General features: G+C 40.5%; 4 protein-coding genes across 7 annotated transcripts; 1 reads left to right on the top strand and 3 right to left on the bottom strand.

Annotated features, from left to right (window-relative positions):
- Positions 1-16259: 16259 nt before the first annotated feature.
- LOC117550291 lies at positions 16260-18560 on the top strand. The gene is made up of 6 exons (XM_034222663.1): positions 16260-16333; positions 17014-17041; positions 17155-17349; positions 17521-17703; positions 17884-17979; positions 18117-18560. The coding sequence occupies exons 1-6, from the start codon at positions 16317-16319 to the stop codon at positions 18558-18560; spliced, it is 963 nt and encodes a 320-aa protein (XP_034078554.1). The 5' UTR covers positions 16260-16316.
- A 12065-nt stretch (positions 18561-30625) lies between these two features.
- Positions 30626-47270, bottom strand: LOC117550297 (CD209 antigen-like protein E). Of its 2 annotated transcripts, XM_034222671.1 has the most exons (5): positions 46955-47267; positions 46445-46546; positions 36774-36922; positions 31331-31434; positions 30626-31081 (listed from the first exon to the last, which is right to left on the bottom strand). In XM_034222671.1, exons 3-5 carry the CDS (start codon positions 36888-36890, stop codon positions 30931-30933), a joined length of 372 nt encoding a protein of 123 aa, XP_034078562.1. In that variant the 5' UTR covers positions 36891-36922; positions 46445-46546; positions 46955-47267; the 3' UTR covers positions 30626-30930. The 2 variants fall into 2 exon arrangements, with proteins under 2 accessions (XP_034078562.1, XP_034078563.1); XM_034222672.1 differs by lacking the exon at positions 46445-46546 and having other exon boundaries at positions 46955-47270.
- On the bottom strand, positions 34729-36764 carry LOC117550296 (vegetative cell wall protein gp1-like). The gene is made up of 2 exons (XM_034222670.1): positions 36113-36764; positions 34729-35444 (listed from the first exon to the last, which is right to left on the bottom strand). Exons 1-2 carry the CDS (start codon positions 36189-36191, stop codon positions 34867-34869), a joined length of 657 nt encoding a protein of 218 aa, XP_034078561.1. The 5' UTR covers positions 36192-36764; the 3' UTR covers positions 34729-34866.
- A 1120-nt stretch (positions 47271-48390) lies between the features above and the next one.
- Positions 48391-66470, bottom strand: LOC117550295 (H/ACA ribonucleoprotein complex non-core subunit NAF1-like). Of its 3 annotated transcripts, none has more exons than XM_034222668.1 (9): positions 66218-66470; positions 65154-65377; positions 63602-63737; positions 60739-60832; positions 59955-60037; positions 59709-59869; positions 58845-58896; positions 57277-57364; positions 48391-50060 (listed from the first exon to the last, which is right to left on the bottom strand). In XM_034222668.1, exons 2-9 carry the CDS (start codon positions 65375-65377, stop codon positions 49654-49656), a joined length of 1245 nt encoding a protein of 414 aa, XP_034078559.1. In that variant the 5' UTR covers positions 66218-66470; the 3' UTR covers positions 48391-49653. The 3 variants fall into 3 exon arrangements, with proteins under 3 accessions (XP_034078559.1, XP_034078558.1, XP_034078560.1); XM_034222667.1 differs by having other exon boundaries at positions 65154-65392; positions 66218-66464; XM_034222669.1 differs by lacking the exon at positions 57277-57364 and having other exon boundaries at positions 65154-65392; positions 66218-66464.
- Between the last annotated feature and the right edge of the window lie 5619 nt (positions 66471-72089).

Below are 72089 nucleotides of genomic sequence, written 5' to 3'. Positions count from 1 at the left end.
TCAGTTTAGCTTCGGTTGCTATGCTAACATCACCCATTTTATACCAGAGAAACTTTCATAACAGCGTTGTGATACCAAACAGCGTCAATTCAGACTGACACACATTCACTTAGGCTAAGGGGAACTGGGGATATGTATCAGCTGCTTGTGTGAGTCGGACAGTGAATACTTTAGAGCGGCCGCAGCAGTGTGAGCTAACCGGGAGCTAACGGAGGAGAATAAACTCCCGTGGAAGAGCAGCCAACACTGCAGCGGTCGGTAAATGCTGCAGAAACACATTAATAAACAATGAACCACGGCACTCTGGAGCAAAGTATAAGGTTGGAGAAGTCGTTATTCAATTTATTCTGGCTTCGTGTGATTAAAAGCAATACGATCATCGACCCGACGCAGTTCCCCGTTGTTGTTGTTGTGAGCGCCGTAATGCCGTTGGGGAGCAAATCAGCGATGTAAACGATGACGTCATGACGCAGCAGCGGCAGCACCAGTCGGGTGCTGGGCGGTGTGAACAGAGCGGGAGCAGAAAAGGGAAACCGGAGCTGAACCAGAAAAGCTCTAGCTCGGAGCTAGAAAGGGAAAAGCGCTGGTGTGAATGCCGCAAGTGTGTCATTCAAGCTCGGGAGGGTGTGTGTTAGTGTGTGATGTGAGCGAGTGAGATAAAGCGCGCGCACCGGTTACGTGTATTGTTGCATCTGGTGCTAGCTGCGCTAACGGATATAAGGAGCTTTTTCAACAACAAGGTGGAGGAGAGTCCTCTCCAGTCAGACTGAGAGACTGATAACTACAGCTCAGGTGAGGTAAAGGACTCTCTGAGTGTTTAGATAATTAACTTAGTCTAAGTTATCTCTGTGGGTCTCAAACGGTTTGGTCACCATTTATGTAAACACATATTTCAATTTGAGGGGGTAGTGATTAGTAAAATATGCATGAATAATAAAAAAAAATTAACTAGGTTAAAAAAGGCAAGATAAACTATTAAAACTTGTTGAGAGCTAAAACTAGTCTTTGCTTCTGCCTCAAAGAGGAGCAGGGACGAGAGGGGGGAGACAAGAGAGGCTGGTTCAGGAGCACAGACACACACACAACTATAAATGAACCAAAAACAAATAAATAAACAAGTTTCAATGTTTTTTCATATTGGATATGGCATGTTATTGGTTATGGCCATGATTTAATGATTTAATGATTATTTAAATGTATACAGTTATGTTTCATATGGGTGTAGTCTCTTTATTTCCCCCTCAAAATGCACCAGATTGATGCATTTAAGTCCAACATTTAAAAAAAAAAAATCTTACCGGCATGCCCCCGGACCCCCCTATAGGATTTGAGGTCCACCCCCACTTCAAATATGTTCACATAGGTTCCTAAATAGATTTGCAATTTTTTTAAATAGTATCCCATGTCCATATGTTTATTTTTGGGTGGTAGATTTAGAGGGCTATCACTACGGGCAGCAACGCTGTAAAAATTGACAAATAAATCCAGCAAAATGGCACAAAAAACTGGTAGTGGCCTGGCTGGGTGTATAATTCTCGGCCTGATTTATTGTCCCAGTCCGGCCCTGCGCGGGACTAAGTCTCGAGTCGAGGAGGGGAGTCGAGGAGCGGAGTTAGAGAAATGAGAAAGGGCCTGGGTAACAGACTGCGGTCAAGCCAGCCCCCACTTCGGAAAACACAGTCAAGCCAGCCCGCACGTTGTATTGCGGTGTGCGAATATCCTATGCATTACGGTAAAGGCCTGTAAAAACTGCCTTCAAAATAAAAGCGTTTACTCGGTCAATAACAAATTTACCTAAAAAACACACCAAACATATTCATATATACTGGAGCTTAAATTAAGAAATATGTACTATATAATGTGATCAATAATCATTTAAAACAAACTACGTATAACTACCACATTATAACTGAGTGAATATAAAATGTAAGGATACAGTTATGAAGACATATCTGACATTTCCACTGGGTGACTAATTTCAATTGATGTTGACACCATCTCACAACACTCCTAAAATAACATTACTTTCTGAAGCACAATTTAAAATGTATGCTGTTTAAAATCTCAAATTAGATCTATTGTCCATCTATATTGTCATTATTATTTAATTGAAACTGTCCATAATCAAAGAGTCATTCGAAGTCAATCAAATACTTATTTCACTTCAGGGTGATAGCAGGAGACCCCATCTAGTCAATCAGAGAAAATCAGGACAACCTGATGAAGAATTTCAAAATAAAAATACTTTTGAAATCTCATATATGGGCTATCGTCCTTCTGTTTTTATACAAGAATAAATAAAAAACTGTCAAATTATCAAAAACTTATTTCACTCCAGGGTGATAGCAGGACACCCCATCTAGTCACTCAGAGAGAATCAGGACAATCTGATGTAGAGTTTCTAAATAAAAGACCTTTGAAGTCTCATATATGAGCTATCATCCCTCTGTTTTTAGATAAGAATAAAACAAAAACTATCCAGTTTCAAAGACTTATTTCACTTCAGGGTGATAGCAGGACACCCCATCTAATCACTCCGAGATAATCTGGACAATCTGATGTACAGTTTCAAAATAAAAGACCTTTGTAGTCTCATATATGAGCTATCTTCCTTCTGTTTGTATCCAACATGTTCAAATGTTCGAAATACATTAAACCAGAATTGTCCCCCTTTTTTCTTTAACAGTGAAAGCAATTGGATATGTTAATGATATATTGACCGCAAAACTCAAAATGTCCCCGGTTTTCATTTAGAAAATCTTGTCACCTTAAACTAATATATACAATACAATAGATTGGCGTCTTTGACATAATGCAAGCACTGTGACCTCTTCGGTTTCTGTATATATGTTTTTGAATATTTAAAACAATTCTGGCCATGTATTTTCTTTATCCATTGTAACCATGACCTGACAGGATGACAAAGCTAATTTTGGAAAACTGCGGCTAACGCTAACTCAGCTAACATTACTTTTTCTCTCCTCTGCTTTTGACAATGCTATTCCAACTGTTATGCCCTTAGTTTTATAGACGTGAAATAAAACGTGGAACCTTCTTTAGATGCGTTTTTTTAATGATCTGGTAAATTACAGTTAAGGTTAGCTAGCTAACAGCACATAACATATCTAAAACATAATCTCTCAACTTTGTGAACTAATGCACAGAAACGTGAACATGGTTCAAGCAAACAATAATCAGGCTATTATGCACAAAGACACATCATATTATCATAAGTCTTAAACAGAGAGACAATAACTAACATTTCTTTTTCCAGCCATGCAGCTCCTCCAACAGCCTTCAAAGTGCAAACCTAACTGAACCGTCGTCCAAAATCGCGGGTATCTTGTCTTGCATGCGCGGATTCAAACAGCTACTATGGTTTTAGGTTAACATTTACTTTAATTTATGAGCAGTGACTATAAATCATTTAAATTGTATGAGTAAATATATAATACAACGTACTCCTCCCACACTGTAAATGTATTACATGAATAAAAGGTGTATACATTTAACATTTTACTTAAGAAATTCTAGTTCTTTGTGAATCTTGATATTACCATGTAAAAAGTATGAGTTAATTAAATATATTTTACTACACCAAAAAGTCAGTTTTTTTAGTGTGGGTAGTTTATTTAGTTTAAAAAAAGTTATCCGCTGATTAAGGGTGCATTCACACTTAATAGTCCGCTTCTCTGGTGCGCACCAGACCACAGTTTGTTACATTGTTTCATTCTTCAGAAGGTTCGGTTTGCGTTCACATGGGCAAAACTCAAACGGACTATAAACTTTATACACAAGTCATGTGCACGGAAATGCTGTTCAACCATTGGTCAGACATTAAGGGCGTAAAAACGCGAATCCCGGCAATTTCTACCGGAGCCTCCGCCATGGAGCATCGGCACTTTCGGCAGGTTATTCTCATGCTGCTGTTAATCTGGAGATTAACAGACACTAGCGGCCCGCGCATATGATTATATAATCAGACAACGTCCGTTAAAAAACATTCTAACATAATGAGAGACGTTTTGCAGTAAGGAGGGGCGTTTCACCAATGACAGGTAGTTGACGGAGCATTTTACTTTACACGACACTGTTCAACACTTAATTCTGCTTCACTCTTTAACTAAACAACCGCGGATGTCTTGAAAGACTCTTTCGCTAAAGATTTTTGAAGACATCCGCGTTCTTGTGACACGTAAATACTACGCTTCCTATGTTTTGGTGTGGACTGCATTCACACCAGCAATGAACCACTCCAGAGTTCGCAAGCAAGTGTTCCGAGACCACCTATTTTAGTGGACCAGCGTCCGGTTGTTTAGCTCACTTAAGAGGTCTCAGATTGTGTTCACACCGACCCAAATGAACCGCACCAAGCGGCTAAACGCACCAGTGTTAGATTCAACCGAACTATAAAAGGCTGGTGTGAATGCACCCTTAAAGACGTCTCTTTCCCCATGTTAGTCAATGGGAAAAAGTTGTTTTGGGCCGGGTGACGTCACGGACTGATACGGAAGTTGCAGTACCGCCGTTTGGACACAACGAATGTTGGGCACAGAGTCCGTCCGGCGCACTTCCTGGGGGCTTGATACTGCCACCCGAAGTCCCAGGCCGGAAGTCCCCGGAGTTGGGGACTGGCTTCTGAGTAAATCGGCAGAACGCCAACACCTCCTCATCACTCCACCGCTCCCATGTTTTTTTTTGTGTTGCCATATGTTAGTCTCTCTCCGTTGGTGCGCTGGGCTAATGCTAATGCTAATAATGGTAATGCGAGCAAATAAAATGGCGGCTTCACAAAACTTTTCCGAGTTTTACGGGGCGTGGTTTGCAATTCAGAAATGTGAACCTTTTTCTTCCAGGAAAGTACCTGCTCTCTGTCAAGTGTCCGGCAAGAAAATATCTCCATGGAGAAAGGCCATGATCATGAGAAAAGTTTTTTTTAAAAGAGTGTCGAAAAGCTGAACGTAGGTGGCGAAGAACACATCTCCAGGTTCATTTTGAAATCTATACAGAGAGACTTGGCCTTTATCATTTGGAATTGAAAAATGCCCAGATCTTTCTTCTCTGACATCATTGCCAAAAACACCGTTGACAGACTAACAAACCCCCCAGTGGCAGTAGCCTCTGAACTTCTATCCACCAGGGCCTGCAATGAATTGCCAACATTCAGAAAATCAAACAAGCAGATTTAAAAAAAACGTTTATCTTCAGTAGACTGGAATACTGTAATGGTGTCTTTACAGGTCTCACTAAAAAGCCTGTTAGAAAGCTGTAGCTAATTCAGGACGCTGCAGCTCGAGTCCTCACTAACACTAAGAAAGTGGATCAGTCCTGTTCTGAACTCTTTACACTGGTTTTATGTTTATTGTATTGTCTTTTTAATGACTGACATTGCACTGTTTCTTAGTGCTCTTAATGTTCTTTATTTTTGTAAAGCATTCCGAATTGCCTTGTTGATAAGTGCCATATAAATAAACGTGCCTTGCCTTGCCTTGCCTTGCCTGTCTGTGTGTCTATCATCTATTCTAGTTGGATATCAAGTCCTCCTGTACACCTGCTGCGTTAGAGCCTTAACTAAAGGTGACAGGATTGAGAGGCCATTCAGCACCATTAACAGCTTCCTGTCATTTCTGAGAGCCAACTCTACAGTCTGCTTTTGCAACCAACAACAGCAAACAGTTAAATCCAGATGCATACATGAGATGGTGGCTGTTAAAGGGAAGGATAAATATAGATAGTGCCTGTTCAGGTCCAGCTTGTGACACTGCTGATCACAAGCCTATGGAGCCTTTTTAAAGACTGTAAGAAATCTATATAATAATATTAATAAATATAATTAATACATTCATAATGTAATAAAACATGTTTGAAAGAAAACATCTGAAAAAATCACATCTGAATCTCACGTTCACATTACTTGTTGACCGATCTTTACCATCATATTATTTACTTGAGTGCATTTCTTTATATTCTCTATCTTGCATGAAAAGGAAAATATAGAGATTCAAACATTAATTCTACAGAATGAGGTAATGTACCGACATTCAGGACTGTGGTGGGCAGTTGTTAAAGGTAGAACTTCAACATTAATGGTTGCAAGTTCAAAAAGTACTTTACAGCTCCGATGTTACTCAAAGAGTATAAACGATTTACAGACCTTTGTGTGCACATTATTCAACAGGTCTTATATGGCATCTGCTTTATCCAGCAGTGAAGGCCCTCATGATTTCATCATTCATGATATAAATAAGTACTTTTCCCATTTCTGATGATTTTTTTAATCACGCTGCATATAGCATTATTGCAAAAATGTTGATCTACAAGATAAAGGAAGTCATTACAAAGTCAGCAGTTTACTCTGTGTATGATGTGACACATTGTTCTTCAATTTGTGACACTTGATGTGACTACGTCAGTACATAGATGCAATGTTGCTCATATATTATGGACTTGCCTTTGACAGCAGGAAATATGGCTAACGTTAGAGAAGAAGGGCAAGTGAAGTTAGCAATATTGACCCGACTGAGAGAAGAGACGCTGCTACGGACAATCTTGCACTAATGTACATTCCCAAGATATTGAAGTGACTGTTATTTTGTATATATTGTTTGTTTTGTATCTTAATGTGCACACATGTATACATGTGTCTGTTGATTGTTTATATATTTTATACATAGTTTTATACATATTTGTATTTTTATATTCGCGATTGTGGGAAACCGTATTCCGATCTCTCTGTCTGTACACACAAACTGAAAGATTGTCAATAAAGTTGACTTTTGAGACCATCCTAACCACCCGAGGTTGTACGTGAGGGAGATGTTCTATAAAACAGCTGGTAGTTATGGCTACTTTTTAGTTGAGTACATTTCAAAGCCCATACTTCTTTCCCTGAACTTTTACCACAGTATTTTTAAACACAAGTATCTGTGCTTTGACCTGAGTGAAGGATGTGTGTACTTTTCCCATCTCTGGATACCAGAACCTTCAGCCAGCCTCTGAGAGACAGAATGTCAGTCGGGCCTACTGCCGGGATGTCACTTATCAAGAGTTTAAGGAACTGGAACACACGGTGCAGGGATAGGAGAATTCAGATTATGCTGCAGAAGTTTCTCAGGACATTTGTCTCTGCAGTGACGAATCTGATGTAACTATGGGGAATCCAAAACTGACTACCACAGACCTCCTCTACGAAGGAGAAAAGCTATAGATTACCTTTAAAAAAAACCTTTAAACTTCATTTAAAGCATTGAGGTAATATTGATATTGATGCAATTCATCCTGAACAATTGTTGTCCACACCACCATGAGGAGAATACTATGTGAGAGTTGACAGATCATAGTAATCAATCCAACTGAAAGTCTTTAAATTGTGATTTTCAAAACGTTACTTATCACTCACATTCTATAGACAGGGGTTAGGTATCATGCTTAAAGAATGACATGCATACGTGGAAGTGGTTAGCAAATGAACAGGATGAGTGTTTTTATCGCTTATAATTACATTTACATTTATAGACTGATCAATGGGAAATCAGTGAAATATCAAACTAGTCAAAAAGCAGATTTTGCCAAATGCAAACTAAAAAAGTACATCCTTCCTATCTGTGTCGTTGAATGGCTTTCTCTTTCGTCAAATGAAAGAAACTCACTACCGAACTGCTTTGGAGAGGTTAGTGCTGGTCTTCTGAGCTCGCTTCTTCTTCGTGGCCTCCTGCATCTCCAGACCAATATGGAGACCTGGGTCCCTTCCCTCAAAGATCCAGGGGATATAGATTGAAATTAAGAATGAAAATATCCAAGACAAAGGAGAGAAGTAATCCAAACGGTGAGGCCTCTTTGAACCATCTACAAAGTCACATCAGAGGAACTCAACTTGATCTGCTCTGAATACTGCTCCATGTGCAGCAGAGGTTTGAAGTGTTCTGACCTTCCTCTCTCTGGTTTCCCTCCTCCTCCTCTGGTATTTCAGACACACAGACAGCTCTTCTCCCTGGATCCCACAGATACACTGAACCAGTGTAAGGCATTTGTATTATTCCCGCTTAACTGTAACTCACACCTACTGAATAGTTTACAGCCAAATGTAAACTATTTACATTTGGCTGTAAATAGCCAAATGCATTTGAAGTGCTACATTAACAGCACTTCAAATCTATCATGTGGTGTCGCAGTAGATAGAACAAACAAGCTAAATCTGCGTCACGCTCTGAAAAATCTCAGAAATTGACTTTAATTAAATGTATTATGTCAACAAATGTCACACAACTGTAAGTCGAAACCAATTATATTAAATTGAACCTATTATATAATTAAACTTAATATTATTGCTTTTAACTTACCTAACACAGTTATGTGAAATCTGTTGACAATAATACATTGAATTAAAGTCAACGGTTCATTTTTTTCAATGTGGATCAGCTTTTGTAATACAGTTTTTCATGTACAGTACAACACTACACCATTTCCTATATTGTTTAAACTGTATGCAACTATTTCAGATATTTTTTCTTTCATTCGGTTTGCGTGGCGTCCAGGGTTTGCCCTCTTTTACAGGATGGGGTTAATGACTGGGTCACAGTCTCCAGTTACAGCACATTGCTGATTCAGAGGTGGGATGGTGAGGCGTTGGGAGGGACAGCGAGAGGGAAGACGGGTCAGAATGATGTCAGAAGATAGAGTGACACGTGAGAGGAAAGAGTCGTAATGTGAATTCCTGGGGGGTGAGAGGAGAACACTCCAATGTGATCAGTATGAGCAGTGGTAATGTCAAATACATTGTGTTACAGGGTAGGAAACACTCTGACGAAGGTTTGGATGGATGCGACAACAGAAACACTAGCGCTCAACTGTTAATTGTGCATCACTCAGAAAGTCTCAAATATCATTGGGACACATGGATCAAAGAGGATCAGTCACAAGTTGACCTTTACCAAATACAGAAAGACACTTGAAAATCTGAGAAAAAAAGTCTCCAATGTATTTGTAAATGCATATTACATGATTCGAAAACATTTGACGATTTACAAAGTGCCTGGGCTGAGTGATAATAATGCTCTTGAGATTAACACAAAGGAAACAGAGGAAATCGTTGTTGGCTCACCATCTGATTCCCATACAGTCCCCATTATTGTCATCCATACTAAACAAATCTAGCAGGCATTTTGATTTACATACTTGGGTGTAATGATAGACCATCTGCCCTCATGGAAAAACCACATAGAATATATCTGCAAAAGGACAAAACAAATAATTAGTTTTCTATGTTGCTTTCAGGGCGAGTAAACAAATTATAATTCTATTTTTTACATCTGTGATCTTTAGTGTTCTACAGTATTGCAATACTACATGGTACAAGTGTTTGTCTACTGCTTTAGAATCAAAACTGCTCCAGCAGTTGAAAATCTGCTCAAAGATTTCTGAATTAGCTATAATAATAACAACATATTGAGGCTTTCCAACCACATTATCTCTGACCCCAGCCATGTCCTGAACAGTGAGTATCAATTGTTTCCATCAAATCAGAGGTACGAAGTCCCTCGATTTAATAAAGTCAGACTGAAGCACTCCTTGGTGCACATCTCTGTCTTTTAGCCTCTTTCCTTCTCTCCCTGGATTATCCTTAGTGAGGGTCTTTATTTTGCTTAGCAGCGGTGTGATATCGCGTATTAACAAATCTGTGAAATGTCCAATTCGACCAATCACAATCGAGTATTCAACTAAGCGGTGTAATATCAACTATACTGTAACTGCTGGTGCTGTTGGCAGCAGATATGACTTAGCGGTTGTGTGAATCAGGGTTTGGCTGTCGTGCTGTCAGCTGGCCTGACCTGTGAGTGTCCTATAAGCTAACACAGAGTGACAGGTGCTGATTCATATGACTGATGATGTTTCCATTTCTGCACAGGCAATACATGCAAAACCCTGAGCAGCATGCAATTCCATCTGTGTCCACGAGTGTGTGTGGAAGGTACAGTAAAACATGGGACTGAGCCTTGTTTTAAGGTCAACTGTCTATCTGTCTGTGTGTCTGTCTGTCTGTGTCTGTCTGTCTGTCTGTCTGTCTGTCTGTCTGTCTGTCTGTCTGTCTGTCTGTCTGTCTGTCTGTCTGTCTGTCTGTCTGTCTGTCTGAGATTACAGATACACCATTCCTAGAAATCTGGTTCCAGGACCAGCTCGGAGCTAGTGCCGGATTGCAAACCAGTTCTTCCTGTTTCCACCACACACAGTAGGTTTCTTCCATTGTTCTATGTTAAGTCTGGACTCTGGAACAGATGACCTCATAAAGGAGGAGGCCAGGCAAAAAGTCAAATGTATTTTGGTCCTTAACTGTTAGAGCCACAAAGTTATTATTTCGATTCATAATTTGATAAATGATTTAATGATGGAAAATGATTTTTATTGCCATGGTGAATATGTTTTGATGAAATGATTGTTAATTTTATATCGTAAATATGATCTGTTTCCTTGTACCTTCCGGTGTGTATTTAAGTGAGGTAATTGAGGACAGCCGGCGTGCTCGGAGACCTGATGAGACCGGGAGCGGAACAGTTTTTCAACCGCAAATTGTAAACAGAGATTAGTGTTGCAAATTGGACTGCAACGTATAGTTTATATAGGAAAGCATACCGCCGAAATATTGATTTAGATTTGTTATTTTGAGACTATTTAAGTCAATACTTTTTTGTTAAGAAATTACATGTTTTGACTGAAAACCTTCGGCTGCTTATTGTCTTGGATTGCGTGTCGTCAACCCCACTCTATAGTACTGCGGTCAACTCAGCCGTCTCTCAAATTTGCTTGGTCAAATGAGCAGTTCTTCATTTCTGAGTGCGCGATTTATAGCGCCTTTACGGTAATCGCTGAGAAGCGGCACCAACGCAAGAGTAAAAGAATGCATGTTTTTTCTGCTTCATGCGATACAAATTATTTTTACCATGAGTTCTTAAAAAAACTAACACTGTTTGACTCAGTCCTAGTTTGACTGCTACCAACAATAAAATGAAGTACTTTTACTGTCTTTTTTCTGGGTAATATTCTCAAATTCCCCTCCTGAGATCAAAATCATGCAACTTCTGCTATATTTGATGAGATAAAATGATTTTTATCGATGCATCCTTAATAAAAGTGATACTGTTGAACTCAGTACTACTTGGACTAGTAGCACAAGTACAATCAAGTACTTTTACTGTGTACTTTTGAGTAATCCCCTGTCAAACTCCCCTCCAGAGTACAATAATGCATGTTTTCTGCCCTCTTTGATGAGAGATAAAATGATTTTGTGCAATAAGTTCTTAATGTAATTGGTACTGTTGGATTCAGTACTACTTGGACTACTACCAAAACTACAATCAAGTACTTTTACTGTGTACTTTTGAGTAATCCTTTGTCAAACTCCACCCCTGAGTACAATAATGCATGTTTTCTGCCATCTTTGATGAGAGATAAAATGATTTTGTGCAATAAGTTCTTAATGTAATTGGTACTGTTGGATTCAGTACTACTTGGACTACTACCAAAAGTACAATCAAGTACTTTTACTGTGTACTTTTTGAGTAATCCTTTGTCAAACTCCACGCCTGAGTACAATAATGCATGTTTTCTGCCATCTTTGATGAGGGATCAAATTATTTTTAGCCATAAGTTCTTAATAAAATTGGTACTGTTGGACTCAGTACATGTTAGACTACTACCACAAATACAATCAAGTACTTTTACTGTGTACTATTTGAGTAATACTCTGTCAAACTCCCCTCCAGAGTACAATAATGCATGTTTTCTGCCCTCTTTGATGAGAGATAAAAAGGATTTTTTTAAATAAGTTCTTAGTGAAATTGATACTGTTGAACTCAGTACTACTTGGACTAGTAGCACAAGTACAATCAAGTACTTTTACTGTGTACTTTTTGAGTAATCCCCTGTCAAACTCCCCTCCAGAGTACAATAATGCATGTTTTCTGCCATCTTTGATGAGAGATAAAATGATTTTGTGCAATAAGTTCTTAATGTAATTGGTACTGTTGGATTCAGTACTACTTGGACTACTACCAAAACTACAATCAAGTATTTTTGCTGTGTACTTTTTGAGTAATCCTTTGTCAAACTCCACCCCTGAGTACAATAATGCATGTTTTCTGCCATCTTTGATGAGAGATAAAATGATTTTGTGCAATAAGTTCTTAATGAAATTGATACTGTTGGATCAGTACTACTTGGACTAGTAGCACAAGTACAATCAAGTACTTTTACTGTGTACTTTTGAGTAATCCTTTGTCAAACTCCACCCCTGAGTACAATAATGCATGTTTTCTGCCATCTTTGATGAGAGATAAAATGATTTTGTGCAATAAGTTCTTAATGTAATTGGTACTGTTGGATTCAGTACTACTTGGACTACTACCAAAACTACAATCAAGTATTTTTACTGGTACTTTTTGAGTAATCCTTTGTCAAACTCCACCCCTGAGTACAATAATGCATGTTTTCTGCCATCTTTGATGAGAGATAAAATGATTTTGTGCAATAAGTTCTTAATGAAATTGATACTGTTGGATCAGTACTACTTGGACTAGTAGCACAAGTACAATCAAGTACTTTTACTGTGTACTTTTTGAGTAATCCTTTGTCAAACTCCACCCCTGAGTACAATAATGCATGTTTTCTGCCATCTTTGATGAGAGATAAAATGATTTTGTGCAATAAGTTCTTAATGTAATTGGTACTGTTGGATTCAGTACTACTTGGACTACTACCAAAACTACAATCAAGTATTTTTACTGGTACTTTTTGAGTAATCCTTTGTCAAACTCCACCCGAGTACAATAATGCATGTTTTCTGCCATCTTTGATGAGAGATAAAATGATTTTGTGCAATAAGTTCTTAATGAAATTTATACTGTTGGATCAGTACTACTTGGACTAGTAGCACAAGTACAATCAAGTACTTTTACTGTGTACTTTTTGAGTAATCCTTTGTCAAACTCCACCCCTGAGTACAATAATGCATGTTTTCTGCCATCTTTGATGAGAGATAAAATGATTTTGTGCAATAAGTTCTTAATGTAATTGGTACTGTTGAATTCAGTACTACTTGGACTACTACCAAAACTACAATCAAGTATTTTTACTGTGTACTTTTTGAGTAATCCTTTGTCAAACTCCACCCCTGAGTACAATAATGCATGTTTTCTGCCATCTTTGATGAGAGATAAAATGATTTTGTGCAATAAGTTCTTAATGAAATTGATACTGTTGGATCAGTACTACTTGGACTAGTAGCACAAGTACAATCAAGTACTTTTACTGTGTACTTTTTGAGTAATCCTTTGTCAAACTCCACCCCTGAGTACAATAATGCATGTTTTCTGCCATCTTTGATGAGAGATAAAATGATTTTGTGCAATAAGTTCTTAATGTAATTGGTACTGTTGGATTCAGTACTACTTGGACTACTACCAAAACTACAATCAAGTATTTTTACTGGTACTTTTTGAGTAATCCTTTGTCAAACTCCACCCCTGAGTACAATAATGCATGTTTTCTGCCATCTTTGATGAGAGATAAAATGATTTTGTGCAATAAGTTCTTAATGAAATTGATACTGTTGGATCAGTACTACTTGGACTAGTAGCACAAGTACAATCAAGTACTTTTACTGTGTACTTTTTGAGTAATCCTTTGTCAAACTCCACCCCTGAGTACAATAATGCATGTTTTCTGCCATCTTTGATGAGAGATAAAATGATTTTGTGCAATAAGTTCTTAATGTAATTGGTACTGTTGAATTCAGTACTACTTGGACTACTACCAAAACTACAATCAAGTATTTTTACTGTGTACTTTTTGAGTAATCCTTTGTCAAACTCCACCCCTGAGTACAATAATGCATGTTTTCTGCCATCTTTGATGAGAGATAAAATAATTTTGTGCAATAAGTTCTTAATGAAATTGATACTGTTGGATCAGTACTACTTGGACTAGTAGCACAAGTACAATCAAGTACTTTTACTGTGTACTTTTTGAGTCTTGTAATGCGCTGTTGAGGAACCTGCGACCCAAGTTGTGTATATGATCAATACACCTTAGAAAATCTTGAAATCTTGAAAGGGATGTGCAAAAGAACCATTATACAGTTTTTAATTAACTATTAGTAGAGAATAACGAGTAATGAATATACTTTATAGAGATCTGCAGATAAATGTTTAGTCTTCTCGAGCACCACCTATCAAATATCTCTCCTGATTGTTGGCACTTGACAATCACCTTCCCTGAATTTTACTCAGGTGTAACTAAAGTCTGCTTTAAGGGTTGTTTATATTTCACATCATTAATCAGAATCTGCAAAGTAACTAAACTAAATGTAGTGGAGTAAAAATACCAGGTTATCCTCTGATTTGTAGTGGAGAATTACAAAGTAACAATGAGCTGTCATGTGGGTATATATTAATGCTGCACATTATGGATACAAGCGATTTTCACCCATTTAGTAATTTAGTAAATGTGTACACACCAATGTGTTTCCTATCGCCTAAACCTCCAGGGCTGTACACAGTTTAATACTGGCAACTTCTAATTTTTGGAAAAAACGTCTTTTAAAACTACAATTCCCAGTAGAGACGTGCCATAGAGAACATGTTGCGAAACACAATAGCCAGCATGTGTATTTCTCGGGGGGCGTTCGAGTCCAGTTTTGAATAGTCTGCCGTGGTTTCGTTCCATTTCAAAGAGCTTGACGCTCGGCGTAACCTTGGCGCACTGCCACTCCAACATCACAGGGTTTGTCAACGGGACTGTAGTCCCAAACGATAGCTGGGGATTATGGGTAGTGTAGTATCTTTGGCCATCTTAAATCTCGAAATGTCCCGTCTGTTTCTGGTGACTTTATTTACGGCTAAAATGCCCAAGATTATAGAATTAAACGAATAAATAAAAACAAGGATAATTGTGTGTTATTGTTGAGTAAATAACAGTGTGTTATTTAGAAAAGAATAACAAATTAGAAGGAAAAGATTAAAAAAATACAGATTTCAGTATTTTGAGGCTCTAAGCCCCATTTCTTTTCCTCACAGACGACAAAAAAAGTCCGACATTATACGATTTAAAATAAAAACAAATAAATAAAAAGATAAAAGACTGGCATGCAATTTACGTTAGAATAAATAGAATGGTTTTGAATAATAGATGATAGTAAAATCTACGTCACTTTACAGCCCCACCCACTTTTGGGGAAACCAACGCTGTCATTTGAACGGCGATCAAGCCTGAAGCCACAGAGCTCTTCTTTTACTGTCTTTTCTTCTTAGAGGAAGTACAGAAACACGTAACTCTAGATTTGTTTTAATGTTTGAGGTGCAATAAATGACACAGCAGCTTTTTGTCATGTTAAAACTATTATTTTCTGCCTCGCTCATAAGTGTAACAGCTGGCGAAATTACAGCCTCGCCTACTGATTTTAATGTAACCATATATCGAGCCCGATTGTCGATTTCAAAGGTGTGCTCTAAAATGATATTTATAAATGACTATTATCATTATTATAAGCAAGACAATAAATGGCAAAGATATGTAGAAAATAAACGTATTTAAGATACGTTCATAACGAACGTAACGTGGGAGAAAATACGTTTCTAGAAGATATGTAGAAAATAAACGTATTTTAAATAGGTTCATAACGAACGTAACGTGGGAGTAAATCAGTTTCTAGCTAAACGTAATTGAGAATGCAGTTTAGTTCTGTGGGAACGTAATTTTTAGGAGACATGGTTGCAAAAATTATACATGTGTTATACATCCAGAAATATCGAAATATCGTTTCCCACAGTGTGACATGTATACATAAAACAAAAAGGGCCTAGATAAACGTGGTATAAATTAAACAAAACAAAAAGGGCCTAGATAACCGGGGTATACCGTTTAAAATGTTAATATATTTAAAGTGTTCAAAGTGCAGTTTCAGTGCAAGTCAGTTGAAACGATCTTAAGTTGGCGTGACGTTGAAGTCGTGCGACCCTGCTGCTGTACTGGCTTGTAGTTCGTTTATAGCATAACGTTAGCATTTCGCTTTTGGCGACTAGATTTATGATTCAAAAATTATAAAAGTAGGGTAGACATGTGGAGATTATCCGGCTGAACAAAACGTGATCCCTCTCTTAAATGTGTGTCAACCACAGACCTTATTTCGAGCTATTTTCCAAAATCCTATGGAGAATTTGCGTTGGTTTTTCACGAAGGAACCGGAAGAAGTTTACTTCCGGGTTTTACCACGCGTCACTGCGGTTCTCTATACCTGTCAATTAGTGCTTCCATGGACCTCATCTGTAATGGAAGCTCGTCGAGGGTACGTATATTTGTATTTCAACAGAAAAGTAGTTATATACATAATTGTGTTCGAAAATAAAACACAAATGTTTATATGAATTGTTTATAGTTCTGATTTGACTTTATTTTAAGTCAAATCATAACTATTATATGTAGTTTAATCATTTGTATTTAGGTGGTCGCTCAGTTTTTCAAATGTACACCATTCAGCTCCTCCAGCACCCCTACTTCCCGCGGCACCCGACACACTGAACTCACATGTTGTTTAACAGATGACACGTTTGTAAACAAAAACCCTGCTGGGGGACTGGGTGATACATTATCTTTTAAAATTGTATGAACATGTCCAAATTTAAGAATCCCCATAGAAATTGTCAACGGACAAACTGTTTTCTCAAGATGTACATGTATTATTATTATTTTTAAATAAGAAAAAAACAGTGTTCTTGTTTATTACAGGTTATAAAGTTATACTTTTATAAAATGTATGGACAACATTTTAAAAAGTGCTGGGGACATGTACCCAGCATCCCCAGCTTAAATGACACCTATGAATATATCCCTCTGTCCTTTCAGCGCAAATCGACATAGCATAGGCAACAAATCAGAAGTCAGGGAATCAAGCTAATTAATTAAAAAAGTCTAAACTGAGTGAAAAGTCTAACTATAAATAATAGATTTTAACTTATGTCTTTTCAGAGTCTTGGTTTTCTCAACGTTTGGGAAGGCAAGTGTTTCTTATTTGTCACACAATTGTAATTGCATTAAAAAATGCAATGATTTCTCAAATGTCATATTTTTTTACAAAGAAATGACGGAACTTTGACATTTCAATTTCAGACAAGAAAAATAACAATAACAAAAGAAGTCCTTTTGGCTGTCACTGACAAGCTTCGAGCCACAACCAAAACAAAAGACAACGATGAAGGTGACGAGAAAGACACTTTCTGGGGCGAGGTGTGTCAGGAGCTTGGAATATCCGATTCCAAGACCAATAGGACACGGCTTCATCATGCCTATAATCATCATAAAAAGGTACATTTTTTATAAATATTGCACTAATATTGATTCTTATTTCTGCTTTGCTTTTATCTTCATCATCAGTCTGCCTGTGTGAACAACTTTAATTTGGATGTGCTATAATATTTTATATTATTTGATTAATAATTACATCTTTGGATTTCATTTGCTCCTTGTCATGTGCAGATGAGACACAAGACACAGATGGTGACCGCAGCACCTGCCAGCCCATCGACAGACAGTGACCACACGGCCTGCCCCATCGACAGTGACCACAGTTCCACTGACATTGACCGCACAGTGCCTGCTACCCCATCGTCGGTTAGACAGGCATTCACAGAGACGAGTGAACCAGAAGACGTTTCAGAGGTAAATATCGCATATTAGCACGTAGTTAGTGTTAGTGTGTTATGAAACATGCACACTACTGTGTGGAGTGAAATTATAGTTAGTCCCAAATAAACAATTTCAGATATATTGATTCACATCAGTAAAGAGTCATTCCAACTTTGGTCACTTTCGCTACTATGTTTTCATTGTGTTTTACAGTGTAATTCATCAGGGACATATGACTCCTCATCACACTCAAAAGATGGGCAACTCTTACACTCATTTAAATTGCCTTCAAATCCTTCATTTTTTTTTGTCACTAACAGTGACTGGAAGAAACTGAGGATGAGACAACATAAGCGTCAATTCAAATCTTTAAACTGGACTTCAATCATGGCCACTGGCATCCGGAGTGTCCACCCACACTGTTGCTTTGTCTTCAAATCTCACAGTGTGCGAACAGTTGGGTCAAAAGGAAAGGGTCACTTTTTTCATGTGTTGGCTACTGTCGATTTGATGACTGTCCTGTGGAGGTCGAAGTTGACATTGAGGATGAGTCATCCCTTAAGGCAGTTGTGACCTTCAGAGGTGAAAAAGCATGGCACAACTGTGAAGAACTCAAACATCGGCCTGTGCGTGCAGATGAAAGGGATGCACTTGCTAATGCCCTCACCAGCAAACTTCCCAGAAGTGTGTACCTTGATAAGCTCAATAAACTGGATGACACTGTGTTGGCTTCTGGAAACAGAGACCAGGTACCATCAACTGGTGTGATGAAAACATTGTCCTGGCAGGCAAGAAAGAAGCTGAGAAAACACAGCAATGAAATGATCAGCCTCAGAAAAATGATGGAGGAAGAGCTTGAGACTGAGGAAGCAGTCATTAAAAAATTATAGCACACCCCAAAGGAGTCATGCTATGGTCCAACAAAACAATTGACCTCTTCCATGACAGGTGCAGGGAATACATTGTATATGTGGATGCGACAGGGAGCATTGTTAAAAAGGCAAAAGGGAAAACCTCACCTTTTTATGTGTATGAGATGGTGGTCCGAAATCCGTTCAAAGGATCCTCCCCTGTCCCTGTGGCCACCTACATCACAAACGACCACACAATAGCCTCCATATCCTTTTTCCTTGGGTCATTTCTGACTGATGTAATAAGACTCCATGGAAGGGGAGCCAAAAAAAGACCTGTCATGCTGATCTGTGATGGCTCTACAGTCCTCATGGAGTCCATGGCCTATAATTTCTGTGGAGTCAGCCTCCAGGAACTTCTCTCCATGTACTACAGCATCGTATCTGGACAGGCAAAGCATGATTGTACTTTTAGTAGTAGTCCAAGTAGTACTAAATCCAACAGTACCAATTTCATTAAGAACTTATTGCACAAAATCCTTTTATCTCTCATCAAAGATGGCATAAAACATGCATTATTGTACTCAGGGGTGGAGTTTGACAAAGGATTACTCAAAAGTACACAGTAAAAGTACTTGATTGTACTTGTGCTACTAGTCCAAGTAGTACTGAATCCAACAGTATCAATTTCATTAAGAACTTATTGCACAAAATCCTTTTATCTCTCATCAAAGATGGCATAAAACATGCATTATTGTACTCAGGGGTGGAGTTTGACAAAGGATTACTCAAAAAGTACACAGTAAAAGTACTTGATTGTACTTGTGCTACTAGTCCAAGTAGTACTGAATCCAACAGTATCAATTTCATTAAGAACTTATTGCACAAAATCATTTTATCTCTCATCAAAGATGGCAGAAAAACATGCATTATTGTACTCTGGAGGGGAGTTTGACAGGGGATTACTCAAAAAGTACACAGTAAAGTACTTGATTGTACTTTTAGTAGTAGTCCAAGTAGTACTGAATCCAACAGTACCAATTTCATTAAGAACTTATTGCACAAAATCATTTCATCTCTCATCAAAGATGGCAGAAAACATGCATTATTGTACTCTGGAGGGGAGTTTGACAGGGGATTACTCAAAAAGTACACAGTAAAAGTACTTGATTGTACTTTTAGTAGTAGTCCAAGTAGTACTGAATCCAACAGTACCAATTTCATTAAGAACTTATTGCACAAAATCATTTCATCTCTCATCAAAGATGGCAGAAAACATGCATTATTGTACTCTGGAGGGGAGTTTGACAGGGGATTACTCAAAAAGTACACAGTAAAAGTACTTGATTGTACTTTTAGTAGTAGTCCAAGTAGTACTGAATCCAACAGTACCAATTTCATTAAGAACTTATTGCACAAAATCATTGTATCTCTCATCAAAGATGGCAGAAAACATGCATTATTGTACTCAGGGGTGGAGTTTGACAAAGGATTACTCAAAAAGTACACAGTAAAAGTACTTGATTGTACTTTTAGTAGTAGTCCAAGTAGTACTGAATCCAACAGTACCAATTTCATTAAGAACTTATTGCACAAAATCATTTCATCTCTCATCAAAGATGGCAGAAAACATGCATTATTGTACTCAGAGGTGGAGTTTGACAAAGGATTACTCAAAAAGTACACAGTAAAAATACTTGATTGTACTTGTGCTACTAGTCCAAGTAGTACTGAATCCAACAGTACCAATTTCACTAAGAACTTATTGCAAAAAATCATTTTATCTCTCATCAAAGATAGCAGAATACATTATTTTGTGTACTCAGGGCAGGAGTTTAAACAAGTATTACTTAAAAAGTACACAGTAAAAGTACTTGATTGTACTTTTAGACGTAGTCCAAGTAGTACTGAATCCAACAGTACCAATTTCATTAAGAACTTATTGCACAAAATCATTTTATCTCTCATCAAAGATAGCAGAAAACATGCATTATTGTACTCTGGAGGGGAGTTTGACAGGGGATTACTCAAAAAGTACACAGTAAAAGTACTTGATTGTACTTTTAGTAGTAGTCCAAGTAGTACTGAATCCAACAGTACCAATTTCATTAAGAACTTATTGCACAAAATCCTTTTATCTCTCATCAAAGATGGCAGAAAACATGCATTATTGTACTCAGGGTGGAGTTTGACAAAGGATTACTCAAAAAGTACACAGTAAAAATACTTGATTGTACTTGTGCTACTAATCCAAGTAGGACTGAATCCAACAGTACCAATTTTACTAAGAACTTATTGCAAAAAATCATTTTATCTCTCATCAAAGATAGCAGAATACATTCTTTTGTGTACTCAGGACAGGAGTTTAAACAAGTATTACTTAAAAAGTACACAGTAAAAGTGCTTGATTGTACTCGTGGTAGTAGTCCAAGTAGTACAGAATTCAGCATAACCGATTTTATTAAGAACTCATTGCAAAAAATGATTGTATCTCTCATCAAAGAGGGCAGAAAACATGCATTATTGTACTCTGGAGGGGAGTTTGACAGAGTATTACTCAAAAAGTACACAGTAAAAGTACTTGATTGTGTTTGTGGTAGTAGTCTAACATGTACTGAGTCCAACAGTACCAATTTTATTAAGAACTTATGGCTAAAAATAATTTGATCCCTCATCAAATATCATTGATTGATTGATCAAATATAGCATAAGCACTTTTACTATCGTCAGCGCCACTTCTCGGCGATTACCGTAAAGACGCTATTAATCGCGCACTCAAAAATGAAGCGCTGCTCATTTGACCAAGCAAATGCGAGAGACGGCTGAGTTGACCGCAGTTCTATAGTGGCAGAGAGGAAACCCTTGATGCCATTACATCAAGTCGAAAAACTCCGTAAGGAAGAGACACACACCGTTTGGATCCCCGGAAAAGAGGGACACACCGGAGCGGACAGACTGGGCCGGCCGTGAGTAAGCCAATGGAATAAATCCGTGTACGCATTGAATGGAATGTCGGACGTGTTAATGTCTAAAAGGAAATCATAACGGCGATGCACACATTGGAGGAGGGTTGTAAATACCTGTGGATCGTCTGTGAAAAAAAGAATGTGATTGAATTTGTTTGTGCAACAAAGGAAGCCAGTAGGCGTGCTCTGTGAGACTCATTAAAGGAGCGCAACGTCTTTTACGCACGGCCTAAAAACAAACAAATAAATAATGTCGGACGATCCCAGGACTTCTGCTGACGCAGAAACATTGTTAAAATCACTCAAAGCCTCCCGCAGTGGGAAATTAGGAGCATGCACAAGGGAAATGAACGAAATGAAGGCCTTGCTTGTGGAGGATGGGAATGTGGAACATGTGAATGAAGCTTTGGAAATGTTCAAACAAAATATAAATGACTTGTGCAGTGTTCATGGATCCGTACAGCAGCTTTTATCAGAGGAAGAGAGAGAGGAGGATCATGTGGACTGGTTTGAGCCAAAAATGACACATTTTGAATATTGTATGAAAGATGTGGATGTGTGGAAAAGAGAAAAAATTGCACAATCAAAGATTCATCCCCATGACAGCATCTCTAATGTTTCACACAAGTCAAGGAGCTCAAAAACCTCTTCAGTCTCCTCAGCATGTAGAAGAGCGTCTGCTGAAAAGGCTGCCCTGCTAGCCAGAGCAGCTGGGTTAAAGGACAAACATGCACTGCTATTACAACAAGCAACACTAAAAGCTGAACTGGAACAAATGGAACTGGACACAGAAATTGCAGCATCTGCTGCTAAAATAAAGGTTCTGCAAAGCATTGACGTGGAGGAAAAAATGGAGGATCAAATTCAAGATGGAATGAATGCTTATCTGGAGGAAAGCAAAGAAAAAAGCACAGACACTTTGGATCCTGAAATCTCAGCCATGGAGTTCATGCCATTGGGTGCAGTGCCTAAAACACCACTTCAGAGGACTGTCATTAATCTTCGCCGCCCTCAGCAACCCACAACACAGTTTAGACCTTTCAAAATGCCCACAATGCATAGCTCCACCCAACGCAATGAAACCCATGATAACCTTGACACTGTTATACAGAGACAGAGAGATATTGCTGACCTCATCATTATGCAGCAGAAACTTACCTTGTTACCAACAATGGAGATAAAAGTGTTTGATGGTGATCCACTTGAATATCAGTCCTTTATGCGAGCTTTCGAACACCTTATTGAGGATAAAACAGCTAGCAGTCATGACAGGCTCTACTTTCTCGACCAGTACACTTCCGGCCAGCCCAAAGATCTCGTTCGCAGCTGCCTGCATATGGATACCCAAAGAGGTTACACAGAAGCCAAACGGCTATTAAAGGAGCACTTTGGGGACGAGATCAAAGTAACCAGCGCTTATTTGGAAAAGGCAATGAACTGGACATCAATTAGACCGGATGATGGCAAAGCGCTTCAGGCATATGCAATGTATTTAAGAGGATGCTGCAATGCTATGCAAGATTTAAAGTACATGGATGAACGAGATATTCCTTCCAATCTAAGATCAATAATATCTAAACTCCCTTACAAACTGCGAGAAAAATGGCGGACAGTGGCTTATGATATATTACAGAGAACAAAGAAGAGAGCTAGATTTCGTGACCTTGTGGAGCTTATGGAAAAACAAGCTAACATACTCCTGGACCCATTGTTTGGGGATATACATGATCGCCACATCTCTAGCCCAAGGATGGCCACTAGGAGCCAACCCATGAGCCACAGAACACCTAAAAGTAGAGGCAGCAGCTTCGCCACCATCATCGCAGCAGCATGTGATCAGGAGAGCAGCGCCGCACCATCAAACACAGAGCAGCGTGGCACCTTCAAACAGCCACAAGGGGGCAGTCCTGCCTCTTTTTGCTACTTTTGTAAAGGCAAGCACGTGCTGACTGATTGCCATCAGTTCAAAAATCATCCACACAAGGAAAAGGTTGACTTTTTGAAGATAAATGGTTATTGTTTTGGATGTTTGATGAGGGGTCATATGAGCAGGAACTGTAGGAAAAGGCTGACATGTCAAAAGAGTCACCCAACAATACTTCACATTGACAGTCCACTTCTACAAAAGCCTCCCCCTACTGAAACAAAAGGAGCTTGGGTCAACAGTGCACTTGTCTCGGCTGGTGAAGCCACTGGGGCCGGTAGGGATTGTGCCCTAGCCATAGTGCCTGTTCGAGTCAAGGTTCACAAAGGAGATAAGTTTATCTCAACCTATGCTTTTCTTGATCCCGGCAGTTCAGCGTCATTCTGCACAGAGAATCTAATGAGACAGCTGAATCCCAAAGCACGAAAAACGACAGTCGTTCTACGAACAATGGGTCAGGAACGACTTGTAAAGAGTTACGAACTCAAAGGATTGGAGATAGGACATTTAGATGGCAGTACTTACATTGACCTACCTCAGGTGTACACACAGAGTAAGATTCCTGTCTCAAAAGAAAATGTACCTACCCAAAAGGATCTGGAAAGATGGCCTTATCTAAGTGACATACAGCTGAAAGAAATTGATGCTGACATAGAGCTTCTAATAGGAGTTGATGTTCCTAAGGCAATGGAACCTTGGGACATAATAAGAAGTCAAGGAAATGGACCATATGCAGTCAGGACAGTGTTTGGATGGGTGGTAAATGGACCACTCAACGCTTGTACTGCTGTGGAATCCGGACCTGTGGTCACAATGGTCAACAGAATATCAGTAGCCAACCTGAATGATCTCCTCATCACACAATACAATCAGGACTTCTCGGAAAAAGATTATGAAGAGAAGAAGGAAATGTCAGGTGAAGACAAAAGGTTCATGGAGATAGCATCAAGCTCAGTAGAACTCAAGGATGGACATTATCACCTACCCTTGCCTTTTCGAAAAAAGGACATGGTTATGCCTGACAACTACGAAATGGTAAAACAACGTACTCTAAATCTCCTAAAGAGGTTTAAGAGGGATGCAGAATATGCCATGGAATACAAAACATTCATGGAGGATGTGTTAAAAAAGGGTTATGCAGAGAGTGCCACCAGAACAGCTTAACAGGAATGATGGACAGATATGGTACATACATACATACCTCTCCACGGTGTTTACCATCAACAAAAGCGCAAACTTAGAGTTGTGTTTGACTGCACTGCATCATGCAAAGGCACATCTCTTAACAAGGAACTTCTCCAAGGTCCAAACCTGGCGAACACTCTCATTGGAGTTCTGCTTAGATTCCGCCAAGAACAAATTGCTTTCATGGGGGACATCGAGGCAATGTTCTATCAAGTGCAAGTCCAGAGAGAGCACAAATACTTCCTTAGGTTTCTGTGGTGGCCAGATGGAGACACTAAAAATTCATTGGAGGCATATAGAATGAAGGTCCACCTCTTTGGCGCTGTGTCGTCACCTAGCATTGCTAACTATGCTCTCAGACAAGTGGCAGAAGACAACAGCTTCAAGTACGACGAAGAGGTAACTGAAACAATCAATTCCAACTTTTACGTTGATGATTGCCTCAAATCAGTGGCCACAGTTGAACAAGCTATTAAGCTTATCAGAGACCTCAGACGCATGCGCCAAAGGAGGTTTCTCATTGACCAAATGGGTCTGTAACAACCGTGAAGTGCTTGCAAGTATACCTGAGCATCACAGAGCAAAGCTATTCAAGGATCTGGACTTTGACAGGGAAAACCTGCCAATTGAAAGAGCACTTGGAATCAAATGGGATACAGAGAAAGACTCCTTCATATTCAAAGTCAATATCAAAAACAGAGCTCTTACCAGGAGAGGGATCCTCTCTACAGTCAGTTCCATCTACGACCCATTAGGATTCCTCTCCCCATTTATCCTTAAAGCCAGGCAGATCCTCCAAGAGCTATGCAGGATAAAGTGTGGATGGGATGAAATCATCCCAGAAGAATACTCAAAACAATGGCAGAAATGGATCACAGAGTTGGAACAGCTTAGCAGATTTCAAGTGGACAGGTGTATGAAACCTGAGAACTTTAGACCAATCAGGACTGCAGAGCTTCATCACTTCTGTGACGCAAGCGAAAAAGGTTACGGCACCACCAGCTATCTTCGCTTTACAAACAGTATGGGAAGGGTCCATGTTTCATTTATTCTGGGAAAATCCAGAGTGACTCCACTCAAACAGATCACTATTCCCAGATTGGAGCTTACTGGAGCAACACTTGCAGTAAAGGTGGACAGGATGTTGAAAAGGGAGCTTAAAGTGGACCTCAACGACTCAACCTTCTGGACAGATAGCACCTCTGTCCTCGGATACATCAGCAACCAGACTAAACGATATCACACATTTGTGGCAAACAGAGTTTCAGTGATCAAGGACCTGTCTCAGGAGAAGCAGTGGAGGCATGTGAGCTCCATAGACAACCCTGCCGACGACACATACCGTGGGCTGCATGTAGAAGACTTTCTAAAGACATCAAGGTGGATAACAGGACCTAAGTATCTGGAAAAGGAATATTGGCCAAAAACACCTAAGAACCTGGGCCTTATTCCATCAGAGGACTGTTACAGCCGCTGCTACCTTGTGCCCTTAACTCTGTTTGTGGGTGGATGCAAATGAGCTGGGCAGTTCCTATGCTGTCAGTGGCCGTCTCGACCTCGCAACATCCGCGGGGATTGGACAGACGTCACCCAAGCCCTGCCCGCTTCTGCCACGTCATCCGGGGGAGGAGTATAAAGGCTGGGCACGGATACCATTCGGGAGGCTCTGTATTGTGTGACAGACGCCTCAACCCTCGCATTGTGACATTGCCTTCGTTCTGTGACTTCTGAGACTGTTTAGCCGTGTGCATTTTGTGTTAGCTACACTGATTAGCAGTGTATTCAGTAGGGTTTCTGGGCGAGCACACTGATTAGCAGCGTGTCGTCGGGTTCTGTGTTAGTATAGGGTTTGTGTGTGTATATTGCTTAGATCCAGGTTGATTAGCACCTGTAGACCAGCATTCCTGTGTGTATATTGCTTAGATCCAGGTGATTAGCACCTGTAGACCAGCATTCCTGTGGGTATATTGCGTAGATCCAGGTGATTAGCACCTGTAGACCCGCACCAGCTGTGTTTTCCCACAGTCCCGTTTTGTTATTGTTTTGTTTCCACTTTAGAAGTGAGGTATTTCCTTTCCTTTTGTATAGTACTGGGCAACTCTCTTTTGGAGACCCTGTTGTGAGATAGTGACAGATTGACCCGTTGTTGGGCCAAGCTGTTTGTGTACATCATTTACTCAGTTGCCATTACAAATAAAACCACCGGTAACATATACCAAATCCAATCTGGTCGTGTCGTTTCCCTTTTGTACCCCTAGCCAAGCGGGAACGTAACAAGGACCCAGAGGTTAGAAAGGACGTAACAGTTTGAGTGTCCACGAAACCAACCCAACCAGCAAACTGTTTGAGTATTACTCATCATGGAGCAGACTGCAGAGAGGGGTTGCTTGGATACTTAAATTAAGGGGAATTCTTCTTCTGCTAAATCAGCAAAAGCTGACCTTGCCCCAGATCGGACTCTTTTGAAATCCTTAAAGGACAAAATGAACAAGCTAAAGTTGACATTTGGATCACAACATCTGTCTGTGGAGGACATTAGAGAAGCTGAAAGGTCAATAATTCACTCTGAGCAAAGACGTCACAGGAACTTGCACTTTTGGAGAAGGGAAGGCAAGTAAGAGCAAGCAGCTCTATCAGGAAGCTGGACCCAATCTTAGTTGAAGGCATGCTAAGAGTGGGAGGACGAATTAGCAAATCCGCAATGCCAATGGATCTGAAGAACCCCATTATCCTGCCCAGAGACTCTACTGTATCCAAACTGATCTTGGGCCACATCCATCAGCAGATTGGACACTCGGGGAGAAGCCACATGCTCTCAAGACTAAATCAAAGATTCTGGTTGCCTCGTGCTAACTCGGCAGCCAGAAAGATAATCAGAGCCTGTGTTTTCTGCCAAAGAATGCTAGCCACAGTTGGAGAGCAGAAAATGGCTGACCTCCCAGAGGATCGGGTGTCTCCAGATCTACCACCCTTTACTCATGTTGGTATCGACTTCTTTGGACCCCTGGAGGTTAAACGAGGCAGAGCAAATGTAAAACGTTGGGGAGTGATCTTCACCTGCCTTGTGAGTCGTGCCATACATCCAGACGTTTCGAGCTCATTGGACACTGACTCCTGCATCAATGCTTTGCGCAGATTCATATGTCGCAGAGGGCAGGTGACAAGCATCAGGACCGACAACGGCACAAACTTTGTGGGAGCACAGAAAGAGCTAAGAGCTGCTCTTAAAGACCTGAATCAACACAAGATTCAAAATGCATTACTCTGGGACGGAGTAAAATGGACTTTTAATCCGCCACATGGAGCCCACCATGGTGGAGTTTGGGAGAGGCTCATCAGACCTGTAAAAAAGATTCTGTGTTCCGTCCTAAAAGAACAGAGATTGGATGATGAGACTCTACAGACAGCTTTGTGCGAAGTTGAGAGCATCATGAATGACAGACCATTGACTACAGTTTCAAGTGACCCAAACGATCTCGAACCCCTCACGCCAAATCACCTCCTTCTGCTAAAGACAAAACCGATTATGCCACCTGGACTCTTTCACAAGGAGGACTTGTACTCACGGAGGAGATGGAGACAGGCACAATACCTCGCAGATCTCTTCTGGAGGAGATGGATGAGAGAATATCTCCCAATCATGCAACAGCGAGTCAAATGGCACAACCCCAAACGGAACCTTCGCCCCAATGATCTCGTCGTCATCGTGGATAACACTGCACCAAGAAATTCCTGGCAACTGGGCCGGGTGATAAAGACACTGTCGGGGTCGAAAGGGCTTGTCCGAAGTGTCTTGGTGAAAACCAAGGGTAGCACCTTACAGCGATCAATTGACAAGCTCTGTCTGCTTCTGGAAGCAGTTGATTGAACACAAGGTGTCATGTGCTAGTAACCTCTGACACCCAGTATCACACACACACATGCCAAGCCGACATTTTATTTCCTCGCATTAGCATTATTAGCATTAGCCCAGCGCACCAACGGAGAGAGACTAACTTATGGCAACATAAAATAAAACGTGGGATCGGTGGAGTGATGAGGAGGTGTCGGCGCTTCTGGCGATTTACCCGGGGCTTCGGGGGACTTCGGGTGGCAGTATACGCCGTGAAGTTGTTTGCGGCCTGCCAGTAAACCCAAAGCAGAAGAAGAAGTGACGTCAGCAGCTTCATTTGCCTAATCCTCCCTCAGGGACTTATTCTGGTGTGAACGCGATTTACTAGGACAGTTACAGGACTAAAGAGTTTGGCGGGACTAAGTACTGGGAACTAAGTACGGCAAAGTACTTGGTGTGAAAGCGGCTCTTGACTTCCAATAGATGGTGATGGGGGAGGTGAAGGATGGGTGTGTTAAAGAGCATTATCTTGTCAAGTCAAACTTTTTCAACTTCTGCAGGAAGTACACCCTCTGCCTTGGGTCCGCTCTAAGCATATGTATTCCCCCCAGAGAGGTGATGAGGGTGTTCTCACTTCTTAGATGTCCTCACAACAGCCTGCAGGAATCAGGTGCACAGCTGATTGGAGTGTCACACTGATCCTCTGATAGCTGTCTGTATTTCAGGAGCTCATGGCTGAACTAGGAATTAGGATTTTATAAAAGGTAAAAAGCTCAAACTGCAGCTTTAGTGTGGTCTGCAAAGGTTCTCAAGTATGGAATTAGATTGATATAATTATATAAAGGTCTTTGTCTGTCTTTAAAAAGTGCTTAAAGCAACACTTGTTAAGCAAATATGTCAGAGAGATTCTTCCCTCTGAAATGCATTATTTATATGTACCATCATTTCCCCATATAAGGTGTCTCTGTTTCCATATTTTACCTGAACTTTTTAAACAAAAGTTTAGACTGATGAAATAAATATTTTGGTAACACTTTATTTTTGATAGTCCATATTTAACACTCTATAAGTCATCAGTTGACATTTAGTAGCATGTCAACAGCGTATTAACCAATATTCAACCTTACTATCTGTATATTGTGTCAACATCTTCAAAATTGACTATCAACTACTCAAAATCAATCTGTCAGTTGAAAGTCAACAGGGTCATGTTGACTATCTGTTGATAATCTGTTGAGAGTCAAGATGTCAACTAAAGATTACATTAAGCATTAGTTGGTGATCAACAGATAAGCAACTTTAGAGTTTAGTTGACTATCTGTTGATCGTCAACTAATCTAGAGTTGACTATCAGTATACTTTTAGTAGGCATTCTCCACTAAGCGTTTGTAGGCATGTGTTAGGACTATCCAATTAAAGTGAAACACAGTTGAGAACAGTAGAAAGTCTATAACCTAACAGAACACATTCATCCACTAATGATATGCAACAGACATGGGAATAAAGCGAAATGTTTTGCAAAACTGATCACAAACTTTATTTATTCATTATGTATGTAATGTTTGAGTTAGAAACACCTGTTCCTGTTTTATTTGACTAATATATAAGATAAATACAGAAGCCACTTGAGAAAAAAAGTGTTTTCACAAGAACTCACAATCTACAGATAGTAAGGTTGAATATCGGTTAATAACCTGTTGCAAAAAACATGTTGACAGTCAGACACTTTTTGTAAAATCTATAGATCAACACTTGAGATGTACCTTATATTCTACTGGCAGTTAGTTAAATGCATGTTACTTGTCTGTTGAAACAGTGTTGTTGAATGTCAACTGATGACTTGTAGAGTGTTAACTATGGACTATCAAAATAAAGTGTTACCAATATGTTAGACCATTAAGTAGTTTAGAGTAGTTTGAGGATTTTTGGTTAGTGTATGTCTTTGGATTGTAATGTTTTGGATTAATACATGATCTCTCTCAAGTCCTAGTAATGATACATTATGTAAAGGGTAATACGTTATGATTACTGTCTGGACCCCTATTCTCAAGCTCCCTATAGCTTATTGGGGTGTCCCATTGCACATGTCTCCATTATGCCTTATGATTGTGCTTGTTTTTTTATTTTAACTTGATGATGATGATGATGATCCTTAATGACTAAATACATCCATAATGTGTAATAATCAGAGGCAAGAAATGTTGACAATTGTTTATTTTGCACTGTCAATTAAGCATTAGGAATGAATAATGATGTTATCAAGTTAGAAACAAAAGTGAGGGAATGAGAGTGCTAACCGAGTAGTAAAAAAAGTACATTATTTGTGAATTTAAAAGATTAGTAACAGGATGTGCTTTGCTGTAAAAAAAATGTAGGCGGCTATCGATGTTTTTTGTACAAAAGACCAACCAAATAGAGATGGTTACCATAGAAGAAGAAAGCCTGGGTTAATTTGAAATGCATCGTTGCCTGTAGGGAGGGACGGCCCTGCACACACACTCATCAGAGCTCCGTCAGGCTCTTCTCACAGATCCACTGTAGTCTGACGATGCAGTTGACGTCGTTCAGGCCGAGGAACTGAGTCATGGTGCGAAGGTCACCGCAGTCTTCTCCTCCCAACGAGTCATCAGGCTGCCCAGGGGCCCACAGCAAGCTACACACACACACACACACACACACACACACACACACACACACACACACACACACACACACACACACACACACACACACACACATATATATGACACCAGCAGCAGATTGACTAACATGGATGTTTTTTCAATAAATGAAGGTAAATGCCAACATTGAATCAGTCACACACACACTTACACACTGATGAGAGGACTGCCACACATGATGCCAAACTGTTCAAGAGCTAATACGTGAGACACACACACACCTCTGTCTGTTCACCGGGGTCCCGTCCACCCAGACCCAGGTTCCCTCCCTCTCTCTGTCCGTCATCCCGACCCAGGCTGCTGGGCTGAATCCAGTGAGGAAGGCCTGTGAGAGCAACAACTGGTCACCATGGAGCTACAGTATCACACACTGTTTATATACACCACTCTCATCTCACAGAGCATTTCATTAGAGGCTTCATTTTCATTAGCTCAGGCTAGTCCTTTAAAGATACTAATATTTCTTCTGACTTCTAAAGGTTGTTTATTTGTTATTTCTTCTTTTTTTCAACTGTAGTCTTGTTGTATCCTTGTGTCGTGTTCGGGTCAAATCTGAGTGATTTCATGCTTTCATCAATCATAAATATTGTGTTTAACATTTGATTGCTTCAAGGAATTTTGAGTGGTTTATTCAACTTTGTCACACCTTTGGTGTTCCCGGTCAAAAATGATCTCCATAGGAAATGAATGGGTAACCCAGATACACACACATCGATAAAATGTTGATTTTGCTTGATACATTTTCAATGTCTATTCTCCGTATATTCACTGCAGCAGGGGCGGATCTAGACAAATATTCATGGGGTGGCAAGAGGGTGGCAGGAGAATTTGAGGGCTGGCATCCCCTGGCAGAAGTATATGCTGATTTAATCGCAGTCATATCAATCAATGTTAACTTGGAAAGCCACAATATTAATATTTTAACTCAATAACATTAGGTGACATTATTGTGGCACATCAGTAAAGCCATAAATATAACTATATAAGGTGGCAGACGTAATTTAATGAATTTTAACTGAATGAGTTTGTCTCACTCTTAGACCAGCAGGGGTACAACATCTATGCAGACAGCTGCAATAAGTACATTAATTAACTGTCTCATCGATGTTTGTCTGAATGAATATGATACTATTAACAATCATATTATTCCTATCAGCTGTCAATCACTGTTATGATTCACATATTCAGTGTTATTATTAAATAAACTATATTTGTTGGAGGAGTTAATGATGAATGTTCCTCAAGATGCTTGCTCACCCTCCTTCAAATTTGAAAGACAAGTAATAATTACTATCATATATCAAAAGAATCAAAGGAACAGTTCAGCGCCCCACAACTTCATTACAAACAGTTACAACCTGGACTTTACATCAGAAAGAACAAACATTAAAGAAGTGACTAACTGCATCAGTTAGGGTTAAAAAACGTGTATTCAGCTAAAACATCGCTGCAGTTATTATCCAGTGGAAGGTCCTTACCTACTGGCCTAGTTAAATCAAAGTGGTTACTTTCTGTTGGCTGGGCAGTGAAGTTTTACACACCGTCTTATTTGACTTTCTCAGGACTTGAAACTGTTTTTTGGGGGCAGACCCCCACAAAGAAAAAAAAAATTATACACACGTAAGGTCATCATCTTAACAGTTTATTATTCTCATTGACTCAACCGTGAGCAGAGCATCAAGTTGGCATGCCTATAACAGCTGAATGTGGCGATTACCATCTTGATCAGCAAAACGCCTCACAAACGATTTAAAGCTATGGTGCGTTTTGATTCAATGCTGAGTACAGCCAAACTTGACAGGCTCTTCTCTGTCATTGTAGACCGCAAACGGTGGCGGCGCCAGAGTGTTTTTGTTGGGTAATCTATGGTAGGGCTAACCCATACAGTGGTGGGGCTCAAGTCAGTATTTGCAATGTAATTACATACACGCTCCCCTTGACAGTGAAACGCCACGCGTGAGGTTTAGATTATTTCCCTGTCTCAATCCAAATTGAACTGTATGAAATAAAAAGGCACATGGCTGGAGCCAATCCTGCAATTTACCCACAGGTGAAAGAGTTGACATGCAGGAGATTTTTTGAAATACTAACATAAAATACACATTCTGGTACTCTCTTGAGAAGAAAAATGAATACATCTATTACTCCACGACATATTTAAAAAAATGAATGCCATTTTAGTTTTTTGTTACTTTGTTCTGAAAGCTGAACCTGCTGCTCCTCACAGAGAGAAGAGGGAGAGGCTGTGAATGACTTTACATTGTGGATAAGGGTGGATAGCCCCCATTGTTCTGTGTGTCAAAATGAAAGACAGCCCACACACCTATCAATCATCAAACCGTGGGGTCTTATTTCATTACGTGTTGATTTATATCAACACGTAATGTTGTATCGATGTATAGCTGTACTACCGCAAAAATATTCTCCGTCGGGACTTCCTGCAACAACACCACGCCGTTATCTTGATTCTGATTGGTCAGAAGACATTATCAAAGATGTTCTATTGATAAGACGATCACTACGTGACAAAGGTTTTCAAAACCGTTTCTGGTCTTCGGTATTTCCCGACAAGTGGTTACTGAAATCAATCTGACTAACTGCTGTCTGTGCAATTTACTCCGCGCGAGTTGGCGGACTTTATTTGGCTTACTTTAACGTCATTGTTCATGGTGGGGCTAAGGTGGGGCATTTATTGGTATGGCTGTAGCCTACCCCAGCCATACCCTGACCGCAAATACCTAATTCCTTCCGTCTACTTGGATCCGAAATGCTTCTCGTTTTGCGCTGTCCCCCGTTCAAAGGAAATCGCCACCAATCATATTTCCAAGCTCGCGCCAGGGGGGGAGGGGTTACAAGGCTCCCGTCTTGTGCTGCATTCACTTGCACTCGGACATTAGAGATTTTCTCTCATAAATGTCCGATGAGCCACAACTTTTCTTTCAAAACAAAGCTGCCAACTGGGGTGGCAAAGCATTTTTCTGAGGTGGCAGCTGCCACCCTGTATCACCCCGTAAAACCGCCACTGCACTGCAGTGATTAATGTAAACCAGTAGTATGGGAGATTGTTTACAGCTTAAAGTGAGTTTAATAAAATGTGGTGATGATGAATGGTTTTCGTGTTAACCCTCTGGAGTCTAAGGGTATTTTCTCGATTTTTAGACGTTTTCTTAAATCACCTTTTAAATGTATTTCTTCTAACATGGCACCCATGTGTTACATATCAAAATGTTCAGGACAATCTCTAGTATTGCTATATATGCAAATTACTCACCTTAGAGCACTGTTTGATGAGATAAGTAGCTCAAAAGCTTAACATTTGACATCCGATTTTCGGAAAATCTTCAAAACTCTTGTGAAAACACAAATTTACTCATGTGATCGAATTGTTTTGGTGTTTTAGATTTGGTTACCAAAGTCTTAGGATTACAAAAGTAGTGAAATATTTGAATTACACTGTATATAAATGTGTTATTCATGTCTAAAATGAAATTTTATAAATTCGAATTCTGAGTAAAACAGCTGTCAATCACTCTACTTTCACCACAGCAGGGACTGAGATATATCAGGACTGAATAATGACTTCATAATACATGGCAAGGTTCATGTGATGTGTATAAAAAAAAGAATTGAGCATTAGAACTTTTTTTTTCAACCAACAATTTATTATAATACCAACAATGTATATAAATATAACTGCAAAATCTCACTATTTACAATATTGAACATCAGAACTTTTTTTCCTTCAACCAACTATTCATTATACACTGACAAAATGATCCTTCCTCCAGTAGTCCAATACATTGTCCAGTTTCAGCAGCCCCATGTATTTATAGAAATCCTCTACAGTCAAGTCAGTCCATTTGTAGGTTTTACCCTTTCCCATCTCCTGTGCAGCCCGCTTGTTTGTGTTGGTACAGAGTGTCTGTACTGTTAGTGCACTGAAGAACAGCTTGAACAGGTCAAGGGGTTTGTTTGATACTGTTGAACTGAGCTGTGGCCCGGGTGTGCGAGCAGGTTGAAACCTGGAGACAGGGGGAGCAGTGTCAGGGTCTTCGCCTGTCTTCCAAGACAGTGGAGCTGGCTGCTGTGCAGGTGGGGGTGATGGTGCATGGGCAGCTGGTGGCTGTGTGGGAAGTACGTGTGCTCTACGAGACCTCTTTGCTGTCCGGGTTGATGGTGATGGCTGTGGCTGTGGTGGAGCTGAGGTGTATCTTGACCTCGTCGCAGGCAGAGATGGAGGCAGCTGTCGTGATGCTGGTCCGCTAGTCCTTGGTGGGGATGGCAGTGGTGAAGGCCCTTGATCCACGGTAGATCTCAACATGGTGGCAGGCACAGCTGGAGAATTGTGGGACAATAATTATCTCACACACACACACACACACACACACACAACTCCCCATTACTACATAGCACTCCCCACAAATGGCAGGCACACATATAGATTTGTCCCGTTGTGGGACAAATAAAGGATTATCTCATGCATCTACACATGTAATCTTACTTATACACACCAAAATAACGTTTACACATAAATAAAGTTTACACAGAGTAAACGTTTACTAATCAAGAGTCTATTTTGTCCAAAGATAAAATTCATGACGAAAAAAATAAATGGCTGATGAATCTATTGTTCATTTTCGTGCTCCTCCCCACAAAATGGCAAATGCACATGTAAATAAGTATATGACAGTCTCATCTGTACAGAACAGTATGATCAAATAAAATACATGTCTATAAATGTCTCCGTTGTGGGACGAATAAAGGATTCTTTGTATTCATCTACACATGCACACATACACATATGTAACCTTACTTATACATGCCAAAATAACGTTTACACATAAATAACATTTACACAGAGTAAACGTTTACTAATCAAGAGTCTATTTTGTCCCGAGAAAGAGTTCATGAGGGGAAAATAAAAAGGTTGATAAATCCATTGTTCATTTTCGCGGTACTCCTCACAAAATGGCAAATGCACTACAAGTTATATTTACACTTACCCATCCTCAAATGGATCCCTGCTGTCCCTGTATTCTTCTTCTTCAGAAGAGTCGAAGCCTTCAGGTTCTGATGAGCCATCTTCGTCACTGCCGCTCGCGAAAATAAAATCCAGCGCGTCCGCAACGGTAAAGTTCCTTCGAGCCATTTTCTCTATCTTCTTCACAGACTAAAAGACTGAAACTGATGGGAGACACCTGTTATATGTTGTTTTATTGGTGGGTAGGTCCTTAGATTTCTCGAGTGTCCATTGGTCGTTTCAGACCGACGGCTGCCGGCCGGCCGAGATGTCCTTGACTGACACACAAATCCACCAATCACAGTGTAATCAAGCTGCTTTGAGCGGCAATATTGGCTACTGTGCCCTGGGTACAATCTCACAGGAGATACTCTTGAAAAGCTACGATTCTAGCGATTCCGCAGATATCTGAATCATATTTCTACTCCTTACAAGCGAAAATCTATGATTAAATACGTAAATAAATGTGCACTTGGCACCACCGGCTCCAGAGGGTTAATGTAAAAGCAGTCAAAACACACCGGTCACATTTGACCAGGAACACCAAAGTAAGGGGAGAGAGACGAACATGACAGGGGGGTTAAGATGGCTCCTCAAAAGAAAAGAGAAAGACTCTGCAGCTCATGCAGAGGAACATGAGGCACCTGCTCCTGCCGGCTGTCGATGATCACCAGGTCAGCTCCTCTCTTCTCACAGTCCCTCCGCCCGTCATCCCAGCTCCTCCTCTGGGTGGAGAAGAAGTAACAGCTGGAGCCGAACATCAGCCAGCCCTCAGGACAGCTGATCTGCTCACCTCCACACACACACACACACACACACACACACACACACACACACACACACACACACACACACACACACACACACACACACACACACACACACACACACACACACACACACACACACACACACACACACACACACACACACACACACACACACACACACACACACACACACACACACACACACACACACACACACACACACACACACACACACACACACACACACACACACACACACACACACACACACGTATGTCATTTTTTTTAAACCAACAGGCTTTTTCAAAGATGTTTCTTATTGTTTCTCAGCTCAGTGATGGAAGAAGTATTCTGATGTGTCATTTGATTCAAAGTACTAATACATTTTTGTCAACATACTTCATTACAAGTAAAAGTCCTGCATTCAAAATCTTACTCAAGTAAAATTAAAATATACTTAAAGTATAAAAAGTAAAAGTAATCATTGTGCAAAATGTTTACCCAATGTGTGTATTAGCATATTTATATATGTGACATTTCTAGATAGTATTGTTGCATCAAGCTGCATTTTAATGTTTTAGGCAAACAGATCCTGTTTTTGTAAAATATTTAAATAATTATTTTATAAATGGACGTAGGGTCCGTGACGTCACCCATAGGATTCTGCAGAGTTGCCGTGAAGCCCTTAGTAGGCGGAGTCCGCCACTAACGGCTCGACAGTGACGCCAGAGTTCAACTCCCGCCTTCTCCAGCCTGCTCCAAATAAGGGCAAAGAGGCGGAGCCGAGGCGGGACCTGCTGCCACCGAGTTGGAAGTTCCAGAGCTAGCTGAAGCTACCAAGCTAAGCTAACATGCTCCCCATCTGCACGCTGCCGTCGCATTTTACGTTTCTAAGGTAAACGGACATGAAACTATTCAGCAAAACTATAAATAATAATCTAAGTTATTGAGCTTTTAGCATAATACTTCAGAATCTTAAAACCCCTTAACGTTTGTATGCAATTGTGCTAAATTCAACACTGGAATCAAGCAAATATTAATATGTTTGCATGACATTAGTTATTTATATTTTGATATCACTTAACTATACGTTTAATACATTTAAGTCAAGCTAAGGTACATGTGATGGTAGCTAGTTAGCGCTCTTACCTGTGAGGCCTCCTCCAAACAGCATAATAACCAGACTGTATCATTAAAACTAAGTACCAGTTATAGATCCTTGACTTTAGACAAACAATTAAAAAGACAAAATGTATTTAAAGACCAATCTTTATTTGAAGGTGCCTCTTAACCTGAGATATTAGTTATACAGTAATAGTATTGACAATCTAAAAAAACTGAGCAACTCAACAGTCAACTTTATGTTTCTTATTGTCTAAAGCATTTATTATTTTCATTTTCCCAATCTCATATTCAGTGTGGACGGATTGAGACAGCATGGTGTCCAGAGAGCTGCAGAGACTTCAGGGAGAAACTTCCGTGTGATGGACGTCCTGTCTGTTGGTTTGGAGAGGACTGAGGGTCTTTCCTCTGCGAGGAGGACCAGGCCTGATGGAGGAGCCCATGCTGGGCAAAGCTGATACCAACTGCACAGGCCTAGTCGGTCACTTTATTTGACTAAATGTGTTTACTTATACATTTAATAGGTTTACACCTTCTGTCCATATGTGCTTTTTATTTAAAACATTTGATTAACTTTTGGTTCACATTTCAATAAATTGTATTTGTATTTGCACTCCTTTTGTCCATTATTCTTACTGAAAATGTTAGATTACACATTCACATCTGACTGAAGATTGGCCCCATTTATTTGTGACTTTGCAAAACAAGGTACATGTTGTGAAGCTCATAAAGTGAGGCAAATAGAAATAATCAGCTGATGGAGTGTAGATGTGGAAATAGCTGCATTCGATCAGCTGACTGTTTTTACAATAAAAGTAGTTTCTTAGTGAATGTCCTGTACTGGTCTTAAAATCTCATAACATCAGCTATTAATGTTCCTCTTGGATGTTCTTCTTGACCCTCAGAGAAGGAGAAAATGTCCTGTCTTTCAGGCATGTCCTTTCCTAACAAAAATGACAGGAAACATAAAACATATTATTGCAGAACAAGTGTATTATTTATGAAAGCGGTGTGTTTGTGTGTTTAGGGGCTGTAGATATAATTATTTTGTAATTGTAATGTTTTTTTTTAATTTCAACAATGATCTACAAAGACAATCAGATTATGAATGAACAGTATGAAGTTCATCAACATTGAAATATATGTTATTATCAAAATAATATTGAACTGTTATCAAAACGTAGTGCAACTGGAGAAGCTTGCTCTGTTGTCTCACTGAAAGAATAACTTTTACCATGTTTTTTACAGACAATATTGAGAGATAAATAGTAGCAGTTCTCACTATGTGTTAAATATCTTTGCCTTCAATACATTAAATTAGAAAGCTGACAAAGTCATATTGCTTGTTATCATCTAAATGTAACTTTTTGCATGGAAAAACCCCTCAACTTAACTGATGTGTAGGTGATCTAGTATTGTTTAATGGAATGTATATCAGTGTATTCAAGTCAATACTTCATTCATTTAAACCAATATCTTTCTTGATTCTTTGTACAGTATGAAAAAAGAGTCTTTGTACCTGTGCTGAAGTTCACTGCTGTGAGGAGTCCAGTTCTGTCTCTCACTCTCTGGTCCAGCCTGTCTGCATCACCTGGACACCTTAAACAAACAAACAGATATATATATATTAGGGCCGGGACTTTAACGCGTTAATTAAGATTAATTAATTACACAACAATTAACGCGTTAAAAAAATTAACGCATTTTAATCGCACTTATTTTTGCACCGCGGAACGTTTCTCACTGGATGAGTTTCAGGCGTACCGATTATACTGGAGCACCAACTAACGTTCATGACTTCAGACAACAACAAACCACAGTGAACAACAGTGGGAAATGTTGTTTTAAAAAACGGACGGATGGAAGCGTCGATAAGAGCACGGTTGTGTGCAAATTATGCAAAAAGGAATTCGCATATCACCGCAGCACATCAAGCCTCAAGTATCACCTCAATGCAAAACATATAGCAGCTAGCGTGGAAGCTAGCGTGGACGTTAGCCTCTTTTATCGCGTTCACACCAAAAAGAGCCGGTACTAAAATGAGTTCATGAGAACCTTTTTACCCCCACGAAAGTCCCTGCTAGAGAGCAGAGAGCTGCTAGAGAGCAGGGACTTTCGTACGGCTCTCTTGTGAGAAAAGAGCTATATTTCTGATTGGCTGGGCGGATTGCAAACCACGCCCCGTAAAACTCCCAAAAAGTTTTGTGAAGCCGCCATTTTATTATCCTCGCATTAGCATTATTAGCATTAGCCCAGCGCAGAAACGCAGAGAGACTAACTTATGGCAACACAAAATAAAACATGGGAGCGGTGGAGATGAGGAGGTGTCGGCGTTCTGGCGATTTACTCGGAAGGCTGCTGGGACTCCCAGCAGCTTCTACTGAAGCCAGTCCCCAACTCCGGGGACTTCCGGCCGGGGACTTTGGGCGGCAGTATACGCCGTGAAGTGGTTTGCGGCCTGCCAGTAAACCCAAAGCAGAAGAAGAAGAAGTGACGTCAGCGGCTTCATTTGCCTAATCCACCCCCAGGTTCAAAGAGTTCTCATGAACTAAATTCTCATGAACCTTTGTGGGAAAAGTACTGCGGTGTGAATGCGCCTAATGGTATACTAAAATCCATGTGAAAAAAATTGCTTCTCACTGTTCTTAGGTCAAATATTTAAATGTGATTAAAAATGCGATTAATTTCGATTAATTAATTACAAAGCCTCTAATTAATTAGATTAATTTTTTTAATCGAGTCCCGGCCCTAATATATATATATATATATATATATATATATATATATATATATATATATAGATATATAGATATAGATATATATATATAGATATATAGATATATATATATATATGTAAAGTACCATGTGTACAAACAATATAACTGATTCTCTTCTGTTGAACATGTTGGATTGTGTATTGTCCGAGTCAGGGGCCTTTTTATTTTACTGTAACTTTGGAAGTTGTGTTACCAATGCTTACTGTTTATTTGATACCCATTTGGTAATACAATTAATAAAAACAACAAGGTTTGGGTTCGTTCTTCAGATGACTGTGACGTTAACGTGTAAGCTCAATAATGAACTCCAGCTCAACCAACCATATTGTAATATCTAAGTAATCATCTTGAAATATGACATTAATAATTGTAATATACACACATCTTATTGTGAGGTTGATTTCACATACACTACTTCGACATTAGCTTGTCTACATACTTGAGCATAGCCAATTTAAATTAACCTTAGATGCATACAGTTCTACCTATATAATAAAATATCTCTAAGTTACAAGGATGTAACCTTATTTTATCAACCTCAAACAGAAGCCGTTTGTTCAACAGTATTATCCCACTTAACACTTGTCTATTTCGTTGTAACCTTTATATATACAGTCTATGATTTTAACTTGGAGGCTACGATTACAATCGTTAGCACCGATGTAGCTACCACTAGCTTACATGCTAACCCAAGCCTTACCATTCATTACGTAGCTGATTAAAATCATTAACACATAAATAAAGCACTAGAATTTCACTTACCGCAAAACCGCATTCATGCACCGTCTGTTTTAACCGCAGAGCGAGTCACAATAGTCCGATATAAGCATGAAGAACAAACAACCACGGCCGGCTACAAGTTGTGTTTCCTGGATGAGCTGAGCAGGCAGAGTCCCTGTAGCTTCACGGAGCAGCTAGCAGAGAGACAAGAAGCTAACAGCGGCAGGCACTTGACAGAGCCGTCACTCAATGTGACCACGCCCTAATTTATGCACAAACTTTAAGACCTAATATAAATAAAAGGGTCGCGTTAGAAAACAATTCACTCACAGATCCATAATCATGAAGGTGGAATCTAACTATATCGATAATAAAATATATGGAGCCAGGGGTAGAAACATGTTTTTTTCTGCTGTAAAGTTGGGCATTTTAACATGGGGGTCTATGGAAATTGCTCCTTTCTGCAGCCATCGCCTATCGGCCAATATATGAACTGCAGTGTGTGGCACTTCCGTATTGGCTTCCCGGCTCTACCCCACAGTTTGCCGCTTGGTTTGTCCACTTCTACAACATTTTAGAGATGCATTTTGTTAAAAAGTAACTAAAGCTGTTAAATAAATGTAGTGGAGTCAAATTATTTGGAGACATTTTTTCCCTTTTAAATGTACTGGAGGAGAAGTACAAAGTACCATTAAATGAAATTAGTCAAGTACAAGTACTTGAGAGAATGTACTTAGTTACTTCCCACCTCTGCCCAGGGGCGGACTGGGGGGGAAAAGTGGCCCGGGGATTAATTGACAGACAGGCCCACTTTATGGCGCATTTCCACTACACGGCCTCGCTCGGTATGGCTAGGCCTCGTTAGGCCTTGTTAGTACTGGCTCACTTTATGGCGCATTCCATTACAGTTTAGGAACTGGGGTAGTGTCTAGAGCAGGGGTGGGGAACCTCCGGCCCCCGGGCCGTATACGGCCCACGAGACAATTTGGTACAGCCCTCGAGGTAATTTATAAACACACGCAAAAAAGAAAAAAATGTAAGAAATCTAGACCGCAAAAGAATTAACCAAGCGAGTGCCTGTTTTTCCTGGCCAAGGTCAGGGTCCTTGAACACAACACGAGGCTAACGTGTCATCACGTGGTATATGTCTCGTCTGACAGGGGTGTAGTTCTGACGGAGAGCACCATAACGCAGCTCCGGCACTTCAAAAATGGCAGTTTTTGCGTGTCTGTGTCTTTAGTTGTAAGCCCAGTGGCAATCTGTTCATCTGTCATACTGATCATACAGTCAATAACTTTGTTGTTATTAGCATCTGGTTAGCTAGCTATGCTAACGAATATAAGAAGCTTTTTCTCCAACACACACACACACACACACACACACACACACACACACACACACACCACACACACACACACACACACACACACACACACACACACACACACACACACACACACACACACACACACACACACAGAGCCGAGCTTGAATGACACAAGCACACTTTTATTTCCATGCAACTCTCTGATTGGTCTGGTGTCTTGCCTCTGTTGCATTCACTGAACATGGGAAATTACAATCCTGTCGTCCTCTCTAGTGTCATGATGAGGTTCACGTAAAGCACGGTTAATGTATTATATTATTGAGGTAAAATTGTCCGGGGCTACAGAAAAAACATTCGGGGCAGGCCAAAATATTATTTTACCAACAATGTGGAATTTATTGGCTACATATTACACAGATTATGCACAGCGGGAGCAGCAATAACCGTCAAATAATAATTCAGACAGGGGAGCTCCGCACCCCCTACCTGCCGCTAGGGAGTGCTGCAGCGCCCTCAGCACCCCCCTTCCCGCGCCCATGCTCATATCTGTTCAGAAACTAGACAAAAGTTAAACAAGTACAAACCACAGACTGTCTGTTTCATGGCGAATACAGTCGCTGGTTTATTTATAGGCCGTTGTTGTGAGTGTGGACGGTCGGAGCATATACTGCGTTAGCTTAGCCAATCTCCATTTAGACAACACGCATTTTAAACGGTTTGCAGACTTGTCAAAGCATTAATTCATGGTTTTTACTAACCAGTATCAGTATGTTGTTAGTTCGGCATCATTTTGAAACGTGTATTACAATTAAATCACGGTCAAATATGTTCATCTTGTTGTAGTTGTAGCCCCCTTGCCAGCGATTCTCTCTCTAGTTTAGCATACTCAGCCCGACTCAGCCTGGTTGTTCCTGGCCCTAGAACCACGATTTTATGGGGCCAGAAAAACTGTGGAATAGTACCCGCTAGCCGTGGAAAGTGGAAACCGTGGAAACGCAACCGGCGCCGGCGACGAAAGTATGTTACTTAACAAAAAACCCTATGCATTTAATGTTATTTTGGACAATTATTCATATAGTCATCACATTACCTGAGCCCTTGAGTTGCCAGGGCAAAATAGTTACAGCATATATTTAGTGATTTTAATGTTAACAGATCATTGATGCAATAACATTTTGACCCAATTTGCCTGACTTGACACATGGAATAAAACATGGGCGTGGGAAGCATCCTCAATGTGGGTGAGACAATTTAACAGGGGGTGTGGGCAGGTGGTGGACCTCACCTCCTCTAGGGGGGTCCGGGGGCATGCTCCCCCGGGAAGATTTGTTTTTCAAATGTTGAAGTTAAATGCGTCAATCTGGTGCACTTTGAGAGCAAAATTAGGGACTAAATCTGGATACATCTCTCCACACCCATATGAAACAGAACTGTAAACAAATTGACTTTTTCTTTCAACATTTATTTGAACAGCAAGTGGAGGCAAAAGTGAAAACAATAAACCTGCTAGCTAACTAGCCTAAACTCAGTAACAGAATGTGGGCAACACGTTCTTCTCCACAGCCGCGCAACCTCTGAGTCAGACGTCACTTCCCCCTTTTCTATCCTACGGGTACAGCCACTCCCCCTGAACCCCGTTTCCCTGCCAACCCCCCCCCCCCCCCTATGCAAGCCCCTCCCTCTGAACCCAGGGCTCGCTACAATACTGTATACTGTATACACAAACTATACAAAATAGCCTTTATGCTTTGGAGCTTGTTTATCCACCTGTAAGCAACTACCAGCTAGGTCTCTCAGTCACTCACTCCTGATCGTTCACTGGCAGTGACAGCTGCTACGGGCCTGATGTGGAAAGTGAAACTATCTGATAGAGAGAACATAGGTAGCGTATCAAAACGACGCAGCCCAGCCACTTACAAATGTGGGCCGGTAGGATTTAGGTAAGCAAAAAAAAAAAAAAAGGGAGTGGCCGGAACAAAATGCGCACAGCACTGGCCCACCGGGAAAACTCCCGGTATTCCCAATGGCCAGTCCGCCCCTGCCTCTGCCTCAGATCTACTTCACATACAAGTCTCTTCATTCGGGTGTATTTCCACAGCCCCGGAAAACTGCTTTCCTTAAACCGCTCTGAAAAAAGAATAATCTAGACGCTTCATTAATGAACAGTTACAGGCCCATATCAAACCTCCCATTCCTAAAATCATTGAAAAAGGTTTTTTCAACAGCTGGGTAATGTCTTGCCTTTAAATAACTGTTTCGATTAGTTCCTATTACTCTATACTACATTACCTTGTTTATGTTATTTTTAGGGCCGGGACTTTAACGCGTTAATTAAGATTAATTAATTACACAACAATTAACGCGTTAAAAAAATTAACGCATTTTAATCGCACTTATTTTTGCACCGCGGAACGTTTCTCACTGGATGAGTTTCAGGCGTACCGATTATACTGGAGCACCAACTAACGTTCATGACTTCAGACAACAACAAACCACAGTGAACAACAGTGGGAAATGTTGTTTTAAAAAACGGACGGATGGAAGCGTCGATAAGAGCACGGTTGTGTGCAAATTATGCAAAAAGGAATTCGCATATCACCGCAGCACATCAAGCCTCAAGTATCACCTCAATGCAAAACATATAGCAGCTAGCGTGGAAGCTAGCGTGGACGTTAGCCTCTTTTATCGCGTTCACACCAAAAAGAGCCGGTACTAAAATGAGTTCATGAGAACCTTTTTACCCCCACGAAAGTCCCTGCTAGAGAGCAGAGAGCTGCTAGAGAGCAGGGACTTTCGTACGGCTCTCTTGTGAGAAAAGAGCTATATTTCTGATTGGCTGGGCGGATTGCAAACCACGCCCCGTAAAACTCCCAAAAGTTTTGTGAAGCCGCCATTTTATTATCCTCGCATTAGCATTATTAGCATTAGCCCAGCGCAGAAACGCAGAGAGACTAACTTATGGCAACACAAAATAAAACATGGGAGCGGGTGGAGATGAGGAGGTGTCGGCGTTCTGGGGATTTACTCGGAAGGCTGCTGGGACTCCCAGCAGCTTCTACTGAAGCCAGTCCCCAACTCCGGGGACTTCCGGCCGGGGACTTTGGGCGGCAGTATACGCCGTGAAGTGGTTTGCGGCCTGCCAGTAAACCCAAAGCAGAAGAAGAAGAAGTGACGTCAGCGGCTTCATTTGCCTAATCCACCCCCAGGTTCAAAGAGTTCTCATGAACTAAATTCTCATGAACCTTTGTGGGAAAAGTACTGCGGTGTGAATGCGCCTAATGGTATACTAAAATCCATGTGAAAAAAATTGCTTCTCACTGTTCTTAGGTCAAATATTTAAATGTGATTAAAAATGCGATTAATTTCGATTAATTAATTACAAAGCCTCTAATTAATTAGATTAATTTTTTTAATCGAGTCCCGGCCCTAGTTATTTTATTTGCTTTTTAATGACTTTATTTTATAATGTGATTCCGCTGCGTAATGCTCTTAATGTTTTTCACTTTTGTAAAGCACTTTGAATTGCTTTTTGTTGAAAGATGCTATTTGAATGAACTTGTCAGAGTACAGAAGATAACACTGATCTGAGAGCAGCTTACCTCCAGCAGCAGGCTGACTGAGAGAGAGTCTCAGAGAGATGTTGAGAACAGCCTGCAGAACACACAGCAGAGCCACAGAGAGGAGAAGAGGGAGGAGGAGCTCTGCAACACACACACACACACACACACACACACACACACACACACACACACACACACACACACACACACACACACACACACACACACACACACACACACACACACACACACACACACACACACACACACACACACACACACAGATACATGCTAACTTTACTATATCTTAGTTAGTAGTTCTCCTATCTTTTACTTATCTCACTAATAATCACAGATTGGTCCATTTCAGAATAATATATATGATATGTTTTATAATGATTGATCATGAAAGTGTTCTCAAAGCTGGTAAAGGTGCAGCTAGTTTGAATGACTTTGTATACTGCAGGGTAGCTTGTGAATTTACTCCAGGTGGAACTAAATTGTTATGTTTATATACTGTAACCCCCCCCCCCCCCACTCAGCACTCACTGGTCTTTGGGGTCTCCTCCACAGCGGCGTCCTGGGGCTGAGCTCCGGGGAACACCTGATACACTCCAACCTCCACATCGATGTGACCCTCACCGGGGGGGGACGCACTCGGCCATTTTGAAGCAGCTGCAGGGAGAAGTGTGCTTTATGTGTGATGTTGTGCAACACCCAAACCTTTTCCTGTGTGTGGAGAGGAACTATTGTCCCATCAGATGTTTCCTACACATTACATCTGAGTGTCCATCATCCTATCTCATTCTGCTACACATGGTTGCATAAAGAGATGCAAGACTTGTTCATTCTTTGGCAAGTGTGTTTTCTTGTTTAAAGTAAATGTATTTTACATTTTTTGTCAATTGCATTTTTTTGACAACAGGGCTCATTTTGTCAAAACACTAAACACAAAATCACACACCCAAAGTGCAAAACACCTCATATCTCGCAAAATGAATTACTGCACCCAAAACTACATAAACACAAACCTGCTGACTGCAGTGGGGTTTGAACCCCCTGATCCGAACACCTACGCATAACCCACTGCGCCACACACCAACGATGCTGCAAACAACTCTTCAACTGACTTCAGTTCATCCTCCCTCGTCCTCTTGCTGCTGTCCATATATGCATTGTTGTTTTTATACATTTCTTACATGAAGCCTTTTTCTAGTGCTTACATCCTGATCGATGAGTCAACAGTAACGCACTTTGGTGTTTACGGCCATTTGGCACGTGGTTCATGTGTGCAGCATTTTTAATAGCAGTGTTTTGAAAATGACAAACAAGTGAATATGTCAGATTTCTGTGTCTTACTTGGAGAACCGTGTGCAGTGTTTTGCAAACAGTGCCAAGTTGAATTGCAAATTGGGTGCAGATCTGAAAATGTGTTTAGCGTTTTGGAGACATGAGCTGAGGTTTTGCTCTTTGAGTGCGAGTTTAAATGATTATGCTTTATGTGAGATTTTTGTGTTAGCAACTGAAAAAAACTGTAAATGTGAATTATTAACCTTTTTTGAGAATATAAAAGGTGAGATTATTTTTGTTTCTAACAAAAATATATGTTCACAAATAATGTTTGCTTTAGCATTTAAAAGAAAATAGTGAAAAATACTTTTGTTCGTCATGTTCGTCATATCAGAAAGTCAACTTTCCCATTTCAAAATTAAACATGTATATGTGATATGAAATACCTTCAAGTCATTCTAAGAACCCTTCAGAAATGACTTCAAACCAAGATCAATTATTTCATGAGCTATTCTAATGTAACCTGATGGTGTCCTTCTACAATCCCTGACTGTCAATCAACCCTGGCCTCATGCTTTAGCATTTCAATGTAAGTGATATAATAGATGATTATCAGTGACATGTTCGTGTCACTGTGTAGTAATGTCCTGTTGGGGAACAGCAGCAGCTTTACACAACCGGCTTACACAAACATGTTGCTCTTAGACATTTATTTCCATTGAAATCTCATGAAATGTGGAAAAGTGTCAACACCGACGGAGCATTCTGGTGAAAAAAGATAGTACATATAAAATGACATGAATTTTATCCTAACAGGACAAATGTGTTGAGTGATTGACTTTCCAACAAATCATCTTAAAACCTTCATCTGCTCTTCCAGTCTCCCATATATATATATAGAGTATGTCATAAATCATAGAACACGCTGAGTTCATTTTATGTCCGTCTTAAACTCAACTCCAATCTAGCTGTCTATTATTTCAGCCATTATCAAGTTGCTACATAAAAAAACGATTAAAAAAAAGGAGTTGCTGCTCTATTTCACTCTTAACATAATCCTTTCTTTCTTAATGAATCCATGTGAACTAAAACCAACGTAGCACTAGTTAGTTTCTACATTGTGTATATGAGCCTCTCACACACTGTGATGCACAGCATTCACAATCTGCTTAGAATGCACATCATTCTACCTCCAAGGAAGATTTACCAAAAACACAAATGTGAAAAATACTGACCCCTGCATGAGCCTTACACGTTTCATTAATAGGCCGCTGCACATTTGTCAGTCTGAGATCAGGTGTGCATTCAAATACCCATACTACCAACAACATTAGTATGTGAAATTCAGTTTGCCAATAATAAAAGGTTGTTCGACAGCATGTGGTCACAGTCTGAAGTGTGTAAGCAGTGTGTCTTTATCCTGCATGCACACACGCTGCAGAACATACCGAGAGTAAACTGAGGAAGTATGAGATTTGGAATGCAGCCCAGGAGGAATGTTATCTATGCCAGAGCCATGCTGGGCATGGCAGTTACACACTTTGATACTATTGGCCAGTTCATTTCTCCTGATGTAAGAATACAGGTGTAAGATGGAGAATTATAAATTGTATATAATCAGGAAGCCCCTGACCATTACTAACAGAAAACAACTGTGTTGTGTTAGTGGGGGAATCAAGAGTGCTGCTGCCACAACATCTGCATACAGCTTCAGCCTCTCCAGGCTTCAGTGTTTAAGGTGATTATGTTTCAGAGCATGTGTGAATGCAGTGGAGATTTGACAAAGACAGAAAGTCACATTCGGAATATGATAAACAAAAATACCATTTAGATAAGGAACTATATATGCATATGTGGTTAGTAACAACATATAGCTGAGCATGTTTCATTCTAATATCGCTGACTGTACAGCTTAATAAACACTGTTCTAATGTCTACATGTACAGGGTGAGGGGGCTTCACTGAGGCGGGGGAGGGGGAGGAGGGAGGTCAGAGAAGTTTGGTGGCCAGCGAGGAGAGGAAAAAGACGGATTGAAGAAAGAGTGAGGAGGGGGAGGAGGAGGGTACATGGGGAAGTTGGGTGGGGGAAAGAAGTGAGGATGAGGAGGTGGATGAGGAGGGTAAGGACAGGGAGGGGGGAGGTACATGGGGGGCACGTGTGTGTGTCTGTGTGTGTGTGGAGGGGCTGTGTGGCTGAATGCTGGCTGTTTATTCCTCGGGTTGTGATGCCTGAGGGGAGCTCCTGCATGTCTCGGTGGGAAACCCCTGGCGTTATGCTGCTGATGCTGCTGCTGCTGATGCTGATGCTGCTGATGCTGCTGCTGCTGATGCTGCAAAGTGTTCTGGGGAACGTTGGCAGGATTATCTGGAGAGGAAATGAGAAAGAATAGATGGCTGTCAATCATCTTCTACATGAGGGTTTAACACTCTCCCCAGCCCCCATGAAGTAAGCTTCATTTTTGCGCACAATTGTGTCTTTTCTTGTGCCCCTAAGGCTATTCTACCAGGAGCATGTAAAAAAGCTATTCCATTGTTTTGGAGAATGTTCACCTGATGTCTTATTTTGAAAATTAAATGCTGGCTTTATTATCTGCCAAGAGAATTCACAATGGTTAATGTTTGTTAAAGGGGACCTATCATGCAAAATGCACTTTTATACATCAATATGTGTCCCCGTTTGTCAGGGAACTCACACAGTAGGGCTGAACGATATACCGTGTCATGGCGATAACCGCGGTATGCGCATGCGCGGTATTCAGACCGCAGGGACGTGCGGTTTTATTCCTTTTTTTTTTTTTTATTACTTATCGAAACTGCACATACAATATATCCGATTAAAGCTGAGACTCCACAGATTATTTAAGTATAGTATCTAAGCGATCCGATCTCGCGACAGGGGAAGCAAACACAGACATCACAACACGTACCTTTTACGGGAGATCGTCTCACCGTAGCTGTCAATCTGATCAAAAGACGTGTTCAATGGCATTAAAACGAGAAAAAACGCAGCTGAATTGGTTGATCCATAGGTTGATAATGTATCTGTGGCTTTGAAGCAATTGTTATAATCCATAATTCCATTTTTATGTAAAAATCGGAGCACAAAAGTTAGCTGCTAATGGTAGCCACCAGAGTGTATGCAGCTTCCAGTTTTGGCTACGCGTCACTCTCACTCCTTATTTGTTCATGTGTTGGTGTGTGTAGAACTTCCCCTGCATGCATAGCAAACCACCAATCACAATCATTCTTGATCAGATCATAGCAGGCCAAGACCGGAAGCAGCAGCCACTCTGGTGGCTACCATTAGCAGCTAACTTTTGCTCTGCGATATTTACATAAAAATGGAATTATGGATTATAAATTAAATCATTTTTTTTATACAGAGACGTTAAAAACCTATAGATTAACCGATTCAGCCGCGTTTTTTCTTTCTCGTTTTAATGCCATTGAACAAGTCTTTTGATCAGATTGACAGCTACGGTGAGACATCTCCCCTAGAAGCTACGTAAAGGTACGTGTTGTGATGTCTGTGTTTGCTTCCCCTGTCCGAGTTCAGATCACTCAGTGATGATACTATATACCTAAATAATCTGTGGAACCTCAGCTTTAAATCGGATATCTTGTATGTGCAGCTACGATAAGTAATAAGGGTACTTTTATCTTGAGTTCTGTGCCAAAGTGCGTTAGCATTTTTCGCTCAGGGGTCATTTAGATGCTTCTTATGAGACTTGTGTTTTGTTTTGGTAAAAATGGTTTGTATCGTCAGTTAGCTGAGATTATTTCCGTTAATCTGGTATAACACATTAATAGGTTCTTAAATATTACGATCCCCTGTGACACAGTGTCGTGAAAAAAAAAAGTAAAGTACCCGCCGGGACTTTGGGGTTTAACAGGTTAAAAAAAACGCAATATATATCGCAGGGGGGGGGGGGGGGGGGGAAATCGCGATGTTAGTTTTTTTCAATACCGTGCAGCCCTATCACACAGTGTCAGAAAAATAAAACCCTCTCTCTTTTCCTCCGTACCCACATCTCTACAACGGAGCTGATCCAGATTTGATGTCATATCGGCAATGCGGACCCACGGTACTATCAGAAACAATGCCCGACTGTTTTGGACGTAATATGGTCGGTGTTTACATTAGCATCGCTAACACTCAGAGCTAACCTGTACTGGAGAGCATGTGTGTGAAGAAGCAGGAAATAAAAAGGAACTCACTTTGTGGTATAAAGCTTTTCAATCAGCACTTTTGAAACAGGAAATGAAATGGAGGGATATGAGGCATGGCTAGAATGGGTGATCTGTTTGGTATTTTGAGCAAAACACTTCATAGACATGTTTTTTGTATATTTTTATATATCTGAGACTATATGCTATTGCCTAAAAATAGCATGACAGGTGACCTTTAAAGAGTACCTATCATGATATATTTATACCACAAGGCAGTGGTGCCAGCAGGGGGGGGGGGGCATGGCCACCCTGATATATTTGTTGGCCCCCCCACCACACACACCACCTCGCCAGTCACGTATGCGTAGTAGTTTCTGATATTTAACAACAAATACACAGCCAGCGAGTCGCTTAATTTGAGCTTCCAACGCTCATACTGCAGCCCCTCCCTCTCCCTCTGCTACCATGGTAACACTCTGATACTCGCGCGCACCACTCTGATACTCGCGCGCACCACTCTGATACTTGCGCGCACCACTCTGAGATTCGCACAGACAGCAGCAGGTTGCAGAAAAACGTTTCTTTCTACTGACTTGACAAAAATCCAAAAGACTTCTAGAAGGTAAATCGTATACGTTTGTTGCCTGTTAAGCCCCACAACACTTTAGGCTTTAGTATGTTAGCTTTAGGTAGCAAAAAACGGAGATATTATTATTATATTTATTCTGATAAAAAATTGTGTTCAATGGCATTAAAACGAGAAAAACGCTGGAAGACCTGGAAAACAGGCTCGGGGCTCAGTAAAGGCTGGTTTGGCTTCAGGTATAATTCGTCTGTAAACACACTTTGGCGGCTATCCTAGTTAGCGTTAGTTTAGCTTGCTAAGCTAATGTTAGCTGATGTTGGTATGCTGGGCTGGTGTAATGCGTAGGATACTATTAATCACTGCTGTGTGTAATGTCAATTTGCAGAAAATGAAGAGAAAGTCAACAGACATCTCTTCTTTTAAGAAGAAGATGAGTAAAGGAGAGACAGAGCTGGCAGGGCTCCCCTGCCAGCTCTGTCTCTTCAATGACTGGAGATGACTGGAGAGGGCGGGTTGCCGACCCCTGACCTAGAGACATAATATAACTGAAGAACATGTTGTGTTGCTGTTGTGTGTTGAGAATGCTGAACATTTTGTGCCTTACAATAAAGGAACTTATTTAAATTAAGCTGTATTTGTCTTTTTAAAAAGGAAAGAACAACTAGCATATATAAAAAACAAAACAATAAATCACCAACACATGTATACATAACACAAAACAAGGTTCTTTTAATACTAAAAGGTGGTGTTTTGTATCATTTATAATGTTTTGAATTTGCTATAAAAGGTCAATAATAGATGGTGTTTTTGTGTTCAATCACAGTATGTATTTACCATTTTATACCCCTTGTGTTTTTGGGTCCTGTTGAAATAAAATAGTCATGTTTTAAAACTTGATTTAATAAAGTCATGTCAATCATCTTTGATCCCAGTGTGACGCAAACAGCTTTGTTCAGTCTAAAACAATTTATAACCTAGAGCAGGGGTCACCTTTTTGATATGAAGTGCCATTTAAAAAAAAAAAATGTTATCAGCGTGCCAACGATCGAGAATTATCAACGGGGGGGGGGGGGGGGGGGGGGGGGGGGGGGGGGGGGGGGTGGGGGGGGGGGGTTGAGGAGCTTGACGCTCGTGAACTATCAGCAGGAGGGCGGGGGAGCCTCGCTGCGGGGAAGCAGTGTGTGGACCTGTCAGCGCAAATTACATGATGCAGAATTTAACAATAACATTTAAATAATTGGTTTAAACGGCATAATAATAAGGACGATCGTCCGTTCTGTGATTCTCCAGAACACACATGTTGTGATATTAGGGTCATGCAGAGTGAGATGAGATCGCTGTCCCTTTAAGAGAGAGAGGGGTGTGGCTTGTGCATGTGTGTTTGCGGATGGTAGAGCGACAGTGAGGGAACGTGTGTTTGTTTCTGGAAGTGAAACGAGGAAGCAGAAAAACAGAGGTCTGTGATGTATTTTGTGAAACAGCAGAACAGCTAAATAAATGCGACGGCCTCCCAAGAAGAGCTCGCCTCTCTCCAGTCATTGAAGCTAAAGTGTGTTATTGAACCTGAAGCTTGTTGCTTCTGCCCTCCTCGACTACGGTCTGGGAGCCGACAGGAAAGTTCAACACACAGATGGCCAGTCCGCCTCTTTGTAGCCATAGCCGCGGGAAGTCATTTTACTTAGGGGGTGCTGCGAAAAGGCGGTGCCGGCCGTCAGCGAGCGATACGAGCCGGCCCGCTGACATATAGATACAGACATAATCATAGTTATGATTTTACTTTATTTTAAGTCAAATCATAACTATTTTATGTAGTTGATCATTTTTATTTAGGTGGTCGCTCAGTTTTTCAAATGTACACCATTCGCCAACAGGGGGTGCTGCAGCACCTCCAGCACCCCTACTTCCCGCGGCTATGTTTGTAGCATATTATTTCGATGAGAGATGAGCAGATCACCACTGGGCTTTCAACTAAAGACACAGCCACGCAAAAACTGCGGCATTTGTACAGCTCCTTATGGGTACTGCAATTTGTGAAGTGTTTTCCTCTGTGGTGAAACGATCAGCACTGCACCACGGAGGAAAGCGGCAGAAAGTCACCTGGAGTTAAAGAGAGTGGGGCTGCGTTGCGTGCATGGCTTCCTTCTGCAGGTAACGGGGAGACGCGCTCTGGCGGCGGTCTCGTTCAGGATCCGAAAATACAATTTAAATATTTTGCAAACTTATTCCTAGTGTGCCACTGGTTACAGTGCCGCGTGCCAATACTGGCACGCGTGCCAGGGGTTGCCGACCCCTGACATAGAGACATAATATAACTGAAGAACATGTTGTGTTGCTGTTGTGTGTTGAGAATGCTGAACATTTTGTGCCTTACAATAAAGGAACTTATTTAAATTAAGCTGTATTTGTCTTTTTAAAAAGGAAAGAACAACTAGCATATATAAAAAACAAAACAATAAATCACCAACACATGTATACATAACACAAAACAAGGTTCTTTTAAATGTTGTTTGAAAATGTTAACTATCCGTATTATATTCACTTCAGATGAATAGTATCAGAAAATGTAAAATAAGAAACCAAAGTATATCAGAAGGTGATTCTCTTTGCCATTGTTTTCATCTAGTCTATACTTTTACAACAATTAAATGCTTGGTTTTGGTGGGCCACCCCAAGATTTTCAGTGGCCCCATTTGGTCACCCCTATGAAAAATGTCTGGAGGCGCCACTGCCACAAGGTGAGTTCCTTTTCACACACATGCTCTCCAGTACAGGTTAGCTCTGAGTGTTAGCGATGCTAATGTAAACACCGACCATATTACATCCAAAACTGTCGGGCATTGTTTCTGATAGCAACTTTCTGATAGTGCCGTGGGTCCGCATTTCCGATATTAAGTCATATCGGACGCAAATCTGGATCAGCTCCGCTTTTAGAGATTTGGGTACGGAGGAAAAGAGAGAGGGTTTAATTTTCTGACGCTGCGTGAGTTCCCCGACACACCGGGGACACATATAGTGGGGCAAAAAAGTATTTAGTCAGCCACCAATTGTGCAAGTTCTCCCACTTCAAAAGATGAGGCCTGTAATTTTCATCCTAGGTACACTTCAACTATGAGAGACAGAATGGGGGGAAAGAATCCAGGAAATCACATTGTAGGATTTTTAATGAATTCATTGGTAAATTCCTCGGTAAAATAAGTATTTGATCACCTACAAACAAACACGATTTCTGGACCTGTAACTTCTTCTTTAAGAGCCTCCTCTGTCCTCCACTCGTTAACTGTATTAATGGCACCTGTTTGAACTCGTTATCAGTATGAAAGACACCTGTCCACAACCTCAAACAGTCACACTCCAAACTCCACTATGGCCAAGACCAAAGAGCTGTCAAAGGACACCAGAAACAAAATTGCAGACCTGCACCAGGCTGGGAAGACTGAATCTGCAATAGGTAAGCAGCTTGGTGTGAAGAAATCAACTGTGGGAGCAATTATTAGAAAATGGAAGACATACAAGACCACTGATAATCTCCCTCGATCTGGGGCTCCACGCAAGATCTCCCCCCGTGTGGTCAAAATGATCACAAGAACGGTGAGCAAAAATCCCAGAACCACACGGGGGGACCGTCAATGACCTGCAGAGAGCTGGGACCAAAGTAACAAAGGCTACCATCAGTAACACACTACGCCGACAGGGACTCCCAGACGTGTCCCCCTGCTTAAGCCAGTACATGTCCAGGCCCGTCTGAAGTTTGCTAGAGAGCATTTAGATGATCCAGAAGAGGATTGGGAGAATGTCATATGGTTAGATGAAACCAAAATAGAACTTTTTGGTAAAAACTCAACTAGACGTGTTTGGAGGAGAAAGAATGCTGAGTTGCATCCAAAGAACACCATACCTACTGTGAAACATGGGGGTGGAAACATCATGCTTTGGGGCTGTTTTTCTGCAAAGGGACCAGGACGACTGATCCGTGTAAAGGAAAGAATGAATGGGGCCATGTATCGTGAGATTTTGAGTGACAACCTCCTTCCATCAGCAAGGGCATTGAAGATGAAACGTGGCTGGGTCTTTCAGCATGACAATGATCCCAAACACACCGCCCGGGCAACGAAGGAGTGGCTTCGTAAGAAGCATTTTAAGGTCCTGGAGTGGCCTAGCCAGTCTCTAGATCTCAACCCCATAGACAATCTTTGGAGGGAGTTGAAAGTCTGTGTTGCCCAGCGACAGCCCCAAAACATCACTGCTCTAAAGGAGATCTGCATGGAGGAATGGGCCAAAATACCAGCAACAGTGTGTGAACACCTTGTGAAGACTTACAGAAAACGTTTGACCTCTGTCATTGCCAACAAAGGGTATATAACAAAGTATTGAGATGAACTTTTGTTATTGACTAAATACTTATTTTCCACCATAATTTGCAAATAAATTCTTTAAAAATCAGACAATGTGATTTTCTGGATTTTTTTTTCCTCATTTTGTCTCTCATAGTTGAGGTATACCTAGGATGAAAATGACAGGCCTCTCATCTTTTTAAGTGGGAGAACTTGCACAATTGGTGGCTGACTAAATACTTTTTTGCCCCACTGTATTGATGTATAAAAGACATCAAAAAGTGCATTTTGCATATAATATTACTTTTCTAGCAAATTAAAAAGTTCTAATACTGTTGTGTTCTGTGGTGCTATTTGTGTCTAGCATAATGGACTAAGCTATAAGGAAATGTTGTTTGCTATAAATTATCTTCTTATCTATTCATCTCTTGACTTCTTTCAGATGAAATCAGCATAAAAAGCATGCCAACATGTGAGTTACTGTGAGCAGATACCTGTTTGGTTATTGGCCCTCTTCTTCCTGGCGTTTTTCCCTTTCCTCTTAGCTTCATGTTCCTTCTCATCATCGCTGTAATCTAAAGCCTGGCGATAGGACAGAGAAGAGCAGAAACTACAGATTTACTTTACTTTGTTAGGAGGATTTGAACCTTTTCAGCTTCATCAGATTGACTTGTTTTATGACTCCTGAAACACAGGATAGTCACAACACTTAGCTAATAAACATGTTTCAGCATTTATATTTAGTCTAATTTGTGCAAATATAACACTTTTCTAAGGAAATTATGCTGAAAAAGATGCTTGGGTAACTTAGAAATGGTGTCAAAATATAATCTTCACACAAGTCAACCTTCTAGTGATGTGCCAAATAGGGGTGTAACGGTTCACAGCATTCACGGTTCGGTATGTACCTCGGTTTGGGAGGTCACGGTTCGGTATGGGTTCGGTACAACAAGAAAAAGCAAAAAAAAGTCCCAAATGCATAATTCCAGGGTTTTTTATTTATTTATTTTGAACAGTAGTGCAAGTTTCAGTTTAAAAAATAAGGAACCTTTTTTTTTAAGGAACATTTTGAATAATTAACTTTATTACACAGTTAAAAACAAACAGTACCACACACACTCAGATGGCCATATTATCTATAATGGCTGATGTCAAACAACAAGGTTCAATAAGCTGTAAAACTAAAAAGAATGTCTTGAAAATATTACAAAATAAATAATAAGAAAGTGTTTCAATCACAATCAATAAAAGTCGGGGTCCTCCACTATTGCATAAGGGTGCATAGCAGTTGAAAAACATATGCCAATAGCTTCCGTTATTTATTTCGGTCTCTTGGCTTTCATGTCTATTGGCTTCTTAAAAACAGCGGGGATCAGCTGTTGAACTGCTGTTGTCTTTTGCCGGGCTCCAGTGATTGCCAAATCTGGGTGATGCCTTCTGATACGATTTAGCATGTTTGGCGTGTGTTACCATTAGCATACCGCACCGCTGTCTAACAACGCCGACACACCGTCCTCGTCCGATCCACCACCTGAAATGTTCCCACACAGCTGATTTAAAAGAAGCAGGTGGGTTCTAGCTCCTGTGTGTTATCTGAACTCGCCATACTAACTTTTCTTCTTCTTGTATTTTGTTCGTTTTGTTTTCTTCTTCTTCTTCATTTGTTGTTTAAGGGCGGCTGGCAAACAGCTTTTAGGCGCAATACCGCCCCCTAGATTGTATGTAGTGTAGTGGATACTGCCCTGAATGACAGACCTTTTTCCCACACATAAAAAAAAGGCGCATTCGTCGTGTGATTGCATGCACCGAACCGTGACGTCCGAACCGTGACGTCCGAACCGTGACGGTACGGGACAAATACGGATATCGTTACACCCCTAGTGCCAAATGAACAAAGATATCTTTTTATTGTCCGTTATGTAGCGGGTCAGCCAACGCTAAATGCTAGTGTTTGAAGCCAACGTTGTCTCTGAAACTGTTTTCAGTAGTTCAGATAAGATAGAGGCTAATTGTAGCTTTAGTTGATCAAACAGAGGTGTTTAAACACAGTCTTTGTGCTTACCTCCGCTGGTGGTTCTTGGTCGTTCTTCCAAGATGCATCAGATCCCTTGTAGCTGAAGCAAAAGTATTTTCATTATGACTCACAAGTTAGTTCACTTTAAGGTGTCAAAAGTGATGGCTACTTAAAAAGAAACAAGGATGATACGATGATAATTATCAGGCCATTCCCTATCACACAGCACAAACAAAGCCTTCAAGCCCAACCCAGTCTCACGGCATTTTGTGTAATAGTCACGAAATAAATGTAATCTATTGATTCGTGTTCACAAACATGATTTTCTCATTTTTTTCATGTCACACAGAACGATTGTAAGCAATGTATTTCTATTGGTAGTATGTTTCATGCCAGCACCACCTCTTTTTGTCCGGTCGGGTCGTGGAAGACCGGAAGCTGTGTGGTTCATTAAAACACGTTCTTACTCAATATCAAGTCACGATTATTGTTTTTATTTTAAAATTGTATAATGTCGGACTTTTTTTGCCCTCCGAGAGGAAAATAAATGGGGCTCAGAGCCTCAGAATACTGAAATCTGTATTTTTAAATATTTGTTTCCTTCCAATTTGTTATTATTTACATTGCTTTTAAAATGTGGAAATCATGTTGGTGAACACGAATCAATAGATTAATTTCGTGACACGAAATGCCGTGAGACTGGGTTGCGTAGCCACACAAATATTAACGTAAAACCCACTAATCAAACAAATGGGTGAAATATTATTTATTAATTGTCTATTGTATTAATAACACTCCACAATGAAGTGACATTGCAAAGTTTTAAGTCAGAACCCTATACGTTCTTACCGCCCCGCAGCAGCTGCACAGCACTTCTAAAAGCCTGAACTTTAATGAGCAGCATGCACTTACACTTGGAGCTGTTGAGTGAGGATGTATTTTGCGTATTCTTTGATGGAAGGTGTGTAATACAGAGTCAGTCCCTCTGTCAGCCCTTTGCTTCTGATCTGCTCCTCAGAGCTGAAGCGCAGAATGTACAGCGGACTGGAGACCGGACCGAACACCTCGAACACCTGAACGCATCAACAGGACATTAGCACGCAGGAACACACTGAGGACATTAAACACACCTGGTCAGAGGTAAAGAGCAACACACACCTTGCCAACAGCCAGCCTATCAGATGTGAAGATGACGCTGTCGTCAGTCAGAGGGGGCGTGTCCTTCAGAGACTGGATTATCACTGCAGAGACAGGACAGAGATGAAAATGACACATTTCTAGGTTGAACTTTCAAAAAAATCTGTTCCTATGTCTATTCATAAACACTTTTCCCTAACCTCAGTGAAAATGTCATGGGGTTAAAGGAATGACGATAGTAGAATTCATCAGGACTTAGGAAAAGACCACTGAGGTGCAGAGAATTTGACGGCATGTACACTAGGCGACGTTAATATGATGCAACAAAGGATGTTATGGATGTTCGTCCATCGTGGGGAAAGTACATTTTACAGTTCACAAACTACTGAAAGCATATCTAGATACTTCACCCTGTGTGTTCTTATCATGTTGTTTCATGCTGGCTTCATAAACATGGTCAACAGTGGAAAATATATTATTAACCAAGATATCAATTCAAATTAAAAAAGGAAATAGAACAAAAATGGTTGCTCGTAGTGTACCCTCGTGTCCACTCATATTAAACAACATGAATCCTGAAGTATGATTGTCTCAAACTATTTGTATACAAAATAATGTGTTAAACCTACTCATCTGCTACTGTGCATATCACAATTTAAACATGTTGAGATAAAACAAATTTGCTTAAGAAAACACTTTCAGTAGATGTTGGCTTTATTTTGATGATTCAACAGTATCAGCGTATTGTCAGAAATTGCTGGTTTGTGTTGCAGCGTGACCTCAGCGTGAGTGTGTCTTTACTTACCAAGTTGCTGTATAATACTGGAGACTGTGCCTACAGGCTTTAGTTCTGCATCTTCTGGTAAGGACACCAACACCTCCTCCACGGCTGGCAGCTCCTACACACAGACACAGGGTCAGCTTTGGTCTGGTTTGAAGGTACGTTTGTTGACACGATATCCCCATTAGGTTATTATGTCCTTATTTTTTTTTCAAGTTCTGTAAAGACTGGTGCTGTGATGACCACATGGTAAGTACACCGCGTTATGATATTTCAACTAGGGGTGCAACAACTAATCGACGACCAAATTAGTTGCCAACTAATTCAGTCGTCGATTCGTTGGTGACGTCATCACGTGTGTTTTACGCGCCGTTAAGCTTCAAAGTTATTGGTCTTTTTATCGGTAATGGAGACATTTAAAAAATATATGTCATGTATTGTTGCTACATAAGCATTATATCGCAGTCTTAGTGTCGCCAACTCGTTTCTAATATGCAAAAAGACAAACAAATGCGTCTATGATGTATTTTAGATCTTTCCAATCCAGACCCTCCCTCCGTCACAACACAAACACACACACACACACACACACACACACACACACACACACACACACACACACACACACACACACACACACACACACACACACACACACACACACACACACACACACACACACACACACACACACACACACACACACACATACACACACACACACACACACACACACACACACACACACACACACACACACACACACACACACACACACACACACACACACACACACACACACACACACACACACACACACACACACACACACACACACACACACACACACACACACACACACACACACACACACACACACACACACACAGAGGTGTGGTTCAACTTTACCCGTTTCGATGCTCGTTGCCAAAAGTGCAATAAGAGTTTAGCATGTGAGGGCCGTAACACGAGCAATGTGTCTAAACATTTAGCAAAAGTGCTCCACATTCAGACGGAGGAATGCACCGGGTTCAACTGTCTTTCTAGCAGCTCTGTAGCCCCATCCACGAGTAACGTTTCCACGTCAGGTGTTATGTATGCTAGCAGCAACACACGGAGTTAAAGGTGACATGTCATGCTTTTCCGGTTATTACCCGTCCCCTTGTGTGTTATGAAGGTTTTTATGCATAAATGGTGTGCAGAGTCAAAACCCTCAAAGTACACCATGTAGCGAGTAAAACTCTAACCCAGAAAATACCTCCCCAAAACGCCTCGTTGGAGATACGTCACTGTCCGTTTGATTCTTCCGGGTACATCATGATGTCATGTCGTCCCCGGAACGAAATGGACCAATCCGTGGAGCCGTTACGTTACGTCCGCGGAGCCGTTTTTTTATTTTTTTATTTATTCTACTAAAATCATACAAAAACAAAAACGTATAATTCATACACACATGCATTTACACAAACTACTAATAGTAGTTTAACTACTTAATTCAAAGGTTTACAGTAATTCTGGATAATACAATGGGAAAAATAAACGGGTGCTCTCTTTTCCTCTCCCTCTCCTGACAGCCCGTCAGTCTCGTGCAGCTCGCTGAACCTCTAATAAGTGACCGACAGTAAAAAATAAATATAATTAGTTTAGCTAGTTCCAGAGTAGATAAACTAGCTAAGTGCGTTAGGTCTAACTCTTAGTGTATTTTTGCTCGGCTCAACGGTCCGTCACAGCGGCGGAGCTGTGATCATGCAGAGCTGCGTTTTCTCCGTCAGCAGCAGCTGATCTGATCTCTCTCTCGTGTCCGGTTAGACTTCACTCGCGTCTAAGTCCAAATCTATCAGATCTAGCTAGTTCTAGTTAATTATATGACTGCCTGCTTATCAAAGGACCTAAACAATAAGCGTTGATTGGCAACGGCGTGTGGCCGCAAAGTATAGTGCAGCATTATGCATATGTTTATATGAGGGGTCAAAATCCCATGCTCATAAAATGCTCATATATTTTTTCTCTTCGTTCCCCACGCCCCTAAACAAATAAATAAATATACCAATTTTAGGAAAAGTAAGGAAGTTTGAGCAGTGTGGGTTTTATATGAACAGAGTTACACATATTTCAAAACGCAGAGTGTAATAACTGCAGGTTGCCTCCCTGTCAGAATGACAAAGATCCTCAGTGAAGCTCAAGCCCATGTTTCACTACATTAAGTACAACTTATTCAAAAGATCAGTGCAATGCAACTAATGTCGTCTTAGTGTTATTGCATGATGTTAAAATTGGTTTGCCATGAATTTAGTGATGGATTGTAAACATTTGAAATGTAGCATTTAAGTGTTTCTCAGTTACAAGGTTGTTGTTTTAATAAATCAGACACTGATGGTGCAGCGCTGTACTGTACCTCTTTATGCTTTTTTTTCCTTAACAAATCGTTTTTGCGCTGATCAGGGGGTACTTGGCTGCATTTTTTTTTCAAAGGGGGAACATGAGTGAAAAAAGTTTGAGAACCACTGTATTAGAGCATGCAAAGAAGCAGCATGTGTGCCGCACCTAATGCCAATGACAAATATTGTTTTTCCTTCAAAAAAGGCGTATTTTTTAATAAACTTTAACGAAAACAATTGGGCTTATACCAAATTATTTTTACCGGACAATATGACGGCAAGCGGAAACATTGGCATAACCACTGCATAATGTATCGTAGAACAACATGTGAAAATCTCTTCAGCTTGTGTTAACCACAGAGCTTATTTCGGGCATCTAACCAAAAACACTTGAAAAAAACCATTGACTTTGAGACAAGGATAAGTGGTCAAATGCTAACTCTATACACAATCAACCGAAACCAAGTAACAGGAGGTCTTAAAGCAAAAACATACAACCACAGACTGACCTCGAGCAGGACTTCATCTCTGGTTTTGATGGGGGCCGGTTGGCTGAAACCCTCGTCATCGTCATCCTCCACCAAAACAGGTGGAGAGGGAGAAGAGGATGATGAAGAGGAAGAAGAGGAGGATGAAGAGCTGTCACTGGGGAGGGGAAAGGAAGAGCATCAGAGGGAGTTCATCGTTTCCATTCCCTTACTGTAACAAGCAGTTCACTCAAATACATTAATAACCAGCATTTTGTCCACTTGTGTGTAGGGCTGTGCAATTTAATCGATCCTGCGATATATATCGATATTTAGTTTTCCGAGAAAGTATCGATATTTCAGCCGCGGGTATCGATACATTAAGTCTGATAACTGTGTTCGTTATTCTCGCGTCCAGGAGAGAAGCTTTAAAAAGGAGACTAATTGAGTCTCTGAGAGGTTCAAATGTATACTTTAATTAATAAAAAGCGCGGTAATGTTACAAGCAGAAGATGGTCAGAAAAACAGCTGTGTTCTGGCTCTCGTGAGCGAAGGGAAGAGAGCGAGCTCCACCTTTCCAACTGTTAAATATCCTCTGCTGGGGGCCGGCCCTCCACGTCTCCAATGTTCGTTGTTGCGCATTACAGAAGATTCAGACATTGTACATTAAATATATATCTAAACACGCCTTTTCTCCTCCTTATCTCTTTCATGACTTTTCATTTAATACATTTTAAACGCTGTAATCAATACTCCAAAAATACCTCACGGCTGGTATCATTTCCGGTAGTTCCGAATGTTGTCTCATGCTACCCACGTCTGTAAACAAACTTATTCAAATAAACTGTACCTTCATTTAATATTCAGCAATAATAATATCTCTACGTCTATAGTTGTAGTGTTGAAATCAGTAGGTTTCGGTGTGCAACACGCCGTGTCATATCGCTACTAAATTCACCTCTATAGTAAATGGTATATTAGCCACATGCTAAATGCTAACCGGAGATGAAGGATTTTCAGAATAAAAGCTTAACAACTGGTTGTGCACAAGAACTTCTGGTTTTTCAGTATAAAACAGCATTTAAACTGACGGTATGTTTAAGATACTTTATGCCATCAAAACATTGATTTTAATTTCTAACAAGTCCCATTCAAATCCCCCGTGTTCCGCCACCTGCTGCACCTTTTAATTCTCCATTGTCCATTGTGATACTGCACTTTATGTACTTACGTTTCAAAGGCTTGTAAGCTACAGTTTGCACTGTTTCAATAAATGAAACTAATTTTCTCACCACATCTTTTGATTCATTTTGTCCAGCACTTGCAAGCTGTAGACTCTCTGTCAGAGCCATATATTGTATAATTGATGCTTTCAGTTTTCAGTTGAATTAATTCAATCCAAGTCAATGGAACACTCACAAGATGTCACCAAAATCACACTGTCCCTTTAAAATCTTTCAGAAAATGATATAAGTGTATCGAATTATATCGAATCGTATCGTTGGCTGAATATCGTGATATATATCGTATCGTTATCGTGTATCGTATCGTGAGATTAGTGTATCGCTACAGCCCTACTTGTGTGTGTGTATACCTGTCTGACTCCTCGTCTTCACACGCCTCTGTCTTACACACACTCTGCAAGGAAAGTGTTGCTGTTGTTTCCTCCATATGGGTTTCTGTGTTTGATATGTCTGCGTTGCCAGGGGTTACGATTGGATGTTCTAGTTGTGGTGTCATGGTAACTTCCATTTCCTCTTCCTTCTCCACATGCACTGGCAACGTCTCTCCATTCTCCTCTGGTATTTTTTCATCCATCTGAAACATAGACATCTTTTGAATTGATGAAGGCTGGTCTCGAGGTAAAATACCTCAAAACCAAGACTGAAAGAATCTATGACCAGTAGTGTTAAGTCATTAAGTAGGCCTACATTTACTCAAGTACTGTACTTCCATGTTATGTTACTCTGTACTTCTATTCCACTACAATTCAGAAGTAAATATTGTAATTGTACTGTAACTTTAGTTACTTTGCAAATAATGATAAACAATATGATTAACTCTTAAATCAGACTTTGGTTCCACCTGGAGTAAATCCACCAGCTCCCCTGCAGTATACAAAGTCATTCAAACTAGCTGCACCTTCACCAGCTTTGAGAACACTTTCATGATCAATCATTATAAAACATATCATATATATTATTCTGAAATGGACCAATCTGCACAATGACTACTTTTACTGTCGCTACTTTCACTATATTTTGATGAGAATACTTTTCTACTTTCACTTGAGGAACATTTTGAATGCAGGACTTTTACTGTAACAGAGTATTCCTACATTCTGGTACTTCTACACAAGTACAAGATCCGAGTACTTCCTCTGTCTACAGACAGTTATTATTTAGGTAAAGGAACTTACCTTCTTCAACACTGCCAGAGGCACTAGTGCGTGAGTTAATCTCAAACTTAAACTACTTTATCACACATTAAGTTAACACACTATATATCGCTACGGTTATATAAAAGTAAACAGCTTTTATTGCAAAACTAACGCATGACAGCTTTAAAATAAGTTAAAATATGAACTTAAAACAAGTTGTCATTAAGAATGAAATGATAGTACGGACATACTAAAACACAAATGTTTAGCTTATTTACCTCCACGCTTTAGTCAGTTAGCTAACGAGCTAACAAGGGCTACATGCGTTGAATGTCAGCGAAGAAGTGGGCTCAACCCGCAAAGCCGCAAGCAGGTCTTATTCCAAAGAGACTCCTTTTCAGCGACATGCAACAATGAACAAAGTAACAACGACTTGGTTAAAAGTAATATATGTTGTTGCTGCTGCTGCTGGTCCTGTACTGCGAAGTACCACATGTGGCTCCTACCAGTGTGAAGTCCCCTAAGATGAACCGATACACTTCCGTTTCAACCTTCAAAATATTAGCCTTTAGAGTCCAGACAGTAACAATATTAGTTTGTGATGTTATTAAATTGAATAAATCACATAACTGCAAATTCACAACTACGGTTTTTATATAATTCATAAATATCTTTTGAAACCATTCTGATATTTACTTTATTTTGTTATGACTGTAAATCACGAAAAGCGTTGTTCGTACATTTTATTCTGAAGCCAACATTCTTGACTTCCGGTGCTAAATGTTGCTCTCTGTGATCTTCTTATTATACATCCATGGTGATCTTGCCACGGGAACCTTCTCCATCCACAACACGTGGGTTGTGTTTTTCTGGGTGTGCGCACGGTTGGAGAAGGTACCAGCTGCAGCCGCAGCCGGTGGAGGTTGGCCAGCCTCACGTCTCAGCACCAGCGTGACTGGGACGATCATCTGCCCCTGGTGCTCATGGCATAGCCTATCGCTCTGCAGTACAGGAGTCCTCGGCCTGTTCTCCTCATGTTAGGGAGAGAGCTTCGCACCCCTGCCGTTTTGGCGTTTGGTCAGATACTAACCCGTTATCCTAACTTTTTTTTTTTGTTGAGAAAGTTACCGGTGCGCCAAGGAAGAAGTGGAGCGCACAGGAGACAACCATTTCATTGCAGACTGTTATGTTTACGTGGGGAAATGACAGTGCATACATTATTTGAGATATATTTCGTACTCAGACTTCACTTTAACCCTCTGGAGTCTAAGGGTATTTTCTCGATTTTTAGATGTTTTCTTAAATCACTTTTTAAATGTATTTCTTCTAACATGGCACCCCATGTGTTACATATCAAAATGTTCAGGACAATCTCTGGTATTGCTATATATGCAAATTACTCACCTTAGAGCACTGTTTGATGAGATAAGTAGCTCAAAAGCTTAAAATTTGACATCCGATTTTCGGAAAATCTTCAAAACTCTTGTGAAAACACAAATTTACTCATGTGATCGAATTGTTTTGGTGTTTTAGATTTGGTTACCAAAGTCTTAGGATCACAAAAGCAGTGAAATATTTGAATTACACTGTATATAAATGTGTTATTCATGTCTAAAATGAAAAAAATTCAATTCGAGTTTTGAGTAAAACCAGGGTCGGCGTCATGGGGGGTCATTCGCGGGCCATGCCCCCCCAAATGAGTCACTGTGCCCCCCCAACGCAGGGTGGGCAAGCCTTATTGCCACTTTGCCGTTTTTTTTTTTTTTAATCATATAAGTTAAAACGTTTCCACCAAAAGTTTTTTGTGTGAAATACATCAGAAATAAAGAATACACATTTGTATTCTTTATTTATTCTTTATATGAAACACAGCCTGAGGTGTGCTCACTGCTGCTCTCTGATTGGTGTGTTGCTTGACCAATGACCCCGACTTTTGTTTTGTTATCATTACGTGGCTGTGTGTTTAGATGAAAGCCCAGTGGCGATCTGTCCATCTGTTATACTGATTATACAGTAAAGCCATCGAAAATAATATGATATACAGTACAGTACAAGTACATGGGTCTCTGTGTTTCATTCAAGCTCGGCTCTCTGTGTGTGGCACGAGCGCATTTTGTCAGTGCGCGAGCGGTAACGTGGAATATTGTTGTTAGCATCTGGTTAGCTAGCTATGCTAACGGATATAAAGAGCTGTTTCTACACCAAGGTGGAGGAGAGTCCTCTCCTGTCAGACTGAGAGGATCTTATAACGTCAGCTCAGTGAGGTAAGGACTCTCAGTGTTTAGATAGTTCACTTTAGTGTAAGTTATCTCAGTGGGTCTCAAACGGTTTGGTGACCATTTATGTAAACAAGTATTTGCGAGGAATAGGCTACCTTTATATGATCATTATAGTCATTAAAGAATAAGAGAATAAATGAAAAACGGGTATGACCTACTATAGGACAATAACGAATACCATTTAAAAGGGGAGTGATTAGTAAAATATCCATAAAGAAAAAGTAAATCTGTGTACAGTTCTGTTTCATATGGATGTTGAGAGATGTATCCATAGATCTCTTCATTTTGCTCTCAAAGTGCACCAGATTGATGCTTTTAACTTCAATATTTTAAAAATAATCTTCCCGGGGGAGCATGCCCCCGGACCCTCCTAGAGGAGGTTAGGTGCACACCCACCTAAAACATGTTCACATGGATAGGATACTAAATACATTTGCACACTTTTCATATGGTGGCCTATGTCCATATGTTTCTGTTTTGGTGGTCGTGCCACAACCTTGCATGTATGCACAAGTCATGGTGCGCTATAAAATAGCACTACACCCTGCAATGTGTGTGAAAGACAATACACTTTACAGCATGTTTTTTTTAATTGAAGTTGCGTTGGTGTTTGTGTGTTGGTTGTTGACGGCAGTATGTGCCCCCCCTTGGTAAATGATTGCCCCCCCATTTGATTTGTTCTAGAGCCGACCCTGAGTAAAACAGATGTTTATCACTCTACTTTCACCACAGCAGGGACTGAGATACATTAGGACTGAATAATGACTTCATATTACATACCAAGGTTCATGTGATGTGTACAAATACAAGTTGAGCATTCAACCTTTTTTTTCAACCAACAATTTATTATAAATATGTTTTTTTCAACCAACTATTTATATAAATATAAGAAACTGGAAAATATAACTATTTACAATATTGAACATCAGAACTTTCAACCAACTATTCATTATAAATGTCAAGACAGTGTCAAGGTCTTTGTCTGTCTTCCAAGACTGGCTGCTGTGAAGATGGGGGTGATGGTGCATGGGCTGCTGTGTAGGTGGGGGGTACAAGTGCTATACGAGACCTCCACGAGACATTGCTGGCTGGGTTGAAGGTGATGGCTGTGGTGGAGCCTTTGTGCTGAGGTGTATCTTGACCTGGTGGCAGCCGCAGATGGAGGTGGAGGCAGCTGTAGTGATGCTGGTCTGCTGGTCCTTGGTGGTGATGGCTCTGGTGAAGGCCCTTGAGCCACAGTAGATCTTGACCTGGGGGCCGGCACAGATGGATGTTCTGGCTGCTGGATAAACGAGATGGGTCTGGATGCAGACCGCAGCAAGGAGGCGGATCCTAAAGGGGGCGGATCCTATAGGGGGCGTTTCCTAAAGGGTTATGAACCCGCCCCCCATGCATTCTAGGGATGTGAATGACTCAGCTTTACTGTGCCTTTTCTTTTTTTTCTGCATTAACTGCTGCCATCGTGTGTTCAGAAATTGTGTAGAAGCCTTAATGTTTCAAATTCAAAGCCCTATTTCAAAGCTCTATACCAAAAATGAGAGGCTTTATTTAAACTAAACACGTGTTTACTTGAGAGTTCCTAGTCACGTCTGTTCTGTCTGTTAATAATAATAATGTATTTGTTGTTGAGAGGGTAATGGCGTAGCTCGTTTTAAAGGTGACATGTCATGCTTTTCCGGTTAGTACCCGTCCCCTTGTGTGTTATGAAGGTTTTTATGCATAAATGGTGTGCAGAGTCAAAACCCTCAAAGTACACCATGCGAGTAAACTCTAACACAGAAAATACCTCCCCAAAACGCCTCGTTGGAGATACGTCACTGTCCATTTGATTCTTCCGGGTACATCATGATGTCATGTCGTCCCCGGAACGAAATGGACCAATCCGTGGAGCCGTTACGTTACGTCCGCGGAGCCGTTATGTTAAGCCCCCGCTGATTGGTCCGAATTGACCAATCCACGGACTTCCTCACACACTCAGTGCAGGCAGCTCAGCTGATTTCTCCTCCCTGGCTGCAGGCTGATAGACAGTTGGGATCGCGGCGAAATTCTCTCTGCAGACCCATTCTCTCTGCAGACCCATTCTCACAGCGTTTATCAACCTTTTTCTTACTCAATATCAAGCCACACTTATTGTTTTTACTTCGGCTGTGACTTTGTGTGTGCTCAGGATGAGTTTCGCTGTGTATCGCTAAACAAGGAAATCACACCTCCACGGAGTTCAGCGCGATTCACAACGTCCCGACTGGTCCCGACCAATCGGAGCACACTGGGCTCACAGGGAGGGGGGGGGGGGCAAGAGCTGCAACGAGCAGTTTAGTGGAGAGAGTGAATACTGCTGAATACACGTACTTTACAGAGATGCTGTATGCGAAACCAATGTGAGTTTGGAAAATTGCACAGTATAAATATATTCTAGTAGACCTCAACAATGGAATTATGATCAGTGGAAATGGCCATGACATGGGACCTTTAATCATACTTATGTTTGAGTCCTGCATCCTCCACAAATGCACAGTGCTGCATATGTTTTCCTATAAACAGACCAATGCTTAAGTTATAGAACGCTGCGGGGAAAAGGAGTTACGCCTTCCTAACCAGCTCTCTCCTTCCGCTGTCATCGGACACAATGGGCTGATGTCTTTATACTTGAGTAATTTGTGCATACAAATATTGTCTTTCTAGGCTTTACATGTTATACAAAATACACTTTTATACTTCTCTCATATATTTGTCCTTTTTTCAACAGTGCTAACTGCTCTTTGTACAGCCCAGGATGCTGATGAAAATCGTATGGTCTGATTCTATTACACTGTTGAAAATTAAATAACCTTGTATTTTAATGTTTCAGATAGCAATGATTTTTAATAGCAATCGTTGATGTAAGATTCAGAAAACTGTCTTGCCTGCCACATTTTGAAGGGACACACCATCCGCCTAGACAAGTACACAAAACAGATACAGGTCAAGCTGTTCACTTAAACATTTGTACCGGGCAGATATGTAACTGTGCTAAAGGACAGACTATTACTACTTTAACACAGAATAACAGACAACAGGAGTCAAAGAATAGGCAAACATTTTGCACTGTCATACACCGGAGCGTATACAGTCAGCCCTATGTTCCCTCAAAACTATCTTTACCCCTAGCCCCAAGCCTAACCCTAATTAACCGCATAAGGGACACTGATCTGTGTCTCTTGTTTTAACACATTGGAGGCCAGTCTAAGTGAGTGATTGTAATATGTGTGTATGTGTTTTAATCCTACACCATGGGTTCTAAAATCTTCCTTAAAACACTTCCTATTCAGAGCAAACTCTGGTCCTTCTGTATAACTATAGCCGATTCTAAAAACGCCTTCTAAATCCTACATAAGTTTTCAGAACAAGAGCATGCAGACACTTGAATCCTACTACTGCTGAATCCCACATCAACTGCTTCATTTATGAGCATCAATGAGTTCCTATAACAATAATTATAGTGTTATAAGCTGATTATAATACATTATAAGTATGATGCATAGCCAGTATTACCGCTCCATTTATTATGCTCTAATTCTTCCTTTGAATAAGATGAAGGTTTAAGGGGAATTTGTGTTATGCAATTATCTTATGTGTGTTGATGTAACTTCCTTTCCATATATGCGTTGATGAAAAACACAGCTTTTCTCTTCTCATAAACAATATGTATTTATTAAAGCCATGTGGTGTACGGTACAGTATTTTCCCTTATTTATAGGCTCAACTTATCCAAAGCCAAGTTATTCATCTTACCCCTATACTATTTGGTCTGGAAAGAGGCATACAATTGAAAAAGATCAGTTATCACTGGAGATTATGAGACAGGGTTTAAAATGCTATATATTTTTATCTC

This window comes from Gymnodraco acuticeps, unplaced genomic scaffold (assembly GCF_902827175.1).
Source record: "Gymnodraco acuticeps unplaced genomic scaffold, fGymAcu1.1, whole genome shotgun sequence".
Lineage (NCBI taxonomy): Eukaryota > Metazoa > Chordata > Actinopteri > Perciformes > Bathydraconidae > Gymnodraco > Gymnodraco acuticeps.
This window is presented reverse-complemented; position numbering and strand designations above follow the sequence as displayed.

What these genes read in the sequence shown, in the direction of transcription:
- LOC117550291 (XM_034222663.1), top strand. An exon ending in TTTTCTCAACGTTTGGGAAG is followed by an intron (nt 17,042 to 17,154) that starts GCAAGTGTTTCT and finishes TTTCAATTTCAG; the next exon opens with ACAAGAAAAATAACAATAAC. An exon ending in AACCAGAAGACGTTTCAGAG is followed by an intron (nt 17,704 to 17,883) that starts GTAAATATCGCA and finishes TGTGTTTTACAG; the next exon opens with TGTAATTCATCAGGGACATA.
- LOC117550296 (XM_034222670.1), bottom strand. Translation starts at nt 36,191, where the DNA reads ATGGCTCATCAGAACCTGAAGGCTTCGACTCTTCTGAAGAAGAAGAAT. An exon ending in AGGGATCCATTTGAGGATGG is followed by an intron (nt 35,445 to 36,112) that starts GTAAGTGTAAAT and finishes ACAATTCTCCAG; the next exon opens with CTGTGCCTGCCACCATGTTG.
- LOC117550297 (XM_034222672.1), bottom strand. Translation starts at nt 36,890, where the DNA reads ATGTTCGGCTCCAGCTGTTACTTCTTCTCCACCCAGAGGAGGAGCTGG. An exon ending in TCGACAGCCGGCAGGAGCAG is followed by an intron (nt 31,435 to 36,773) that starts GTGCCTCATGTT and finishes TTGCTCTCACAG; the next exon opens with GCCTTCCTCACTGGATTCAG. An exon ending in ACCCCGGTGAACAGACAGAG is followed by an intron (nt 31,082 to 31,330) that starts GTGTGTGTGTGT and finishes GTGTGTGTGTAG; the next exon opens with CTTGCTGTGGGCCCCTGGGC.
- LOC117550295 (XM_034222667.1), bottom strand. Translation starts at nt 65,392, where the DNA reads ATGTCTATGTTTCAGATGGATGAAAAAATACCAGAGGAGAATGGAGAG. An exon ending in GAAGACGAGGAGTCAGACAG is followed by an intron (nt 63,738 to 65,153) that starts GTATACACACAC and finishes TCCCCTCCCCAG; the next exon opens with TGACAGCTCTTCATCCTCCT. An exon ending in ACCAAGAACCACCAGCGGAG is followed by an intron (nt 57,365 to 58,844) that starts GTAAGCACAAAG and finishes TCCTATCGCCAG; the next exon opens with GCTTTAGATTACAGCGATGA.